Source organism: Centrocercus urophasianus, unplaced genomic scaffold (assembly GCF_019232065.1).
Source record: "Centrocercus urophasianus isolate 14NV4802_14NV808 unplaced genomic scaffold, USGS_Curo_1.0 seq_1100, whole genome shotgun sequence".
NCBI lineage: Eukaryota > Metazoa > Chordata > Aves > Galliformes > Phasianidae > Centrocercus > Centrocercus urophasianus.
In genome coordinates, this window is record NW_024884255.1 from 1 (window position 1) to 57167 (window position 57167).

Sequence of the window (57167 nt, forward strand, 5' to 3'; positions counted from 1 at the left end):
TATCGTATTTAATGATATTCAAGCTTACCCGGAGTACCTTATCACTTTCACTAGATGAGCATTTTGATTGCAGCCATGATTGCATGTCTCTTAGCTTTCATTTTATAAATCAGTCCTACAGATCAACCAAATATGCAGTGAGAACTATTTACAGTTTTATCAAATTAATTTCTGAAGGCCTGTTTATGTTTAGGCAGCCTCTGGTTCTTTTTGATATCATGAGCATAGACTAATGTTTTTCCTCTCAGAGTAGTAGCTGAATGCATTTAAGACAAGTTTAATCTGGCATGTAGTCTAACAGCAGTTTCCAGCAGATGTCCCATGCCTCCTCTATCGTGATCCTCCATGCTGTGTTCTGGCCATCCTAGCTGCAGCAGTGCTGGTGGGGGAGAGTGAGAGACTGAGTGCTTGGTCTCACGTTTCTGAAAGAGTGAGGAGCTGTCATCAATTATGATGCAGACTGTCATTCACAGTTCTCAATAAATGAACTACCTGTACTTAATGGCCTGTGTTTGTCTGACAAGATCTCTAGACATTTAGCATTTGTTTTGAATGGGTCAGTTATTGAGTGCTTGGAGACTGCCATCTCTAATGTGGATTTACTTGCTTTTAATACAATAGGCAGGTCAGTAAGAAGTTCTGTCAATGTGAGGTAACTTGCTACCAGCAGTTAATGCCTGAGGTACCTAGGTATAGCCTGAGAGCCAGGAAAGTAGAAGTTGGGAAGATGCTTCTGTTGTTATGTACCAGCTGTAGTGTTGTTCCTCCGATCTTAAGCAGAAAAGAACAGGGCAAAGGGGGGGGGGGGGGTTTTTAAGGTTTTTTTAGGCCATTTAATTCCTCCTATATTGTTATGTTGGCTCACAATATAGGAGCTGGATGTTGGTGGTATGGCAGTAGAGGCTGAACCTTCCATCAGCATTCTGTTACATTTTGTTGCTGGGTGAGGCTGCTCCTCAAGTACTGTGCTCAGTTCTGGGCCCCTCACCATGGGGAAGTCATTAAGGCACCGGAGTGTGTTCAGAGAGTGAGCTGTGAGGGGACTGGAGCACAAGTCCTGTGGGGAGTGGGTGAGGGAACTAGGATTGTTCAGCTCAGGGGAGATGTGGAGATGTGGCACTGAGGGGCACGATCAGTGGTTGGCTGATGGTTGGGTTCAATGATCTTAGTGGTTTCTTCAACCTTAATGATTCTATGATACGTATCTCTGATTAAAAAGTATAATGCAAATAAGTTCTTGAAAACTTGGGAAGGAGGCTAACCAGGGAGGTGTGTGCAAACGGGATGTGTAGTGAAGGTGAAAGCGTGATGTGCAGCCGGGCAGCGGCGGAGTCCGGGTGCGTGCCGCAGGTCTATGTCGGGAAATGCCCCGTGCCGCTCCCCCTCGGCTGGGAAGAGAAAGCGAAAGGCAGCGGAGCCGCTGACAGAGCGCAGCCATGGCGGGGCCGCGGCCGGGCTCCTTCCCGCTGCTGGTGCGCGGGGATTGGGGCACCGCGGAGCCGCCGGCCGCGCTGCGCAAGAAGCTGCTGCTCTACTTCCAGAGCCCGAAGCGCTCGGGCGGCGGCGAGTGCGAGCTGCGGGTGGGACCCGGGCAGCTGCTCGTCTGCTTCGCCCAACCCGACGGTGAGCAGGGACGGGGAGAAGGCGTGGGGGCAGGGAAACGCTGGCTTGATGAGATGTAGTGTATGATGCTGTAAGGGCACCTTCTAGGGAGGTGCTCAAGGTCAGGTTGGATGGGATCACAGGGTTGGAACTTGGTGGGCTTTAAGATTCCTTCTAACCTGTGATTTACCATCTGATACACACTGTGCAACTCTGATATAATATGCAATATGCATCATAATGTGCAATATACAGTATGAGCATTTACATACATAGAAGCCTGAATTCAGTGCTTAGTACTATCCTCTGCGTGGTTTTTTTTGAGTAATCCTTTATCATCTCTAAATTAATAAATCTAGGGAATAACACTTTCCAATGGTATCAGTGCCAGCAAAGGCTATGGAGCAAATCATTGCATCGCACAGGACAGTAAGGGGTCAGACTCAGTGTGGGTTTGTGGAGAGCAGATCCTCCCCGACTACTGTAAAATCACAGACTCATTTGAGTTGAAGAGACTTTTAAAGGCCCTCTGGTCCAACTCCCCTGCAAGGGACAGGGACGCCTACATCCCAATCAGATGCTCAGAGCCCAGTTCAGCCTGACCTCAGGTGTCTCCAGGGATGGGGCATCCACCATCTCTCTGGGCAACCTGTGCCAGTGCCTCATCTCCCTTATTGTAAAACAACTTCTGATCCAATTTTTGTCAACAGTAAGATGGCATCTTCAGTGGATGAGGGAAAGGCTGTGGATGTGGTTTACTTGGATTTTAGCAAAGAGTTTGATGCTGTTTTCCTACAGCCTTCTGGAGAATTCAGAGAAATTCAGTCAGCATATGGCTGGGATGCATGTGCTGCTCACTATGTGAGAAAATAGGCCTGAAGGGTCATTGTGAACAGAGGTCAATTGGCGGCTGGCAGTGAGCCTAAGGGGCTCAGCACCAAGGGCAGTTTTGTTTGATATATTGATATTAATATGGTGGCAGTTAATCCTTATTGTGACAGCAGATATATGTTAGAAATACAAAACAAAAACATGCAGCAGGGAGGAAGCACTCAATTCCAGTTATGTTAAACACATGTAGGTACATATTCCTGTCTGTACATGAACTTACGCGTATGTAATTTTTCTGTCTTACCATGCTTCCTTGCTGCTGCCTCTCCCCAGCTGGTAAGTTGAGGTAAGATGACAGCCTCATGCTGCTGGAAGAGGGTGTGCCAGGCACGGGGCTGATCCTGGGGCTCCTGTATTGCCTTGGGGCTGCAGCCCTCACCCAGGCTGGGAAGTGTGATGGAGCAGTGCAGGCAGGGTGAAGCTTTATGTTTCCGTGTTCTGTCACTGGGATATTCTCTGTGCTTGTTTCCTTCCTGTTCAGTAGGAAAGTCCCCTACGTGCTCTGCTAGTGTCTTGAGTTTAAAGATCTTCTACTTAGCGGGGAAATGCATGAGTCCTAAGCAAAATGGTAGGATGTGCCATGTGGTTTAAGGTATACAGTTGTTTTTCTGTTCAGCTCGTCACTGTTTTCTTTGGTTTTCCTCAGTGAAGCAACAGGTCCTTGAGAGACAGACTCACGAGCTGGATTTGGGAAAAAAAGGGAAATTTAAGTTCATTGTCACAGAGCTTGAAGCAGCAGCTGAACAGGAAGCACTTGAGGAAAAAATAGTTCCCACAAAGGTGAATACAAATTATAATCCTAACTAGGACTTTGAAACAATTATGAGAATGACAAATCAGTCACTGATAATTTGTTTTAATTTTACTTTAGGCTCTGGATGCCATGAGAGGCCTTCAAAGAAAAGGTAAGCTGTTGTCCATCTCTCTGTGACGATTCTTCCTGAAATAAAAGCAGATCTCCCATTCAGTGGGGAGTTGGGCTGAAAGTTCCTCTCCGAATTTGACAGCCTGGCCCAGGTGATGTGGGAAAACATAAGCAGCCAGGCACACACAGCCATTCCCCTACAGAGGGGTGGGGTTGAGAATCAGAAAGGTAGAAGTGAGAGAACTGGTGGATTGATATACTGTTTAATGAGAAAGGAGGGAATAATAATAATAAAAAAGAGCAAGTGGTGCATGACACAGTTGCTCACCACCAGCTGACCGATGCCCAGCCAGTCCCTGAGCAATGGAATCCCATCTGTTCAATTGCCCCTATTTTGTTACTGAGCATGACATTGTATGGTATGGAATATCCTTTTGGTGCTTTGGGTGAGCTATCCTGGCTGTGCACCCCCTGAGGCTCCCTGTGTACCCCCAGCTCTCATTCTCAGGCAGCATGAGAATCTGCAGAGTCTTTGACTCAGAGCTCTGCTCTGCAGCAGCTGACGTATCTGTTATCAACATTCTTCCCAGCTTAAAGCCAAAACACAGCTCTGTACTAGCTACTAGGAATAAAATTAACTCTATCCCACACTGAACCAAGATGAGTGCTGTGCTTAAAACTTCTTCCTGAGTTTGACATTCTGGCTCAGGTGATGTAGGGAAGCATGCATAGCCAGGTATGTGCACCAAGCATGGGGTTCACCCTGCCATGCTTAAACCACGTGTCTCTTTTAAGCTTCTATACTAGCCAATTTCATTAGAGAAATGCATCCAGAGAGGAATTTAGTTCCTTTATCCTGCATAACTGCTCTAAAATGAGACATACATACAAACAAATGGGGGGTCTTAATCCCAGGCCAGGTGTCTTTGCGCTCTCTGCAGTTAATAGACTTTGTTAAGTGGCACATCTCACCACTACCATGGTGAACTTGACTACTTGTCCAGATTCCCTTTCAGCAAAATTCTAGCAAGTTTTGTGGCTCTGCAACCAGTCTAGAGAGCAGCGCTAACATCAGAATACACCTGCCTTGGTGAAAAGTCAATACTAGGCCACCAAGAAGGACCAGTTCCTCAGGAAATTTGTCAGTGCTAGCACTGGGGCATTTTCCTTTCTGTACTAAATCTGGTTTAATGCTGCTTTGTATGTTTCTTCTCTTTTGTACATTTTCTGCACTGGGTGTGGTGGCACAGATGATTCCTGTCTGTGATGTGGAGATGCAGTGGTGGGCACAGAGCTGTTACTTCTGCAGCTGTGACTTGCAGAGCTGTTGCTTCTGCAGCTGTGTCTTGTTTTCTTCTTGTCAGGGTTATGCTGTTAGGCCTTCAAAGCCTCCCTTCTGTAAATATTATGGCTTTGGTATATCAGTTGTTGCTGTATATCAGGCTTGCTCCTGAAACCCTCTAGCCAGCAGTGTGCAGCCCTTTGGCTTGACTGCCTGCTCCAGCCCTGCTCCTGCATTTCCTTCTCTTCCCTTGGGCCTGCTCAGATCACTGGCTCCATGGGCCCCCGTCGGAATCGTGTGGTGAAGGTGTCTGTTCCCACAGAAGGTGTGAGGCCAGAGGATGCTGTAGGGACAGGACCAGCACCTGGTGAGATAACAGAGTGGCTGTGGGGGGCGGGAGTACTGAGGGTCTGCGCAGACCTGCATGGTGGCACAGGGTTCTGGTGGGGTGGAGGTCTCCAGTGAGGTCAGAAAGCACCACACAGTACCAAAGGTGCTGCTACATGTCTTGGGGGTTATTGGTTGCTTAAGCAAAAGCAACTTGTGTCCATTGGGACAGTGAGAGGAAAGCTGCCACTGTTTGCAAGGATGGCTGCTGCGAGCACTGTGTGGCTCTGTGGTTGAGTTGCAGGTGCTGGGGGTTTGTCTTCCACCTGGTCAGCCAGCAGCTGGCTGCATAGATATCTCTTGGTGTCAGAGATGGTGCTTCTGCCCCTGATGGATGCTCCTAACGGGAAATTGCCATGTTGGGGACAGAGTACTGTTGGGTGGCTACTGGATGGCAGCATCTCCTGTTGGGTCCTGCAGAACCCTCTGGTTTTGACAGACCATGTGTCTGGAAGCTGAAGGAGCCTTCCTGCTCTCTGTTGGCTTGAGGGACAATTCTCTCAGATCCCATTTGCAGTTACCTTCAGGCCACATAGGTGAAATAGGAAGAGCTGCTGAGGTGGATCTCTTTTCTCCCCCCCGTCTGTCCCACCCTCTGCTTGATCCCAACCCCCCTCCAATTTCAGTAAAATCTCAGCAGAAAAATCTTGAGTGATAGCTGGTGGTCCTTTGGCCATGCAGATTTGGGGCAGGGGATACTTCTGAGGCTGGCTGTACGTCCAGCAGCATCCTGGCTTCTACCAGCAGTAATGCAGCCAGCAGGAGCAGGGAGCTAATTGTCCCTCTGTACTCAGCATGGGTGAGACTGCACCTTGAATGCTGAGTTTGGTTTTGGGCTCTCTGCTATGAGAAAGATTCTGAGGCTCTGGATCGTGTACAGAGCAGGGCAGCAGAGCTGCAAATGGTCTGGAGCACAAGTGTTATGGGGAGCAGCTGAGGGAAATGGCATTGTTCAGTCTGGAGGAGGCTCAGGGGAAATTTTATGGCTTTCTACAACTTTCTCGAAGGAGGTTCTGAGGAGGTGAGATTTGGCCTTGGTTCCCGGGTGACAGCAGTAAAATGAGAGGTGATGGCCTCAAGCTGTGCTAGGGGAGAGAAAGTTGGATCTTTGATCCAACCTTTAGGATGCTATGATTCTATTTATTCCTGGAAATGTGCACCAATATAACAGGGTCTATTTCTCTTTCTGTTAAAAATGTTTGCAGGAGGAGCTTTGCAGAAAACAGAGAATGATTTTCCAAAGAGTGAACTCCAGGAGAGATCTCGCTCCATGGAGAAAGCTGCAGAACAGTCTGCAGAGACTTCACCTTCTGTGGTGCTTGGAAATGTTGAAGGATGCAGTGCAAAATGCATACAGATACTGCTAGAGGATGTCGGCGGTTTAGCTGCGGATGATGACTTCACTGTGGAAATGATACCGGAGTTAAATGTTGCTGTAGCTACTTTTCTAAAAAGTATTGGTAAGACAGGATGAACACTGACAATTACTTTCATGCATATTGCATATGTATGAATTGTAGCATCCAGAGCTTGATTTCTTTCCTTTTAGAGACTGAGGTTTTTACAAACTACCTTTGCAGTGGTCTCTCAGGCAAGACAAAGTTTTATAAACTGCTTCATGAAAATGTGCTCCAAATTTTAGAGTGAAAAGGAAAATTGTGACATTCTATGTCATTTTGAGACAGATGGAGAATTAGAAACAGGCTGAGTATGGAGATGGATTCTGTAGATTATTGGAGTACATAAAGTCTCTGTTCCAGTCTCCTCGCCCCCTGCCTCCCCCCCCGCGCGCCCCCTTCAGTATTCCACATCAAAACATCATGTAATGTACTGGGCATTAAAGTGTTAATGCCCCAATCCCAGGTACCTATCCCTGTACATTACAGCAGTCACGGGATCTGGCCCTGCCGGGTGGGGGGGGCACCCTCTTACTGCCTTGCAGTGGGTGCTGGAGGTGCTTTCCTAGCTGTTCCAAGCTTTTCAGGTTTGACTCAGTCGGGGAACTCTCTCTCTCATCTTGTCTGATTTATTAATCCCAATTTCAGTTAAATTGTATTATATTGTTATCTTGTATTCTGATATTATAGTAAAATAAGTTTTCCTCCATAGATTATTGCTGCTGTTCTTTTCCTCCCTTCCTTCCTATTTTTGTGGAACTGGGGTGGGGGGGGGGGAGAGCAGAGGCCTGTTGCCCCCTGTCACGGATGTAGATTGATCTAATCAACTCTGTGACATACAGAATACAGTGAAACAGTGAGAAGTGCTTAGTATATACAAGATATGGATGAGGAGTCGGAGGAAGTAGTAACGAATAGCATGAAGTAACATGGCTGTGTCCACTTCCCCCCTTTTGTTACAACACTGAGTTATTTTGCAGCTGTCTTTTCTGCAAATGCAGGGAAAAGTAAACTTTGCTCTCTTCTGTGCCAGCCATAATGATAAGGATGTGGGAAAACATGTTGAATTAACGCTGCTTTTCTGTCTACAGATACTCAAGAATTCATCAACAACCTCACACAAAACAAAAGGGTGAAAAGATTCAAAATAACTGCCAGGCTTCTTGAAGTGACTCGCAGCCTCAAGGCTGAAAACATACCAGATAACGTTTCCACAGACTATCTCACAGTTTATTTTGAGAACACACAAAATGGAGGTGGGCCTTTGTCAGACATCCAGTTCTTCCCTGAGGAGAACTCGGCCATCGTTACTTTCTGTGATCACAAAGGTAAGGCTGTCTCTGTCCTTGCTTTTCTTTTGATGTCCTGCATTTGCTTAGGAATGTTTACGTTAGTATGTGATTTAGTTCTTGGTAATGTGTTTTAAGCCCCTGTGAATCTTACGATTCATTTCATTTGTCTGCTCCTACCAAATGGCAAATATTATTAAAAAAAAAAAAAAATGCATTGGGACAATGAGGTTTTTTTTTTTTTTTTTTTAAGCTGAAAGTAAGGTCCATTTCATAGTATTGTCCTGATTTGGCCCTGCTCTGTGCTGGGGTTTCCTTAGGAAGTGAAAGAAAACCACAGCTGTTTAAGGAATTAATGACATAAGCATATTCGTTAAACTATTCAGAACCCCTTGTCCCCTACAGAGTACCTGGGAAATTAGAAACACATGAAAATAGCTCCTTCAAGTGGCCAAACAAGACAAGTTATTTTATTCAATTTAATTGTGTTAACCATAGATTAATTCACTTGATTTGAAACTAATGATGTGTGTATGTGTGTATATAACTTAGATCTAAGCACTGCCTTGGAAAAGCAGCATTTACTTCAACAAACACCGGTTTCTGTGCATCCCTATTACCACTCGCTGGGAACAGCTCTGTACGGAAAAGACAGACCAGTTACCAAGATGCCAGACTCTGTGGTGATGCCACTAGATCCCTATGTCTGGCAGTTTTTACAAAGGCAAGATAGACTGACTGAAGCCATAAACCAGGAAATGGCAAATTGCCATTGCTGTCTAAAGTGGCCACAGGCAGACTGTGCTCAACCAGAAATCACGCTGTGTCCATCATCATCTATCTCTGAGCAGAAGGAAACAATGATCAAGTTGATCAAGACCTGGAAGCAAGATGTTTCCACTGAGTTCTTGCGTATCATGTCGCGTTACGTAGCTATAAAGTGTGAAGTAAGTTCAGCTAAGTGGAAAGATGTGAAGAACAGATTGGTGAAAGACGCTGATTTGATCATAACTGATATTTCTGAGGAGATGGTGGTGATAGCAGGTAACAGAGCAGCTGTGGACAGTGCAGAGAAAGAAGTGAGGGAATGCATGGAAAAAGCCATGGAGGAAAGTGAAAGGAAAAAACAAACCATAGAAATTTCTGTGTCCATCACCCCAGGGAAATATGCAGTTTTGCATAATGCTGGGCTAGTAAAGCAAATTCTTGAAGAATATCCATGCTTAAAGATCTCTTATGACGAGACAAAACAGACTGTTCAGTTGTGTGGATTATCTGCAGAAGTTTATAAAACCAAAGCCAACTTACTGGAAAAGGTATTGAATATGCCTTCGGCATCAGTTAATGTTAATAACAATGTTTTCCTACACCTACGCTGTGTAAATAGTAAGACAATGTCAGAGATGTTATTTGCAGCAAACAAAATTAATGCTTTTTATGAGCTCAAGGGTGACACTGTGGTGGTATTTGGAGAGACTTCTAAAGATCTTTCAGAAGGAGAAAAGCAATTAAAGGCAAGCCTAGCATATAAGAGCATTGATGTGAAGGACTCTGAAGTCACTAAAATGAAAGAGTGGAGTGATCTGCTTGCCTTCTTGCGTAAGAAGTACCCCTCTTCCCAGGAAGTTGTAGTCATCCATGAACCTGTTGGAAATGAAAATACAGTGATCATTACTGGCTTTACTGAGACTGTAGAAGAAGTTTATCAGAACCTTTATGATTTTATAGATAGAAACACGCAGGTAGAAAAAGAAATCCCTGCTAAGTTGGTGGCAGCAGTGGAGTTCATAGAGAAGGAAAAATCTGCTGTTTGTGATGAACTGAGGAAGAAGGGTGGGACAGTATGCTTTCATACCAAGACACCGTGTATTTCCCTGTGCGGACCAAGAGCAGAAGTGTCAAAAGCAGCCACTGTGTTGGAAAAAATTATCTCATCCCTTTACTGGAAGGATGTGTCAGTTGATAAACCAGGGGCAAAGCAGTTCTTTGTCGACAGGAAAGATGCATTTATTTTTGAGGCAAAGCAGAAGTTTAACTGTCTGATTAGGCTGAAAGAAGAAGAACAGCAGAAGAGTGAAAATGTTGATGATAATGAGGAACGAAAACTCCACTACAAGCAAATCCTACAAGATGGTGTTGAAGTGCTGGTATATAAAGGCAACTTGTGCAATTACCCAGTTGATGTTGTGGTGAACGCATCAAATGAAGACCTAAAACACATTGGTGGCCTCGCTTGGGCACTGCTCCAAGCAGCTGGTCCAAGGCTGCAGGCTGAGTGTGATGAGGTGATGAAGAAGAGGGGGAGTCTGCAGGCCGGGTGTGCAGTGATCACAGGAGCGGGGAAGCTCCCCTGCAAACAGGTCATCCATGCTGTTGGGCCCCGGTGGAAGGAGAAGAGGGTAGGAAAGTGTGTGTACCTGTTAAGACAGGCCATTAAAAAGAGCCTGCAGCTGGCTGACACATATAATCATCGCTCCATAGCTTTCCCTTCTGTAAGCGGAGGGATTTTTGGCTTCCCGCTGCGGAAGTGTGTAAATGCAATTGTGTCAGCCATCAAGAAAACCCTGGAAGAATTCAGTGGGGGAAGCAGCTTGAAGGAGATTCATCTTGTTGCCATTGATGAAGAAACAGTTCAGGTTTTGAGTGAGACTGTACAAAGAGTGTTTAGAACTAAGCCATCCACCTCAGTGCCGCAGCAGGGATGCTCTACAGATCACAGGCAGTGGGAGAGTGAGAGCGAGGAGAGAGGAGAGGATTTTTGCGTGGCTACAGATGGTGAGAAGGTGATTACGACAGCAGAAGGACTGTGCATCCGGGTGGAGGAGAAAGACATCGTAGATGCAACAGTAAGTCTTTAAATTTTCCATGTGGTAGCTAAACAAGAAAGCAAGATGGCAGAACCGATAGATTTCAGACTGGGATCTGTCATTCTGGTGAATGCACTATTTCTAGTGGGCAGCCATGAATTTCAGATGTTTTATTTCTAGCTGGGTTTTATTTATTCTCCAGATCTAGGGTCAGTGTGAATTGTGACATGGTCATTGAAGAAATTACTTTAGGAAAGCAGTCCCATAGAGTGCATGCTTGGTTTATTTTTTCGAAGTCTAGACCTGTTTTTTTCCCCCTACATTAGTTTCTTCCCCAGTCTGTCTCTAAGAGCCTGTTGCAACAGAAGAGCAATATTAGATGTAAAAATGTTCAGCAGGGCACACATTTTAAATAATTTGTCAATAAAATACCTCCTGTGATCTGGAAAGCAAACAATTTGGCCTGTTTTGCTTCGTGAAAGCAATTCTTTCACCTTGTTTTCGTGTAAGAGATGCTGCTTCTGATCAGAATACAGTCTCTTTTCAGTGAAAGGGAGGAAATGTGCATTAAGCTTTGTGGCTTACGTGGGCTTTATGCAATACGTTTTGTATCTTGTGACGATGCTGGCAAATGCATTTTTGAAGTCTGGCTAGAGATATTTTTGTTTTCATTTTGTTGCAGACTGACGTTATCGTCAACAGCGTTGGCACAGATTTGGGGTTTGGTGTGGGGCCTCTCTGCCGTGCCCTGCTGGAAGAGGCTGGACCAGAGCTCCAGGTGGAGTTTGACAAGGAAAAAGGACAACAGGCAGTTGGTAACGGGAGTGTGCTCTGCACGAGTGGATGCACTCTGGCTTGCAAGTTCGTGTTTCATGCTGTACTTTCCCAGTGGGACAGAGGAAGTGGGCAGGCCCTGAAGGTGCATTTGAATTTAGTTTTAAAATATTTGAAATGCCAGCATTTGAAACGGCTCTTCTAGACAAATGAACTTCATTTCCTCCTGTTTCAGCGACCTTAAAGATGCCTTGTGTACCCTCAGCTTTTTCTTATACCAGCATATTCTCTATGGATCTAACAGTGTATGATGAAATGCGAAAGTATTTTTTTCTCATTTTCTTAAATAATTGATCTTTGCTGTGTTTTACAGACCCTAGAAAACATAGTCAATTTATGCTTGATGAAAACTGAAGAACTTGGACTGAATTCCATCACTTTTCCAGCTATTGGAACTGGGGGATTTAGATTTCCTAAAACTGTTGTTTCTAAGTTAATGTTTGATGAAGTATTCAAGTTCAGCAGCAGTCACAGTCGGAAGACTCTCCAGGAAGTTCACTTTCTCTTGCACCCAGATGATATGTATAACATTCAGGTATTTTTTCCTGCTGTCTGTAGCACATGACAGTTCAGTTTAATTATATAAATATTTAGTACATAAAGCCTGAAATTGTATCTTCGGTGCCTTTTCTCCCTTTCTAGGCTTTTACCAATGAACTAAAACGTAGGGTAACTGGTGATGTAGCACCTCGGCTAGGTAAGTTTTGTTGGGACAGGAGGTGGGACGTGGAGGAGAATGTAAGTACTGCAAGTGGTTTTATATGTAGCAGAAAACAGATGAAATATCAGAAAGAAGGAACGTTTATCTCCTCTTAATGGACTGACATTCTTAAATTCCATCTATAAAAATCTTGATGAGGAATTTCTTTTGTTGAGGGAGAGCTTAATATGACCAATCTTAGTATATGGAGGAGGACAACCTGGTAAGAAAACCATTAGTATTCCAGCTCAAAGGGTTTAAGGCTGTGTTGGGATCTCCATTACTGATAATGCTTCATGTCATTTTAGAGTTCAGAGAAGAAAGTCTCTCACAGAGTTGGTCTCATCACATGTCTCTAGCAGTCCTTCCTGAACTGATACTGCACAAACTTGCAGGAATTGAGCTGGTTTCACTTTCACAGTATTTAAGCAGGAAAAGTACTGTACCTTCCTGCTTTTAGAAATGGATTTAAAGAGAAGTAGGCAGAGACTGTCAAGGTGCTGTTGAGCTGGTTGACAGTAAATTCCACAAAAGGATAAATTTACAGTTCCCTTCAGTGGAAGGGGATAATATCCAAAGCTGCAACTGTAGTGTTCTAAGATCTTTTTCCTTGCAGACTTCATCAGCCCTGTTTCAACTGAAGCATTGGGAGTTTATAAAATGAAGATTGGCTCCATTACGCTCAAAGTAATTAGTGGAGATATTACCAAGGAAGACACAGAGGTCATTGTAAATATATCAAACCGAACATTTGATGCCACATCAGGTATTGCTGATAAAGAACTACAGTGAATATGTAGTTCTTCAGTGGAAAAACTTATGTTAGCTTCTAGGAACACAGAGGGGGAGAGAGTTGTCCATATGTGAAACATTCATGAAGTTTATTTTTCAGATGAGAAATAGAAAGCAGTGATTTGTCAGGAAATAGGTTTTAAACAGTTTTATCACATGTTCTAAATATTCATGTAGTTTTCAAACTACTCAGAAGAGGTTTAAAATGAAAAATGCTTAAATAAAAGGGATTTTTGAGATCAAATATAATTACGGAAAAATTCTCATCCTAATATATTTCTTTACATTTATATTTCATTATAAGCCCAAGCCTCAACTGTGTAAGAGTGCAAACACCAAATGTATAATTCAACGCAATCTGAGAGTTTGGCGAAGGTCATAAAATTACCAAATAGAACAAAAGAGGAGTCATTTCTAAGGATTTCCAATCAATAACAAAGACAGTGTTCTATCTGCAGCCAGTGCAGTTTGTGATAGAAGGCACTCGGAGGAACTGGCAAGGTTTTGCACTTTGCCTCTTGTACTCTGATACTTAGTGTTCAAACTACAGAACTCAGCTGGAGTTTTAAGTAGAAGTATTGAAGCTGACTTAATGTGTATTTTCTTGAATAATTTAAGGGGTTTTCAAAGCTATTATGGATGCTGCTGGTTCCGATGTAGAAGAAGAATGTGATCAATATGGTATGTTAGAACACATACTTTTTTTTTAAAACTAGATTTCTTTTTCTTCTCTCAAAACACTTACTGTTCTTGCTATTAACTCTGTATCCTGATAGCATAATTATTATTATTTTTTTTTTTTAAAAAAAAAACCTCTCAGTGCTAGGAGTTCAGAGAAATCCTGTTGCCCTGGCGTATGCTTTAAGAATTTTCCTTTTCACAACTGCACAGATGTTGGAAGACTTCTGATGCTAATAAATGCTTGGAAAATAATACGGTGTAAGATGTCAGCCCTGAAGTTATTCAAGCATGCTGGACTGTACACGAGTCCATTTATCCTCACACATGACTTCGACCTGAAGTGTTTATAATCCAACAGTGTTGATCTGAAAAAATGCAAGAACCCTTCCAAAGGTTCTGTACCACAGTTCTTAGACCAATTAATCAGTCATTAACTTCAAGACATTATTTTAAACATTCGGCTCCTCTGCAGAGTAACAGTTTGAGCTTTCAGTGAGTAAGTGACAAGAGAGGATTTCATGTATAAATGAATTGTGCACATTCAATTGACATGCCTTTAAATAAAAGTGAGCTGTATTTAAATTGAACATAAATTAAGTTGTACTAAATAAGAAACTGCTTCAAAGGAGAGATTCCAGGAAATGGCAGTCAAACAGAAAACGTGCGATCACTTGAATTATTGTCTCATGAAATTCTGACATTGGAATATTTACAGAGAAAACTTGGATAATCTACAGCCAGGATAATCACACATAGAATCACAAAATGGCCTGGGTTGAAAAGGACCACAATGATCATCATTTCAACCCCCCTGTTCTGTGCACGGTCTCCAACCACCAGACCAGGCTGCCCAGAGCCACATCCAGCGTGGCTTTGAATGCCTCCAGGGATGGGGCATCCACAACCTCTCTGGGCAACCTGTTTCATTGTGTCACCACCTTTCACAGTGGACTTCTTTCTGCTTTTTCCACTCTTCTTCAAGTATTTATCCCGCTAGTGTACACTAGCATCCATATTAACATTTGCCTTATCAGAAAATAGCCACTTTGAAAATGTCTCCTTTTTTATCTTCTCTCTTCCAGCTGGACAGCTTCAAAGTGGTTTTATTACTACAGAGGGTGGTGCACTGTCATGCAGCAAAATCATCCATTTGATTCACAGTATGAATGTGAAGAATCAGGTTTCCAAAGTACTTCATGAGTGTGAGCTAAGGAGCTACAAATCTGTTGCCTTTCCAGCAATTGGAACAGGTTTGTGTTTTCATGGGGAAGTGATTAGAGCTGTGATTGGGGTGTTTGGTGAGCAGGTATAATGGGAGAAGAGAGAGTGACGCCAACCTATACGAGCTGGATGCTGCCTTGATTTAAATAATGTTCACTTCCTGATATGCGTCGTCTATTCTTGTGTAGGTGCTGCACGACAGAACCCAGCAAAGGTAGCTGATGATATGTTGGATGCTATAGTGGAATTTGCAAGCAGTAGATCCGTACAGCATTTGAAAGAAATTAAAATAGTAATCTTCCAGGAACATATGCTGAGAGACTTTTATGAAAGCATGAAAAGAGAAGATTTAGATTTGTTTGAACCGCAATCGTGGATGTCTACGCTAAAATGTAAGTAGGTGGGTTGTCTGTATGCTTGGGCTCACAAAACTAAAGGTCTTCTATATAAAACTAAATAACTAACGCATATTTCTTCAACAGCGTGTTCTTGGGGCCAGAAAAAATCCATCAAGAAGGTTTTGGAGAAGAAAGTTGATAAAGTTACATTTCAGATTTGTGGAGAAAGCAAAAGAAATGTGGATGCAACTGAGTCCTGGATAGTAGATTTGATTTTAAAGGAACAGTTTGAAAACAAGATTGTAGATGAGCTAATTGAAAATTTTGATGAGAGACAAATTGAGGCTTTGGCAAATCTCCAGAGAGGAAAGCATGTTACCATTCAGCTTGATAAGAGCCATTCTCCACCTTGCATTACAATTTCTGGTATTAGCAGGGAAGTCTGTTCTGTTTCTGTGGAAGTTCAAAAAATGATCAAAAAAATAATGACTACTCAAGAAGAACAATCCAAGGCAGAACTTGTTTATAATCTAGTAGAATGGAGGTATCAAAGAACTGATGATAGCTTTGTTGCTTTTGATAAACTGACAAATATGCAGCTGGAAGATGCCAAAATAGATAAAAAAACACATCTGACCATCAGAATTAACAAGAACAACTACAGGGTGGATCTGAATACTCTACAGGCTCTTAATGACCAAGGAAGAACTATAAACATTCAACGTGTGCCAAAGAATGAAGGTAAATTACAGCTTAGCTAATAAGAAACCTTTAATAGTGGCTATTGAATGATAATTCTGATAATTACAAACAAGTTATTCCAAAGAAGTAATTTTCTCCCTAGCAGTTTACTTACTTATTTATTTAGCCAGGCATGCCGTAGCTAGCAATTCTAAGTTCGTAATCAGTAGTAGAGTAGGTATGACAGAAATCATAACTTCTATTGTAAGTACAAAAGTTATCCATGTGTATATAACTAGTAAGCATAGGCTTCATACATAAATTTGACAAAGGAACATGTTTGGAATCGAGTATTTTATAATATTTACTGTGCTCTCAGCCCCCTGTTTGCAATCAAACCACGAAAGTGAGCGAGATATGAGTGATGCTAAAACAATTCCTGTTTTGCAGATATGCAGTCAATAGAGTTCCCTGCAAAGTGGGAAGACATGCAAGGGGAACGAGTCAAACTGGTGGCCCTCACACAATCGTGTCAGGAGTATCTCGAAGTTCAGAAGAGATTTCAGAAAACTGCTCACAGCTTTGTCATAGAGAAGGTGAAATCCTATGGGGGGAAAAAATGAACTCTTGGGCTGAAAGCATTAATATACTTCTTAAGTATCTGTTTGTCACATTTCTGTAATCTAATACACCTTCTGCATCAGGCTCTCCAAAAATTCCTAGCAGTTGCACTGGCATTTTTGCCTTCCCAATAATGCAAAATGAGTGACCGTAAGTATGCAAGCTATAACTCTGTTTAACTAATGTGGTATTGAATAGTTAACATGATGCATTAGGGAATTGTATGTTGAAATTGGGCATATGAACAAAATCATTCAAAATGAAAAAGAAAGCATCTTATTTCACGTAACAAATACGATTTAGGAGATGAAAGATTGCAGCCTTCCAGCTATGCATTGGATTAAATTCTGCCTCATCTTCTGCAGTTCATTTCATTGTCAAAGTTGACAAGATTTAGACACTGAATGCAGCAGAGCTGCCCATCAGTCTGTAGGGTGGCAAGCTGTCGATGGGAGAAACATTTGGAGATGCAGAGACTCTACTGAAAGAGCCAGATGCCCAGTTAGCTCTCTGCAACCCTGTCCTTGCAGGCTGGCTGTAAAGCTTTTTACTGTTTTACTACTAGAGGAGTGGATTTCCCTGCTGGTCCCAGACAGAGCCTTTTAGGCTACAGTGCTGGTTATAACTGAAGTGTCATGATTTGATCCTTTTTTATTGAAAAATCCATAAAACAATGGATAGAGATTTAATTGCCAGGGAGAAGATAGGATTCTGTGAGAAAATAAAATGATATTAAGAGTGAGAAACTTGTTTGAAAAAAAATTTCTCCAATGATCGTGGTCAAGAAAATAGGAATAGAGCAAGATATTAGAGTACAAAGTTTAAAAAAAAAAAAACAAAAACAAAACAAAAAAAAAAAAAACAAAAAACCAGCAACATCTGTCCTCCTGCCAATTTATTTTTAAATAGGATTTTCTCATGGCTACAAAGGAAAAGAAGTAATTTTGACTTTTTGCTGAGGTCTAGAAGATAAATTCACTGTAATGCTATTGCTACAGCCTACCCTTCTAATGGGAAAAATCATCAGTAAAGATTACTAAGATGTGTGGAATGCATCTCACATCAATGCTTCCTTTCCACTAGCAGTGGTAGAACATCCTATTTCTGAAAATACCAGTGCTGCTATAGTTGCCTTGTACATGGTATGGAAGGCAAGACAAATGTGTACCAAAAATTACAAGCTCAAAAACCATTTGTAAGTTACCTTGGTTTCTGATTTTCAGGAGGCTCACTAGACACACAATAACACGGTATAGTGATAATTATTGTCATTCTCTCCGTTTGGTTTGGTTTTGATGTCTTGTGGTCATGATTGATATTGGTCCCTACTATAGCTCTATTTTGTGACTTTGCAGATTCAAAGAATACAAAATCCCTTCCTCTGGCAGACCTACCAAATCAAAAAGACATCTCTGTGTATGAAGAACAAACATCAAGATAATGAGAAGCTGTTGTTTCACGGGACAGCTAAAACTTCATTGAACGCAATCAACTACAATGGATTTAATCGTGGCTTTGCTGGAATTAATGGTGAGTCATTTTCCAAAGCAGTTAAAAGAAGTTGTACACAGCACCAGCAGATCTCTAGGGCTGACTTGATTTTGAGAGGCTTGGGCATCCTGTCTCAGGTCTGGTTGACATTTCAGCCTGGTCTAAGGGGATTCATGTTGGATGAATAAAAAAGATTATTACACAGACTATGCTGATAAACTACAAGCAATTTATAATTTCTGTAGAATAAAAAAAAAAAAGAGAGAGTTTAAGAGATTATTCTGGGAATAAAAACACTAACTGTATCTGAAAACATCTTTCCAAACAGCTGCAATCATTGGAAACGGAACCTACTTTGCTGTTAATGCCATTTACTCCGCTCAGGATATTTACTCAAAACCAGATACGAGTGGCCGAAAATACATGTACCTGGCTCGGGTCCTCACAGGGGAGTTCTGTGTTGGGAGCAGAGGGCTGGTCACTCCACCTCCAAAACACTCAGCAGATCCTACCGACCTGTACGACAGCGTAGTCGATGATGAGAATTCTCCAAAGATGTTTGTCATATTTAATGACATTCAGGCATATCCAGAATACCTTATTACTTTCAGACAGTAGAGTACTCTTCATAGTCTAAAAAATGCTGGTGCCTTTTCTATATAAAATGTAACAGGCGTTTCTTGATTGCTGTTTACTCTTAGGTCTCTTAAGTGCTTTTTTAATCTATTCAGGTGCTTAAATAAGTCTTCATAGTCACCAAGGCCCGGATAAGCAATTATTTCAGAATGCACTGTTTTAATACTCACATTTCAAATTCAGTTCTGTAGAGGTGTAGCGAGAGCTTGAGAACAGCATAAACTTCCTCCCAAGCAAGGCAGATGGGAACTGATAGGAGCGGGAGCTGCTGTGCCATACCTGTTGCCATCTGACTTTAGATTTGCTACACGAGGTTTTCAAGGAAAGGGCAAATGTGGCGCTGAAGGGCACGGTGGCGTTGAGTTGATGATTGGACTAGATGATCTTAGTGGTCTTTTCCAACCTTAATGTCTGTGTGATTCTATGCATTATGTAAGTTCAGATGCCACATACAGTTATTGCTTCTGGAGTTCTTGGGATAGTAAAGAGCGATTAATTTCTGCTGGATGAAATGGAAACATAACCTTCCTCCAGAAGCACCACTTTGGACGGAGTTGTCTATAGGGACACTTTCAATCAGTATGGGCACACATTCTAGGGACACATAGATACGTATTGTAGGTAAACCATTTGAAAACACTTCATATTCTGTAAAGCAAATAAAAATAATGGTATACGTACCCTTGAACATATGCAGGTTATGCACTTAGAGTGATCACCTTGCAACTGTCAATTAAAAGCCCTGTGTGTGTTTCATTTTATTAAAAGTAGTTACAAGTAAATTATGTGGTATTGCTGAGTCATTGTTTACACAGAGGGGTGCACTTCAATTAGAAGTGTTGCTTTACATCAGAGTACAGTTATGGTACAGCGATGCTCTAACAGAAAGAAGCTGGAAAGCCTTAATTGACATTGGGTACCTCCTGGGGGCAGAAGGGGGCCTGGGAGCTGCATCACTGCACTGTGAGCTTCAACCAGCTGGCTGCAGCAAACCCAGTGCACTGAACTTCCTGCAGCCGCAGGACTGCGTGGACCCATTTGGATTGCATTACATCTCACAGCGCTGCGTTATGCCAAGCTGCACCCAGCTGAGGCACACAGCCCTGCACTGCAGCGTGCGGAACTGCACGGCGCTGCATTGCTCTTCAGTGCTGCCCAGCACAGTGCGCTGCCTCGACCGCGCTGCTCAGTGCTGCTTTGCTAACACGTTGCGTTTCTCTGCACAGCGCTGCTTAGGTAAGCCCTGCGTTGCTCCGCGCTGCACTGCGCTTCCCGCACCGGCCCTCCCCTTACCGCGCTACCGTTCATTGCATTGCACTGCATTACATTGCATTACCCCGCACAGCTCGCCGCCGCCTTGCTCTTCCCTCCCTCCCTCCCTCCATTGGAAGAGCCTCACCCAATCAGGATCGCCGGCCGCCTCTGCCCCGCCCCCGTCCGTTATCTCCGCCCGCTCATTGGCTGGCAGCACCTCCATGGCGACGCGCTAGATGGGCAGCCCAAGATGGCCGCCGAGCCGGGCGGCGGGTGCCGCGGTGCTGCTCCTCGGCCGCTGCTCGCCGCGTTCACCGCCGCCCTGCTGCTGTGCTGCGACCGCGCCGCCGGCCTTTCCCCCTCTTTCTCCTCTTCGTCCTGTCAGCACCGCGTGCCCGGCCGCGGGGAGGTGCGGCCGCGGGGCTCCTCGGGCGGTGCGGGGCGGGGAGGTCGGTGCGAGGGGTCGGTTGTTCGGGCTCGGCTCGGAGGGAGCGGGGCCGCAGCACTGTGCTCCTCTCCGGGCAGGTGGTCTATCGGGTTCCTCTGAGGGAAAGCCACGTCCTGAAGAGAAGCGTGGATCAGCGTCTGAGGATTAAGATTATATACGACAGGAGCGTTGAGGGGTGAGTATGGCGTTGTGCTGCGGTTTGTCCGCGTATCTGCGAGCAGAAATCCTATTGGCGAAAAAAATAACTTTTTTCTTTTTTTTAATATAGTTTGCTGCCGGAGAAAAGACACCTTATAAAGGTATGTGGCTTTTTTTTTTTTTTTTCCCCTCTTTCCTTTTTATAAACTAGCATGTAATGGGGAGTTTGGTGGCCCTGCATGTGGCGGAGGGGTTGGAGACTCATGATCCTTGAGGTCCCTTCCAACCCTGGCCATTCTGTGATTCTGTGATAAACAACGCACACTGGAGAAGAGAAAGCTGCGGGGAGCTCTGAGAGCGACCTTTCAGTGTCTAATGGAGGGCTGTAAGAAAGAAGGGGACAGGCTTCTCAGCAGGTCTGTTGTGATAGCAAAAGGGAAATGGTTTCAAACTAAAAGAGAAGAGATTGAGACTGAGTATAAGGATAACATTTTTTGCAGTAAGAGTAGTGAAGCACTGAAATGGGCTGCCTGAAGAAGTGGTGGATCTCCCATGCCTCAGAGGCATTCAAGGTCAGGCTGAACTCAGAGCACCTGATGGAGCTGTAGGTGTTCCTGTCACTGCAGGGGATTGGACCAGGTGACCTTTAAATGTCCCTTCCAACTTAAACAATTGTGTGGTTTTATAACCACTGAACTGCATAGGAAGACATTAGGAAGTCTGCATCTCTGCTGTTCTAAGCCACAGCACCTAGCACATTTCATGTACCGTGGTTGTTAAAGCTTGCAAGATCTGTCTGCACTGCTACTGGGTGACTTCTGGTTTTGTTCTATTTAGAACAAACTTTTCCCACAAGCTATCTCTTACTTGGAGAAGACTTTTCAAGTGCGCAAATCCACAGGTACTATCTTGCTAAGCAGGTATGTGAACTTTTGTTGAAAGTCTAGTACTGTCATTGGTATTTAACATTAAGTATGGACTTTAAAAAAAGAATATAGTAAGAGCACAAGAAATGCCCTGGCTCAGACCAGTGGTCCCTGAGGTTCAGTGGTGGTGAGTGATGCTACCTGAGGAAAATGTACAAACCTTCCGTGATCAGCACCTGTATTTGGAGATGATAAAGAGCATACATGCTGCTTGTTTCCTTTTTAGTCTACCCTATTTATGTACCTATTCCTAATCTTTCCTTGAACCTGTAGAATATTCCATTAACAACTGGAGGCATTGTACCTTCCGGATAGCATAACTAATGTTTTTCACCTTGAAAGTTTACAATACTGCCTTGTTAAATATTTGTATTGTAGTGCCATTGGATGCTGTAAGATTATGCTATGCTTGCTTTTAAACTCTAAAATGGTGCTGTCTGTCTTTGATGTTTGATTGAAGGCAGTGTGCAACGAACCAGTATTTGAGGAGAAAAGCTGACCCTCACAGGTATTGCCGAGGAGCCTGTGCCAACCACACACGATGTGGGCCAGTTATTGTTCCAGAAAAACACCTCCAGGTACTCTGAGCTACCTCGGTGCTTCTTAGCTTTTTAAGTACTATTGGTTGTGGAAACTACTGACAACATTAATATTGCTTGCTGTGTGTATGTGACCACTCACAGGCGATGCTAAGTATGAGTGACTGTACAGCAATGGCTGCTTATGTATGCTGTTTGTGAGCCAGAACTTTCTAATTGTTATGGGAAACAAAGTGTGCTACTTTGGGGACATCTGGCTTGGCAAGCCCCTCTTCTCAATCATGAGAGCTAGTCATTTGTAAGTCATTCCCTGGCTCTGGTTTTATTTAGCATTGTTGCAGGGAGTTTTCTCATCTTCACCTGTCCTAGGATGGGGCTTATTCTTAGCCTCAAGCTAGCTGTAGTTTGTTAATACAAAGTTTCTGTCATAGCAGATATATTTTAATAGTTCCATCTGAACATTGTCAAAGCAATGCAGGGTGTACAATCAGAATGAGCAGCTCTCCGATGTACCTGACCAAGAAGGGGTTCAAGATGCTGACTTTGTCCTTTACGTCAGTGCTCTCACCACTGAAAGGTGTGGCCACGAAAACATCATTGCATATGCAGCCTACTGCCAACTGGAAGCTGAAATGGACAGGCAAGTGTTCTCTCTGCTACAGACTTCTTTAAAAATTAAACTTGGAGCTTATGTATGGAGTTTGTCTACTTATGTTATTGTATGAGAACTGCTGAGTCACGGCCTGAACCTCTGATTGATCACCTGAGGTGAGCCATGAGTCAGCCAGAGGAGCACAGCTGAAGGCAATTCACCTGTGCTGCCGGAAGGGGTGGAGCCTGGCTGCACCCCTCCTAGACCTATTGAAGAGCTGGCTAGCAGTGGGGAAGGATCTCATCTGGAGATCCCTCCTTCTGGTGTTTTGTGGTGAGCCCAGCATAAGGGTAAGCCTTCCATTTATTCTCTCTTGTTATCATTGTCCACTTCGCCTAACTCTCTTGTTTATTTTGTGATTGTAACATCTTGATATCCGTTGATTATACAGTTATGTATAGGATAACAAAGTAGAAGTCATTGAAATAAAGACTAATGCTATATCCATGTAAAACGGCAATGACAGAATAAAGCTCAACTTGCAAAGCTGAGGTATTTAAATCAAAAGTAATCTTCCACTGTTACTGCCTGAACTTTATCTTGTGATCCTACTTCTGTTGTGGTAAATGAATTTGCTGCTATTTTACTGAAAACAATTATAAAACTGTCTTGCAGGCCAATAGCAGGGTATGCTAACTTGTGTCCAAACATGATCTCAACACAACCTCAGGAATTTGTTGGCATGTTATCTACAGTGAAACACGAGATTATCCATGCACTGGTAAGGTTTGATACTATAAAATGCGTTTCCCTCAAACTTGTGCTGCTGCCTTCTTGGAAGAGAAGGATGTCTGGTGAGGGTAAAGCTCTGACTTTGCCTGTTTCAACTCATGCATTAATTGCTTTGAGGTGCAGCAGTTTAAGTGTGCCTGCTGGAAATGTAAACACTTCCATGGCACTGGACTTGTTGTGTGAATGTCTTACCAAAGGTTCCTTCTTGATTTACTTGCAGGGTTTCTCTGCTGGACTGTTTGCATTTTATCGTGATGATGATGGAAAACCTTTGACAGCAAGATATGCAGATGGACTCCCTCCTTTTAATGAAAGGTACTGATTGGTTTTGGACCTCTCAGTACACTGAAGGATGTCTTCAGGTTGTCTGATACATTCTTGCTGTCAGCCTGCTGAAAAGCCATCTTAATACCTTTGTGTTTATTATGTTCGTGCTTAAAAAAAAAAAAAAAATCATATTAGTCTTCCTTTACATTGTCATTAAACACTTACCTTGTTATGCATAGGGGTGATAACGAGGCAGGATTTTATTTATCAGAAGGCTTGTAGCTAAACATTAGAACTACCCATGTTTTCTGAACACTTTACGGGACTGGGTCTTGCATTTTTTGTAGTCTGTTCAGTGTTGGTGCATTGAATACAGTCAGTCTTTTTTAAGGCGTGTATTTTTCCTTGCTTGTAGTTCAGCAGAAATGACAGTGCTTGTAGGCTAATGTGTGATGATGTTGTTGTTGAATAAACAATTTGCAGTACATTTTTGATAACTGCAGGAAATGTGTCTTGAGTCTAAAGGTGTAAGTAGTATTAGTAGTGAGTCATCTTTGTTGGTAGTGCATGTAATAAATGTGTACCTTACAAAGGAGAAGCATTGCAAAGTCAATGTAAACTTCATAAAGAATGAGAAATAGAGATTATTCTTCGTTCTGTTTTTTTTAATGGAAATGAAACTTTGCATAGTTGCATGTATTTATGGGAAGGATCTGTAACTAACAAACTCTTCTTACAGCCTAGGTTTGTATCAGTGGAGTGATAAGGTTGTTCAGAAAGCAGTGAGGTTATGGGATGTTCGTGGTGGCAAAATGCTGCGCCATGCTGTTCATCTTCTGACAACACCTCGTGTTGTTGTAAGTGTTAAGTTACACTTTGCATGTGAAGGTTACTGTCACATTTCAGTGTCATGAATATTTTCTACTTTTGTAATGTTATTCATATTTGGCAAAAAATCCACTTTGTTTCAAATGTAACGCGGTGTATAGGGCAAAAGTCTGTTTTCTGGAAACTGGCCATGCTGGCCAAACTGCTCAGAGCATAGCAGTGCCCATAGGTGCTGTCACATTGGCAAAGGCCAGGCTTTGGCTTTGTGATGCCTTTCAAGGTCTCCAGATCTCCTGGAAAACGCACTTCTTCACACAAAACTAGTTGACGTGCAGTGCTTCTTCACAGAAAACTTCGTTTGCACCCCCTCCCCATGGTGTTCCTCAGAAACAGGTTGTGCTGGTGGTGCTAAAAATAACAACATTATTTTTTTTTAACTTAGTCTTTCGCATTCACACAGTATTTTCACTTAATTCTGCTGTTTTATTCTTCCAGGCTTTAATGGCTTGTTGCTTCTGGAAGATAAGTAGGCAAATTGCTAGGCTTGGTGTTGGGGTGCCAGTTGGCTTAGTAAGCATCTCAGTAAGAGAAGTATTTTATGTTACAAGGGAAACAAGATAGTTGAAAGGAAAATGCTGAAAGAGTTTCTTAAGATTCTTCTAGAAGGTGAGGAATGTATATGACTGCTTCTCTGTATTTTGAGAGTTGTGTTGAAATGTTTTCTTTCTAGGAAGAAGCTCGGAAACATTTCGATTGTCCAATCCTAGAGGGAATGGAGCTTGAAAATCAGGGTGGCATGGGCACTGAGCTCAATCACTGGGAGAAGAGGTTGTTGGAGGTTGGTGCTAATATTAGGAATAGAAAAGCCTGCTCCCCCTTCTCTTATTTTTGTTTTTTTAGTGATACTGGAGCCTCAAAAACATGGCTGTGTCAAAGCTCACTGAAATATAGCTAAAACTGCTTAACTAGAAACAAGCATCCAATTTTTAGAATAGTCTATTTTTATGTCATTGCTAAATCTCAGAATATGGGTTTGAGGTAACTACTGAAAAATGAAATGTCCCATTTATCTGCTGCTTGCCCTTTTGAGAAGGCCTCATTTTTAGAGGAAAGGGGCTATTCCTTTGACTCAATTCAATTGTGTCATCCAATTCATTATCTCTGATCATTCAGGCTGTCACTGTCTGGATTTTGTCTTTACCTGCATGTCTCATTAGGGGAAGCTTTTCCCATCTTTACTCCAGAACCTTGCTGACCAAGGAAACACTTCCCTTCTGACACCCAAGCTTGTTTTTATTTGTAACGCTGAGTTATGTGTTATTTTGGGCAAAGATGTACCATCTAATCACTGTTGGTGAACAATATTGTAAATGCTTTAGGACAGACCTTTTCATGGAAGTAAACTTGAAAAAACGTGCATTTTTGAGATCAAAAGCAGCTGAATGAGGATAATCTAAAGAGCTGGATTGTCTATAGTAAGGGACTGGAACTTCCAATGACCCTCACTGAGTGGCTGTAACATAAAATGCTTTCTCATAGTAAGCCATTTTCTTAATTAATGATTTTTCAAGAGCTTACTAATAGTATGTGGTGACTTTCAGAATGAAGCTATGACTGGATCCCATACGCAGAACCGAGTGTTTTCCAGGATCACCTTAGCATTAATGGAAGACACAGGGTGAGTGTTAATATGAATGATAATGGATTTTTTTTTTTCTTCAAGTGTGTTTGTTGTTTGCTTTACTTGATGCTAGTTTTCAAATAACTGTATTTTCATTTCAAAATACCTTTGCAGGTGGTATAGAGCAAATTACAGCATGGCAGAGAAATTAGATTGGGGCCGTAATAAAGGCTGTGACTTCGTAATGAAGAGCTGTAAGTTCTGGATTGATCAAAAGAAACAGAAGTAAGTCTTTCAAAGAAAAAAAAAAGAAAAAAAAAAAGAGTAGTAGTAAGCAGATGCTCGTTTACATTTGCCCTCTTCAAATGAAACTCAGCAAGAAGTAATATGCAAGGAATGTTCTTTGAAGTATCTTCAGAATGCACTCAAGAAAGAGCACGTGAAATGTATTAAGACCAGTAGTACTTTACCCAACAAATACAGAGCCAGACATCTTAGAATGTGGAATGTGTTTACTCTTACTGTAAGAGAAATGTGCTTTGGAGAGGGACTTATACAACTCTTGTAGCTTTGTCATCTTAAACTGCAAATGCAGCTAGCAGTGTTTTGCATTGCTGGAATTTACTTAAAGCACCAAAAATGTGTGTTACCCATGTCAAAGCAAAGCCTTCTTTGTTTGTTTGTTACAGTACTTATAAATTTGCTCCCTGGTGGCCTCGTTTGGTTTGTAAACATTTTACTTCAAGGTTTACAGAGCACTGTCATTGAAACTGAATGCATTGTGACTTTGGCAGTCCTGATGTTCTTGAAATTAGGAAGTTCATAACCAGACAAATAGTATTGCCAGCTCATAACAGACAATTTAACCCTGCTTCTTTGTGGTTGAACAGGTGTGAAGGAGAGCAGGAACAGACAGCTGACAGTAGTTATATTACAGACAGTATATATAACAGTATATATAGTATATATAACAGACAGTAGTTATATTGCAGGAAGCAGTTAATCTGATTGGGTTATTATAATTATTTTTCTTTGAGGAGGCAACTCATCAGTCCATACTGTGACACTTTGAGGGGTAACCCTTTGCAGTTAACCTGCAGACAGGACCAAAGAGCAGTAGCAGTGTGCAACTTACAGAAGTTTCCAAAGCACTTACCTCAGGAATATCAGGTATTGTGGATCTAACTTTATCAAATAACTAAACATCTGCATTACTGTGTTATGCAGTCAGGTGCATGGTTTTGTTGTTTGTTTGTCTGTTTGTTTTTCTCTGAACTGGTAGGTGAGAGTAGATATTGTGAAAAATGTCTGCTCAGTTTCTTATAAGAAGTATGAAGGCCTGAAATAAGGCCTTGTGACCTTAAGAAGATGGTAAGGATGTTGCTCATCTGTTTAAGCAAATCTCAGATGATAATGTTAGTGTGCAACAGAAGCTTTTCTTCACCTCATCTGCTGCCTTATGTTGCTGTCATACTATGGAATTTCTTGTTTCATCCCAGCTATAATTGCAAAAAGGGACAGGGGGCAGTGCAGGGACATGTGAATCCCAGTGCATTGTTTATGTATTCTTAAGTACTTTGGGCTCATCTGGCTCAGGGGTATTATAAGTGTCTGTTAATAGCATTCCTGAGAAGTAATTGATGTTCTTACAGCTGTAGTGATTTGTTCTATTTAAAAACAAACAAGCAACCCAGCTGTAGGCTTGTCTTTGTACAAACTGCTTAGCTACCTCTTTTGTTTGGCAGTATTTTGACAATCTCAGTGGAGTACCAGCAGAAGATTTGCCTTACTATGGTGGCTCAGTAGAAATTGCTGACTATTGTCCCTTCAGTCAAGAATTCAGTTGGCATTTAAGTGGTGAATTTCAACGCAGCTCAGACTGCAGAATAATTGAAAACCAACCAGGTTAGTTTCAGGGCTTTAATGTGGTGCTTAAGAGACTGTATGTTTATCTGGGAAGGTCTTGCTGTAATCCAAAGTCATTGGATGTAAAATTAGTGTCACACTGCCCTGCGTGCTGGACTGAGAAGCATTGCACTTGGTTACTTGGTGTTTTCTTCCCAAGTATACATGAAATACAGAAATTGCATAAGGGTTGAAAGAGATGATCCAAATGTAAGACAGAGGTTGTGGGTGGAGGGTTGATTGATTGTTTTTGAGTCTCTGAAAAAAATCATGCTTTCCATCTTTGTAGTCTTTTGTCAAAGCAGGGAGGCTGGCAGACTGGCAGAGCGTGGGTCTGCCTCCCAGAGTAGTCCCTAACTCAGAATATTGCAGAGTGCAGAATCCTGTAGGATATTTGTTACTCATCTCTGCAGTTCTCTCAAAACAAAATGAATACCACTCCTTCTCCTCAAGCCAGCAGTTACAACTGGCTCTCTCTGGGGCAAACATATTCATGTGCTTATATGGAAAATGCCTTTGTTTTCTTTGCACTGCATCTTCAAGACAATATGATTCGCAGATTGAGTTATGGTTAATGGTCTAGAAGATCCTAGAAGGAAACTGGGAATTAACTGTAGTGACATTAATTATGGCAGGCTTGTTTGACATGTGTTTCCTTTTCACGTAGTAAATTGCAGTTCAATATATTCTCTCCACTTCAGATCCTACCAAAAACTATGGTGCAGAAGAATATGGACCAAACTCTGTATGTCTGATTCAGAAATCAGCTTTTGTCATGGAGCAGTGCAGGAGGAAGCTCAGTTACCCTGACTGGGGAAGCGGATGTTACCAAGTAAGATTGTATGTTGCGTGGCTTTGTTTCTTGCTTTGTTGGTTTTTTGTTTGTTTGGAAATCAAGGAGAAAAGTCTGACATGCGGTGTGGGTTGGGGCACCTGGGCATGGTTCAGAATCCTCTCTTCCTTTAATTAACTAACCAGGACATGCATTGAGAAGAAGTATTTTTCAACCATAAGTCTGTAGTTTAGATGGCACATCGAGTCAAGTGTGTGGCCACTGGGCAGACCGTGTGTTACCTCCAGTCTTGCTAAGGGCTTCATTTGTCTTATCTCTGTGATGCTTTTTCCTAAGCTAAGTGAGAATACTTATGCTGAAATTGTCTGTCGGCGTTTGACATGAGTTAAATCACTTTGATTTGTCTGTGGCAGGAAGCACTGTGCACATGGCACTTCTCGTTGTCCTCCTACCACTCAGCGAGTGTCTCAGCTGGAGGTGTCTCTTTCAATGACAGCACAACTCTAAAATGCAGTTTTTAGCAGAAGCAGAATTTTGCTCAGTCTCGATTGGTTATCTGTGTAATTGCATGAAAGAGTGCAGTCAGTGCATTTTTTTAGACAGTTGCTGGGAGTGCATTAAAATACTTGCAGGTAATCTATGCTGTATACAGACTGCTTACTGAGCATCTTATTTCCCTGTTGAAAGAGATCCCACATGGAAAAATGTATTTGTAGTAAATCATAATACAGACTTCGCTTTTATTCCTTTATTTTAAGGTTTCTTGTTCTCCACAAGGGCTGCATGTTTGGGTGAAGGACACTGCATACTTGTGCAGCCGCTCAGGTCAGGTGTTAACTGTGAGCATTCAGATGAACGGCTGGGTGCATGTTGGCAATCTGATCTGCCCTTCCTGCTGGGATTTCTGTGACTCCTGTCCCCCGGAGCGGGATCCTCCAGCTTTGAACTTATCGAGAGCTGCAGCAATTGGTAAGGTGTCTTACGGTGTGCTGAAGTGAGGCTTGATCTAAAACATCTGAAAGCACTGATGATTCACATTAATGAATGGGAAGAGAGCCATGGTCTTGCTATTCCAGGATCCTAAGACGTTAAAGGAAGGTGGCAAGGTGCTGGGCAATCATGCTTTTGCTTCTAGTGGCTAATGCAGAAGAAATACATCTAAACAAAAATACTTTGTCGTGTCTCCTTCTGGTAATCATCCCAGAAACCTAGCTTTAGAAAACCAGATCTCTGTTCTGGGGAACATAACATGACCTTCAAAATCGTCACCTTAGTGCAAAAGGAGTACTCATATATTTTCCTGTTGACAGTACTAATGCAGTAGTCCAGAGCACAAAAGGCAGGTGTTACTTTGCTTTCTGAAGGAAGAAGAAAGCTTAATTCACTGACGACCAGTTAATATTTTATCAAGAGTAGATTCTCTCAAATGTTGACCAGTAAAGGAGAACATTCTTTACAGTATTTCTCATTTGTGGCTTATTTTTAAGCCTTTAATCAATTCTTTAATTGTTGGATGTATTTTTTCTATTGCATTATTTAAGGAAAAAGGAAAAATTAAGGAAAAAATAAACTGGTCACCTATAAGAGGGATAGTAATGTTACTTGGTTGCTCTGGATTGCTAGCCTTGAAAGCTACAAATAAATCAGTGCCAATAAGATGTTGCAAAGACAACAGATACATTTTTGCTCTCTGGTTATTTTATCCTCACTTTAAATGCAACATAGAAACTTTGTGCTGTTTTGTTCTTTGTTTCAGACTTGTGCTCTTCCTCGTCTAGCCTGGTCGTAACCCTCTGGCTGTTGATGGCTAACTTGATTCCACTGGTAACAGGATTATTCCTCTGTGCGTAGCTCAAGCAGGGAGCCAGAAGATGTTTCAAGATGATGCATTGCAGTGTTGCACCTCTTATTGTGGAGCACTGAATTGTTTTGTCTTTGCAGGCAGCTGCCTTCTCCTGAGCCTCATCTCTCCTGGCGAGTAGTGGTGCAGGCAGTACTCAGGGGGGTGCTGACAGCAGCAGCCAGAGCCTGAGAGAGGTGGAAAACGTTCCATGTCATCTCAATAAGTGCCAGTATTTTCTTGAATTGCAACCCTTGATTTTGACACAGTAACAAGATCGCTGTGCCAGCCTTCCTGGCAGCTTGGTCAGGATTTGAAAGGAGAACTGCTGTAGTAGAATTTGGGATTGTAGTTTGTTTGGTTTGTGTTTTGTTTTTTTTTTTTTTCTTTTTTTTCTTCAGCGTGACTGGTAGCAAAGCAGCCTCAAACTGGAAATATACCTCAGTGGTTTAGTTTGAAAGCCATGTGAAAATCAGTTATCATCACTGGTAATAACTCAGACCTAAGCAGGTATGGGAGGTTTCTGTCAGTTCTTACATTTTACAGGGAAAAATAATGGAATGGAATGGACCAGGTGTTGGGAATTGTTTCCACAACTGAATTCTGCAGCTTTGAGGCTTCTCAGAATTCGTATAATTTTGCAGTAAAGCATCTTCACTTAAAGGGGTTCACTTAAACCTTCATACGTGCACAGAGTGGAATTTTAGAGTGATGACCATGACAGCTGTTTAGATGTCACATCTTTGTTTAGCATGTGAAATGGAATATGTGAAGTATTTGAATATTCTCAGAATGGTTTGCTAGACAAACGCATTTCGGTACTGATACTGGTCTGTAAAATTGGGATAGGTTTTCTAATTTTATTTGATTTTTTTCTTAAATCATGGCATTGTTTTTTATTAGAGTGAGCATTAATGCAGCTGTTCTCACTTTTTTTTTGTAGCCAGTAGCTATGGCAGCTATCATCTTACAGAACCATACTGACTTCTCTAGGCCAAAACTGTATTGAGTAGGTAAAGAAAAGTCTAATCTGTCTTCTTCCACCCCTCTTTCTTGAACCTGTAGTTGATAGTTCAACTACCCAAATAATTGGCATTTGGATTACGTTAGAGAATCAGACACATTGAGATATGCAAAGGCATGCCTTGGTACAAAATTCATCTCTTAGGGGACAAAATCTGCTTGAGGAAGGAAATGAGCAAAGTCTGTCTCACTGAGGACAGCTGCTCTATCTGACACTTGTGAAGATGTTTTTCTTTGTTCCTGACCCTACATAATGTGTTACTAATAATGCCTCTTAGAGCCAAGGAAACTCTTTTTGGTCCAACCCTTACCTCTCCTGTTGCATAACTCTCGTTTGTGGGAAGGTACTCAACAAGGGAGCAGATGTGCAAGTGCACTAAAAATACAAAGGTGGAGAGAAAGATGTTACACCACTTCTTTAAGGCTTGATTCCTTTCTAAAATGAAAGGCAGAGGAATGGAAAGAGTAACTTCTTTAGCTATGATTAATGTTTAATAATAGGACTTCCATTGTACTTGTGAGGACACTAAAGATTATCTTCGTGCCTAGTATATAGACAATTTATGACACTGGTGAGGTGAGTAAGCTGTTAGCTAAAACTGTCTGAGGGCACATTGCTAGGAGATTACATTGCACTGGGCTAGTTCCCTTCTGATCTGCAAGTTATGCACAGTTTGCTTTGAGCTAAACAAGGCCTGGTTAGCCTTAATTGGTGTTTCTGAGAAGCAATACAAATTAGGGATCAAATGCTTTAAATGTGTACAAGTTTGAATCAAGAAACACTCAAATTGATGAGCAAACACCGGTAACTTTTTAAGGTGTGCACAATCAGCAGTCAGTGTAACTGGATTCCTTGAAAATGTAAAGGTTTGAGAATATATCTTTGGCCCCAGAGGTTGGTATTGTGTCTTTTGTCTGTTGTGCAATAATACAGTTGAAATGGCATCACTCAACAGCAATGCTTTTTATACTTGAAAAGAAATTATTGGTTATTTTTTCTTACTGTGAAATATTTGCACTGTTGGAACTCTCTGGTTAACTTTATAACTGTTAAACATTTCTAATGGTGTTAATTTATTGCACTTGGTATTTGATATGCTGGTCTCTATGTGTAAGTGGAGTTTGTTATATTTGAGTGAGTATTTTTTTATCTTCTACCCAGTTGTTTATCTCGAGGGCTTTTCTGAGCACTAACTGAAAACTGAAAGATGGCTTAAAATGTCGATGCTTCCCTACTTCTGGATTTGGATATGTTTGAGCAAAGAAAGGCTGCGGTGCACCGTACCTACAGGGAGCATCTGCCTGCCTGTCGGAGTGCTAGCAGTCAGGTTCGGTCCTACCTGCTGAGTAGCTGCATCAGTGGATCCAGTGAAGTAAAACTATTAACGCCTTAATAATCTGAGATTTCAGTTGTAATCTCTTTGACGTGCAGCCCCTAAATTGGCCGTGAACCACGGAATTGGATGCAACTTGTTGAGAGGGCAGATTGAAGGCGGGCAGAATCCAACCAGTTCTGTCAGTGAGCTGGTGGCTGCATCTTGTTGGTGCTGCCAGAGGATGTGTCAGGTTCTCTTTAAAGTGGCAGTGAATTGGTGGCCTGTCAAAAGGAAGATCTGAATAAAACTGCCTACCTCAGTTCTGTGTGGCGTTGAGTTCAGCTTTTAGCCTGTTGTTAACTTGAGCAGCTTAAGGTGAATTAAGTAAAAACACGCCTCAGGTCTTTAAGAGCAACATAAACATAGTAGGAAGCATAAGCCATTTTTTAGTGTAGAACACAGCTAAAATTGTAGCTTAAAACGGTCATTTGCATAGCCTTAAGTATGGTTTCCCCAGTAGGAGTTTATTTGGCTTGAAATAAATGCGAAATTTGCAGGCGTCTGCTTTGGGTTTCCTGACCACGTCATGGCCAGTCCATCACTCTGCAACTCTTAGATGTGAAAACTGAGGTATGGTGCAAACAAGCCTCATTTTCACCAGGGTAGTTGGCGTTATTCCCTGGGCTCTTCCTGCCCTAGGAAATAAATGGATTGACTCCTCTACATTTCCAGTATGTAATGTCCACGGTTTTAATGTTATAAAATCAGGTTCCGTGTTTCCTTGTGGAAGTAAATTGGTCATCTTTAGTTATCCCAGTAGTTCAAATTTATATATATTTCAATTAGAAGTCGAGGCAAGTCATGCTGTAGGAACTCATTTTTCGCGTGTTTCAGTTATAAGAAGGAAGGAGAGCTTTTGTCTGGAGTATGCACCAAGTTAAATGACACAGAGAAACAGGCTGCTCCTTTCCCTTGAAATGTCTTGAAGTTCTGGGAGGCTGCTCTGTGTACAGGTTAATAACTGGAACTGAACTTTGATGCTCACCAGTTGACTGTTGGTGCAACATAGCTTATTCTTTTTGTTATGCACTACTTAATTAGGAAGTCTGGTGCAAATCTTCCTGCTCAAATACATTTCAGTAGAGAGGGATGCATAGGTCCTCCCTTCCCCACATGTCCCATGCGTGGCTGTGAGCTGTGGGAGCCTGCAGCCTGGTTGGGCTTGGCTCAGTGCTTGGCTGGATGACTGCTTGTGTCACTCTTTGGGTCAGGGGTCTGTGTTGTTACATTCAATGATGCCATCTTACACCATCAGACCTCCAAAGTGTAAATGGTGCCTTCAGAATGTGAAGCTTCCCTTGGAGATAAAACAACTGTCTTGGGAGAACTGGCTGACCTTGAATATGTGTTTCTTATTTTGGTACAGAATGTAAATACAGAACAAATTATTTTACATAGATTTTGACTGGGTTGAGATATAAGGGCTAATTTTTGTTATTTATGAAGTTCAAGTCTTATTTTATTGTGTAAAAGTGTCATGCAAAAGAAGGAAAAAAATATGTTCATCAATAAAAACGTCTGTAGAAAATGGACTCTTCTTGGCCTTTTCTTTGAGAGCTGACAGTGCTAGCGGTAACAATAGGCACAATAGAGACTGTGTCAGAACATTCATTTATTTTATGCGAGTTTTTTTTTAAATGAAATTACATCAAGCTTGCATTTATTGATCACTTCGAGAAAGTATTGTTTGAAACTTTGACCGTCAAATGTTTGATGCTCAGAAATGAGGTAGAGAATTTCAGCTCACCCGTGAAATAAGGAGGTTTATGAATTCTCTATCCCACCCTCATGTATTTGACACGTTAAGGACTGCACAGTATCTAATTCTTTCTCACTTGATATTGCAGTCTCGTTCCTCCAGCCCAGGGTCTTCGTATGGGCTCCATTGCTGCCTCCACACAGTCAACCTTTGCTGCTGCCCAGCAGGGACCAGGGTGCTGCAGCCAGGTTTCCACCAGCTGAGCCAGCTTTCCTGGCTGTAAGACTGAGATTTTTAATTATTATTTTTTAATTACTTATTTTTATATTTGATACACAATGATATATAAATTTGATAAACGTGAAAGACAGTAATATTCCTCTAAAGTATAGCATGGAGAGGGTTTGGTAACCTTTTTTTGGTTTATTTTTCAAACCAATTTGTCATTTGAATACAGATTAAAAAACCCCTTGTGTTTCCCTCTGCTCTTCTGGAAAATCAGATAAAGCAAAGCAAAAGTAGGTTACTCTTCCGTTTTGCTTGCCTTCTTTCTGAATATGAATCTTTCTAAAGGGTAGTAAAGCTTAGAAAATGTGATGCTCTTTATTTCACGACTGGCTTTAGCTCTGAAAAACATCAGCTGGGTAAAGTTACCTGATGTAGTTTAGAAAACTTGGATGCTTCTAAAATGAATGCCATTGGTAACAAAATTAAAAACTGGTTGTAGAACCAGTCGGTGTGTAAAACTCGAAGCAGAGAGAGCTGTCTCCCTTCAGGAATGCTGCCCACTCTGCAGTGGGTTCGGGGCATTGCTGTGGCGCAGTCCATGGGAAGACTAATGCCGTTTAGTTGTGTCAGTCCTGGGGGTTTCCTGGTGCAGCTGAAATGCAGCCCGGTTTCGGATCTGATTGGATAAGGAATTCTGTGCGTCTGTAGCGGTTGACTCTTGTGCATGTCTGCAAAGTCAGGGAACGCAGAGTGTTCCATTGCTGCTTCTGCGTCCTCAGGGTGACAGCGCTGCACAGGCTGCAGGCTGAGCTGTGCGTGTGTCCCAGCTGTCTCTTCTTCAGCTTTCCCCTCCCAGTCACTACGAATACCGGTGGGTAACACTTGTTCAGAAGTGCTAACACTCACATGAATGTTTTGGGTCGTTCTCCTTTCATTTTTCTTCTCCTGTTTTTCAACAATACAATAGATGTAAGGAAATCGGATTACTATTGGAGGCTCCTTGTGTCCGGAATAAAAAAGGCCCTTCCTTCCTCCCCCACCCCTGAAACTCTTTTCTTTGTACATTCACTGAACATTCATGTGTCTCAGCACAGCAGCAATACCTGTTTTTCCAAAGTGCCTTACAATGGGAAATGTTCAAGGAAGGACTAGACATCTCAAAATACAAAATGTTATGTTACTTGTGTTTGAGGGGAATTATGAATCCTGTATTGGCCCACGTGGCTGCATCTTATTGCTGTAGGACCTTTTGACTCTCATTCCTGTTTTGAAGCATTCTTGAACTTTTCTGCATCTTGTGCTGTTCTGTAACAACTATTAGAAAGCAAAGTGCTGAGGTCCACGAGAACTAAATTGAACTCCTGTTACAAAAGTTATGAGGGGCGCTGTCTTCAACCAACATGAAATTGCAGGCAAGTGCTCAAATTGCTATCTCAAAGCAAAACAGATTTTTACATTTTCCTGTTCAGTGGATATAACGTTGGAAGGCAGATTTTCACCCCCAGAACGAGGATACTGAAATACATTCTGTGTTGCTCTTACAGCAAGCGTTGCCACACAATCTATTTGTCTACTTTATTTGCTGTGGAGTGGATAAAGTCCTGCAAAGATGAGAACACAACCAGGTGTGGAGAGCCAATTCCTAAATGTGCTGTGGGTGGTTCTGCAGGCACGAGATGAAATTCTGGATCGATTCGCCCTCGTAGCAGATCTTGTAGATGGTTGTGAACAACGGAAACCTAACAGAAGCATGGGAAAAGAAAAATAGTTTTGAAAGTTCACACAAACACATTTTGTTTGTAATGGAAAAAGCATTTATCTTTGTTTGTTCTTTCTTACATTAGAAGAAAAGTATCCGAAAACGTTTTATTTCTCTAGAAACTGTGCTACAGTAAAATTTTTACCTCGATTGGAAGATTATAAATGAGCAACATGAAGACAAACCAGTAGGAATGAGGTTAGGACAATCAAGGGATCTTCAGGACAACTTTGGAAGTGACAAAAGAGAAGTTGTTTTAGAGACAAAGTTGTCCTCTGCTCTTGTTTACCAAAAAACCCTGACTTGCACATCCCCTTTTCCTTTCTTTGTGTAAAATGCATAAATTTGTGTTCATTACTGCTGTCTGAAAGACAAAGACTGGAAAAGAAAATGCCTTACTGGTTTTCTTTTCTTTTTAAAGGCAGTACTACTTAGAATTTCTGTACCTGTCTAGATTCTAATAGATTTATCATTTTAAATGTACATTTTAAATGTATGTACTGCTAATGTACTACTATGTCCTACTGGACAGGCTTCAGATTATAAATCCTATATTACCATCCAAATAATTAAAGTATTACTTCAACTGAATTATTGGCTTCTTTTGTAGCACTGAGGCTTTGATATCTGCACATATTGTTCAATGTGTGTAAAATAGTTTGCTCATGAGCAGACTTCTGAATTTTTATATTGAGATTGTTTGCACTGAGAGCAGTATTGCAAGTTGTGATAGTGGTATAATGAGAATAATAAATCCTTTGAGCCACAGATCACATTCATAACCTTACTCCATCTATGTGTTTCAATCTTGCATGGTATGAGCCAGTGATATCTGGGTAGTTCGTTTGGACTTCTTTGGTGTATTATATGTCTGTGGCTTGTTTCTTTTGATGTTGTTTTACCTTCATCCTATTCTACTGATCATGGCAATGAGGAAATTGGCTGAATTTAAAGGTGGCCCAAGATGTGGAAAGCAGTTGTTATGGAAATGAACAGGACAGCTTACCACAAATAGCAAGGAGGAGGTTAGGAAGTGTTCATAATTCGTGGACATACCCGGTGAGTCAGGTTTTGTTTTAAATCAAAACACTTACTTATCAAGTATATTTTTCTCTTTCAGAATCTTGTAGACTTCAGCTGAAGTCTGAGGACCTTGTAGTTTTTGTCCATTCAGCATCTCCTTTTCCAATTCCTCAATGGACTAGAAGAGAGATTACTTGGATTAGAGGGAATACTTCTGTAACATCAGCAGTTACCAAAAAGGTAAACAGCTAACAGTGTCTTTATGAAAACAAACAATTCCATTTTTCTTTTTTCTTTTTTCTAAGCTTAAAATATTTCAAAATCCTTCTTACTTTTCCTGTGCGAGCAAAGGCCTCCGCCACTTTTCTGTTGCGTCCTCCATAGCAGGTAGTGATTAGGTCAGCAACCCCACAGCTTTCCAGGAAAGTGGATATTGACACAGATCCCTTGCAGAAGATCTGAGCAAAGGCCACCATTTCCATAAGGCCTAAACGGATCACTGCTGCCTTCGTGTTATCACCAAAGCTCAGTCCATCGCAGAAGCCAGCTCCTACAGCTACAATGTTCTAAAAAGTTCCATGCAGGACAGACAAAAAGGCAACCATCAGGTAAGACGTGTAGTTCATCAGGGTATACAGAGCAAGCTTTAAGAAAATTCCACAATGTGCCTCCACTCGGTTCAGCAGGATGGGCCCCAGGTTCATAGAGCCATGGATTCATTCAGGTTGGAAAAGACCACTAAAGTCATCCAGTCCAACCATCAACTCCTCCTCCCCCCCATGCCCACTAACCATGGCCCTCGGGGGCTCATCTCCACAGTTCTTTAACACAACACGATGCCTATGAATTTGTTCTGAGGAAGGCAGGTGTCTTTTTACATTTCAAGCAAAAGCTGCTTGATTTTGTTGGATTTTATAAAGCACCCACTGTTATTCCAGTGGGCAAATCTCAGAGCAGCTTGTGTAATACTGTAGTATTGTAATACTGTAGTATTGCAATCATGTAGCAACGTGCAATTAATGTTTTTTTTTCCTGCTAGTTCTAAGCTGGGGCTCATTTCTGTTTGAACTGTTCAAAATAACCTGAATGAAGACATGCCTTCTAGCTCTTCTTTGTTAGTCTGTAGTTCACTGGTTCTATATTCTGACACTGCAGTAGACCAAACCTTGGTTTTGCCTGCAAGGATGGTCAGTAGAATTGGCCTTTCCTACAGCTCTAAACAAATGTATTCGGATCCTAAAAATCTTCCCGTTTCCTCACCTTGTCCTGCATGTCCCTCTCCCCACCTTTTAATTTGCTGCCCCTACAGAAGCGTAGTTTGTTGTATTTGAGTTAAAAGTTACTAGAAATGCCACTGATTTTGCTTTGGCAATGCCTTTGCTAAAATAAACAATGATTTCAAGGGGAGCAGAAATTTCCCTTACAACTGAATGAACTCCAGCCTGTAGCTGGAGGCAAAATCTTTGAGTGTAAATACCTTACTCATATCTAGGTTAAGCAAAACCAAGTCTTCACCTGTCATCATACCCCACCTCCAAGGAAAGATGAATTGTTCTGATACAAATGACTGTACAGAAACTACAAAAGGTTGTAGCCTGAGTTCAATTTTGGCACATTTAGAAACGAAGCCCAAATTTCACTCTAGTGTCCCTGACGTGGAAACTTGATGACTGTGGTATTTCTTCTGACCCTGCCTAGGATCTCTATGTGGGCATGGCTACACACCATCCAGATAGGCTTCCAACTCAGAGTGGTGCTTCTGATGCTGCTTTCTAGTGGGTCACTACTTGAAATATGGAAGTAAGCTATTAGTTGGAATTATTGTATGTAGAAGAAGTCTTTGTTTCACATGTTTACAACATATATACAAGAAAATACAGTGGACTAAATTCTTCCCTCAGAAACAGTGGTCACTCTGTTAAAAATAAATTCAAAAATCCAGCTATTTTGAAATGCTTTGCCAGCTTTATATCTTTAAGCAAATTTTCTCCTTTTTTTTTTTTTTTTTTTTTTTCTGTATTGGAAAGCTGACACAGGAAATGTTACATGTTTTGTCCATGCCCACTCAATCATAAGGCAGCAGGACTAATGTTAGACCATGCGGCTTACAGAGGCACAGGCAGGGGTAAGAATTTAGTCCTGATAAAAAAAGAAAATCAGTTTGAAGTCACTAACTTTTAAGGCTCCACAGATCTCCACTGTATCAGTGTCAGGCACTACGGTAATCCTGAAGTTGGGAGTCTGCAGTAATTCCTTGAAGATCTGCCCTTGTTTCTCATTTTTGCACCCTGTGTGAAGGAAGGATGAAAGTTAGAGCATCTGTGATGTTTTGGTGGCACAGCAATATGCACAATGAAATGAAACCTGAAGTAAGGGCTGAGGGACCTTTGGATTTTGTGGTCACAGACACTGGGCATTGCTAAAGGAGATGCTTGCTCCTGCTGCTGGAGGCCGGTGTAAGCGTTCTTGGCTTTGCTTACTAATGGGCTTTGTGGCTTTCCATAAGGAGAAATGAAACACTTTGAGGCCCCAAAAGCAAGGGGCAAGCAAGCCTTCCTGCACAGTTGTCGCCTTGTCATGGCTTAATAAAGCTGGACCAGCAGAAATTAAACTGCCCCCAAGAAAATGAATATTGCCTAACTCTCCTGATCCTGTCTCATTCTATTCATATCTAGTTTCTCTTCCAGCAACAACTGCCCAGCTGGTATGGTTTTCACTATTACTGTAACCTCTGCACAGCAAAAGAACAGTATTGCAATAATTTTTTCTTTAATCTCCACCACCTATTGAAGAATGGAACTAATTTCTGCTGACTTCAGAAATGAATGGATTTTAAAACTGCTGGGTGAACTCTTGTAGTCAGGTGAGACCCCGTTCTAGGGAGGGAAGAACAGAATGTTACTGCTGCTCTTATTAAATAGAGAAATACAAAGATGGAGAAATACGCCTCAGGGGGTTTGAGCTTCTGATTACACTTTCCTAGACAAACTGCACAGTGTATCAACTGCCTCAGTACTCAGCAATGGGCTTTACAGACAGGTAGCTTTTGATAACTCGAATAGGAATGGGGTTATGCTGTAATTTTTTAATGGATGAAATTAGCTCACAGCCTCACTACTGGAACCTGCTGTCATTTGGGATCTGATCCCACCAGCACCAATCTCTCTGGAAAGGGAACTGCTCCCCCCAGATGAGTTCAGCACACACTGCACATATGGCATCGTGCAGAACCTCAACATATCTCATTGCAGGCTGCCTCCCACTGCTGCCTGCAGACACTGTCCTGCCATAGGTGAGGGTAAGCCACAGACAGGAGATGAAATTGCCCTTTGCAATAGTTACCAATGGTGGTTTCACAGAACTTCTCATCAGCCACTTCTTTGGCTATGTTGGCCCCCATAAGCACGCTGATTTCTATTTTCAGCTTCTCTCGAATGAGGTCAGATATGAGCTTCAGGCCTTCAGGACCCTCATCAATCCCCTGAGAAAAGGCAACAGCAAAAGCTAAGTACAGGTAAGTGACAGCAGCAGCAGTGCTGTTAAAGGAGGTGTCCAATTGCCTGCAGGTCTGCCTGGCTGTACTTGGGAGATTTGGGGTCTTGTATTTGCTAGCATTAGCCATTAGAACCAAATGCTCTGTATTTGTACTTTTAAGCACAAATTCAAGGGAAGTTCAGGGAGAAGGTGCAATAACATTAACCCTGAAACAGGGCTCACATGCAGTGCTGCTGCCCTGAGATGTCTTTCTGTGCTGCATTTTTCCTTTGTGTTAAACTCCTGTGGTATAGAGCCATATTTTTAAAATAAGCTTACAAGCAGTGGCTTCTTTAGCAAGATTTGAGGTATTAACCTTAATGCTTCATTGGTATAAGGAGTGTACTGAGCTGTCATAGTTCTTCTGAAGCTGAAGAAAGGAGTAGATTTTCAGCAATGTCCTTACTCTCCTCACCATCCCCTCTACGAGCTGCTACTTGCAAGATAATTTTGATAGGGGAAAATCAAAAAGGAAAGATCTGATATTACTGTCTGAGAACTTCAATTAAATTTCTGATATTTCAGTTTTAAGTTGAATTTTAATACAGTCAGTAGAAGTGGCAGACTATATTGCTGCATTTTGCCTTAAACTTTTAGTTTGAGATTCTCATAAAATATGAATTTCCCCTTAATGTAGTGATAATCTGACAGCTCTAGCCTTTAAAAAGTGATTGCCCTTTTCCTTTCAAATGGGAAATGTTCCAATTCTGCAAAGTTATTAATATTCCTGTGCAGTGTTTCCACAAACAGCTTTGCATGCACACAGGACAGGCACATAGACCCTGTGCTCTCTCTATTTAAGAGTTAACAGAGGCTGAAGTTGGAACATTTTTCCTGGCAGCAGCACCAGCTCATGCAGCCCTCTCTCTGCATTTTCACCTCTGTGCTGGCCTGAGTGGGAACTAATCCAGGCTAAAGATGACTGATAATGGTGGTTACTTGGCCCAGTGGGATTGCCCAATCTTTTCAACTCTCTGGTCACATGAACAGCAGAGAGACTACTGGAGTATTTGTGAGCTTCCACTCTAGAAGAAAGAAATGCTTATTTTATGCAGAGCATGCAGCTGAGGGCCTATCCTTTAGTTGAACGTATTTACTCCTTACAGGTTGATTCTTATGGAGACGACAACCTACCTTGATGAGTGAAATCCCAAATGCTCCAGGCTTTATGTGACCTGCCATCTGCTCACAGACTCGTCCGATGAACTGATGTGGTAGGACAAACACTAAGATGTCTGTCCCTCTCACTGCTTCAGCCACATCTGGTACAGCCACCTGAGACAAGCGTAACAAGGAAAATGAGCCCCCTCGCACCAGGTGAGAATTCTCACGCCTTGCAAAGTAATACCATTGAGGCAATGTGCTTAAAAACCAGCAAGCTGTACCTTCCTCTAAATGCTAGTGTTACTTAGAACAATAATTATAGCCAGATTACTGAGGAAACAGGAGGGGAATTTAAGTCTGCTCTTGCAATTGGAGAAAATACTGCCCTGAGACACACAGCCTTACAGTATGCAACCTTAGAGCAAGTGGGGCTCCTCACTGAAGAATCAGGATTGCTGCCAGAAAGGCTACTCGAAAGGAAAACAGCAACAGGACAGAGGGGTTGCATCACTAGAATTGTGCAGAGAGGTTTTCTGTCTCTCCAAAATGTGGAGAAACAATGAGATGTAAAAATTATTTTTCAGTTGGAGATGAAGATGTGAGGGGCCCTTCCTCCAGTGCAGCCACTTGATCTATGCTGTAGAGATCTCAGAGACTTTGCTAGAGATGTGTTGAGGCTGCTCTCAGATGATGAAAACAAGCTTGTTGATCTGTTCCAGGACTGTGAAAATAACAATGGCAATTCAATCTGAACCCAGGAGAACTGTGTGCCAAGTTCAAATCATGGGAGTGCAAAAATGCAATCCCAGCACATAGTACTGTGAAACATAGTACTAAATATAACCACTCTCCGGGCATGGAGACCCACCATGTGCAGCATCTTAACTTCCCTTTACAACTATGGCTGTTCTCAGCTGTTCTAGAAATGCAGTGCTACTTTCTTTAATTCACTGACATTTGACAAAATCTCGAACAGCCTGAAAGCCTCACTTTGCTTCAGTAGCATTGAATTATCTAGGCTGATTAAGTAGCAAGGTATAATTTGGTATTTCAAATGTATGCAAAAATTACATACCTTATATTTTGGTAGAATTTGTAGCATTATTAATGGTAGTAATGCACTGCTATCCTGAAATCACCCAAGAAGCAATAGCTCCCTGCTCATCTCCTTGTAAGCTATGGCTGTTAGTCACGCTGTTGATTTCCTTTTTTAGAAGAAGGGAGAGCAGTTGCTTTCCCTTTTTATCCAGAAGATGTTGTGGGTTTGAAATCTGTCTGCTCTGTGTAGACATAGCTTGAGGAATAGTAGGCAGAGAGATGCTGATTTGTGCTGGAGAGGAGGATGGCACGTTACGTACCTGTACTTGGCACAGTGGGTGTTTGAAGTTGTGTGACGGGAGACAAGCAGAGGTCACAGAAGTGGGTTATATTTCATACTTGTAATACTGGAGTGAATTAGGTGGCAAACCAGAATGAATCAGTGTTGCCTTCCTTATGAATGTATATTAAAAAAGTGGCTTTTTTTTTTTTTTTTTTTTTTTTCCCCAACTTACCACATTTTTGGGCATCTTGTATCCAGGGAGATACTTCACATTCTCATGCTCTTGGTTGATTATTTCTGAGAGCTTTCTTCCATTGATGATCTCTTCAAATACCCACATCTTGACAGTAGAATCAAATCTGTTGGACTTCTGGACATTTTTGCCAACAATTCTTGCTATGGCTGATCCCCTTTTAAAAAAAATAAATTGCCAATTGGAAACACAAATTGCTTTCAACATAGTATCTCATAAAAGTCCTGTGCTATCAAGCTGTTCACGTGCTTACTAAGATTATCAGAAAGGTTTATTCACTATTCTATATAAAAGCAAAAAACTCAGTTTAAGATCATAGCAATTAGAACTAGATGTAATAAAGAATCTGAAGTCATATGAAAGATTGCAGAGTGGAAGTGGGATGCTAAAAAAGCACTATTGTAATTAAATATCTATTGCTCCTCAGATTATTGTTGTTAATATAAAAACCAACAAATGTAAAGCAATGCAGTACCCCTGGTGATCCTGCTGTGACAGCCTGTGTGCATTGCATCTAACACAGATAGATGCCAGCTCCCTAGCTATAAACAAATAGCTGCAATAAGGGTTTTATGTAAGAGATAAATGGTAAGGAGTCACAACAAAACAAACTTGAACTTGATGGTTTCTCTTGAGATGTGGTTCTAATGATCACTATAATGGTTTCTGGAGTACCTAACACAACTGAAAGAGGGGCTCCAGTGACAGCATTCTTATCCTCTGACCCACTTGGCACATGAGCACAATAAGGAGTGTGAGCAGGATTCAGATGTGTTCAGTTTTCTGTAGCATAAAGTGCATCCCAGACAAAGTCCAGTGAGGTCTGCGCTGTGAGCAGTTCAAAGGGAAACCACGAGGTAACTTAGCTCAACTCTGTTTCTGATGTGGAAGCTTTGCACAAGGCTAATTGCTCAATAGGTAATAAAGAAGAAGGGCTTTGTTTTAATCTTTAACCACAAAGAAATCCTGCTGAGGTAAGTTTTCACATTACCAGAGTGTTGGCTGCATACTGTATCCTGAGCAGCCATCTTTTTTTTTTTTTTTTCTTAAAAAAAATCAACAAAAACCAAACCAGCAAAAAACGTCGTTTTCTTTTGGTTCTTTGTAATGGTAAGGTAAACATTTTCAGGGTAAACCTTTATTTCAAGAGCGCTCATGTGTTCATAGTACGTTCCTATTATCTGTAAGGTGTTTTGTGCCCTGGTCAACTTCCCCTGCTCTCCAACAGAAATCAAAACCAAGGCCTGAGCTGAGGCTGACTTGTGTCTCAGTACCATAAATGTGTATCAATAAGAAAGCGAATAAGCACTGAGCTGAAGATATATTACTTGTAAAGGTACCTTCATAAACCAAGTATTTTTGTTTGGTTTCTCTTAAAGGAATTGGGAACTTGGAGGAGATAAGGATTAATGCTTAAAGGCACTTAGTAGCCATTAGGGGAAATGGCTATGGAACAGTACAGTCCAAAAAGCAGCGCACTGTTTTAGTGGGGCCATTGAAAACTCTCAGTCCCCACTGCTCAGAGCTGGAAAGAAGAATTGCTTTGTCTGTGACGCCAGTGTTTAGTAGACTACACAGGCTTGGCATGGAAGGTCTGCTTGTGCAAACAAAACCAAGGACACTTGCATGCTAAAGACTTTGCCACGCTATTTTTTCTCTCTAAAACCATTCAGTGAAGATTCATGGATGACTGAGAACTCCATTTAGATTATCCTATTGAAGTGAGTGAAAATGCCACTTTTTCATTAAGTGTAATTTAAATAAGACCCGCTCTTTCACATATGCAAATATGAAAACACATTGGAACTGGTGAAAATTAGAGCTGAAAGGGCTCCATGAAACCTTTTGACTATCAGGTTGGAATGAACCAAAGAAGTCATCTCCAAAGCAAGAAGAGCCTTTAGTTAGGATCAGGTTACTTGGGTTTGTTGAGTATTAAAAACTCTTCAGGGACTACCTTCTCTCCTCTGTGGGTAACCTGTCCCAGTGCTTTAGCATTCTCATAGCTTGTTTTTTTTTAAACTCTAAGTATCCAGTTGAAGCCTCCACAGCCTAATTTATGACTATTGAATCATCTTTCTGTACAGCTCTGTAAAAAGCCTGGCCATCTGTGCATGGTAAAGACACGTGTCTAGTTAAAGCTAGCTCTTTGCTGCAGAGAGTCCAAATGAATATAAGAAGAGCTTTTATGTTCCAAAGAGTGAGACAATGAAATAAACCTGTACTTTTAACAAACAGATAACTGGACAACAGTTCACATAAACAGAACCCTTCCTGTGCCGGGCTGACAGCTACAAGATGTGGTGTAGCCTTTGTGTTACTTAACCGCATCAGCGCTGATTCTCCTGACTGTGTTGACTTAGTAAGCCAGCGTGAGCTGCTGAACTTCTGTGGCTGACATGAGCCATTGCGACACGCTGCATCACATGTCAGCCACGTTTCTGAGCTGCAGGAAAGGCTCGAGTGCAGTTGTCTGAACTGACACCCAAATATTCAGGAGGAATGTAAGGAAATGGTGTTTGCCAAAGGAAAACGTTCTTCTGTGTTGTGCTGAGATTACCTATACTGTCATAGAGGCTATAAACAGGTGTGATTTAAACACTAGAGAAAACATTTCTCTCGTTCATAAAGACTTTACAGTCTATCCATATGGTAGGAAGCAAGAGATAAACGCAGACAGGACAAGTGAGCAGACTGCACTGAGCCATCCAGGGGTCTGGGCTCTCAGTATTTTGTATCACCTCTTTGCAAGTCTGTACACATGGTGAAAATCAGCTCTCTATACTACATTCTGAAGGAAAACAACTAACTGGCTTTTGAGAATGTTTTATGGTGAAGGAGCAGCCTGGGAAGTGGTGTGAGATGCTTGCTTGAGGATGTAGCGAGAGAGTAATTGTTGGCTGATCAACAATGCCAGACGTTTGGCCATGGCTCTTAAGAATCTTGGAAGCAAAATAAGCAACTTGCGTAGGCTTGGACATCTGTGTTTAAGGATGAGGAAGAAGAGTGTGGCATGAGAGGGATTCAAGTGCTAGAATGACATGGTAACAGTGGCATTTGAGGAAATGCTATTGCAGAGATGACAGGGAGGGCTGTATCCATTGGGACAGAGGAGGAGATGCAGCAATGATCCAGCTGTGTGGCGGTGAGCTCCTGGAGTGGTATGGCTGCATGTCAAAAACCGTGCATTAGAGGTGTCATGCACAGGAACCTGTGGTCTATAAACATGTCATGTGTGTGGGCAATTAAGAAGCAGTGGGCTGGTTTTGCATGGCAGGAAGGTGAAGAGCAGGGCTATAACTATGCTGCGCTCTCAGCAGATCACAAGCAGCCACTCCTTCTCCTATTTAATTTTTGTTTGTTTGTTTGTTTGTTTTTTGGTGTGTGTTTGCTTCTGGTAAGCTGTCAGGTACGTAAAATTCTACAGAAACTTGCCCTTCTTGCACAAAAACAATCCAAAGAATTACCTGTTTGCTAATCCCAAGCACACGCACATACATGTTGTTCATTTTATTTGTGCTTAAGTTATACAAACTGCAAGTAAGATGCAAAGTCCACTGAGACAAGAATTACTGATTTCAGTGGAGGCTGTCAGTGCCAAGGAGCTTTTGCAGGCAGTGCTTTCATCTAGGCAAAAAGGACTAAGCGGGAGCAGATGTATTCCTATAAGCAGGGGCAAGGATAAGCTGTGAAGCTGAGCACAATGCTTTGACAAGGCTATATCTGCATATAAAATCTTTAAGTTTGGAAAAGACCACTAATATAATCCAGTCCAAACCTGACCTATCCCCACCGTGCCCACTAACAATGTCCCTCAGTGCCACTTCTCCACAATTCTTGAACACCTCCAGGGATGATGACTCTACCATCTCTGTGGGCAACCTGTGCCACTGCATCACCACTCTTTCTGAGAAGAAATGCAAAACTGCTTGCCAAAAATGATGAAAGTGAAGAGTGCCAATATGTTGTGCTGGTAAACGAACCCCAAGTCCTGGTTCTTTCAAAGGAATAGGAGCAGTGCTGCTGCTCTGCTAACTACTTTAGGCTGATATTTGAACAGCACGGACTCTGCCACAAACAAACACAGCTACTGGCTCAGCTCTCATTCTCCCTGGGATCACACTGCGCTGGTGCCAGGCTTTCAATGTTGGAGTTCCTGCACTTAAGTAGAAGCCTTATGTTTTTCCAATTCTCACCGGCTTCTGCATTTCTTTCTTCTGTTTGCATTTGCTGCATGCGAGCAGTCTGACAATTCCCAATTGGGTTATAATACAAACAGACCCCCCCAGCCCCGAGCTAAGAGCAGCTGCTTGCAGAATTTCCTCTTCCCTCTGGGTTATTATTTTAACAGAGCAGGGATGCCAGACCGGTGCAGCCAGTCGGTGCCCGGAGCGTTAACACGGGACAAGCCCCGGCCGGGGGCGGCGGAGCGGCGCGGTGAGCGCTGCCGCTTTCAGCACCATGGAGACCCGCACCCCGCCGCCCGACCCCCGCCGGAACCTGTTGCGGACCCCGGCCCCGCTGCTGGGCAGGGGAGAGCGGCACGGCGCTGTGCGGGCCCCCGGCATCCCGTGATGCGCCTGAAGGAGGCGGAGGGACGGGCAGCGAGAAAGGAAAAAAGAAAACAAAAAAAAGAGAAAATGGGAGAAGAAAGGAAGGAAGGAAGGAAGCAAGGAAGGAAAAAGGTTCCCTTCACTCACCAGTTTCCCGAACCCACGATGCAGACGCGGAGCGGCGACATGCTGCTGTGCTCGGCCCGGTTACCAGCACCGCCTCCGGCCCGGCCCCCGGCGCCTGCGGGAGAAACGGGCGTCAGGCTGCGAGGGCTCGTGGCCCCGAATCGGTCCTGCCCCCGGGGAGGCGGCACCAGCGCAGGGATGCGCCCTGTGCCCGGCCCGGCGGGGTCCCTCTCGGGGCTGGAAACGGATCGAGCTTCACCTCGAGGGAGGGGGGGGGGGGAATGGAGGAGGGGAGGGACGGAGGTGGGGTGAGGTGGCAGCGGGGGTCTGCGGAGCTGGCTCTGTGCGCCACCTGTCCTGCCAGCCAGATGGACACTGGTTAGGATCATCCCGCAGATGGGGGTCTGTCTCTCCAACACCAGGGAAAGGGGATAAGTGCATTGCAAGAGCCGTGGAACGATGGACTGTATTGCAGCTTCTTATGTCAATGGAAGCAAGGCAAGACAAAGCAGTGTCTTTCTTTTCCCCTATATGGTCTGACATCCATGACTCCCTGCAAATTGCCATATGTCACCTCTCAGCCCTCCAGATCTCCTCATCAGAGTAGCCTTCTCTCCCACTTCTGTGCTGTGGAGCTGCTTCCCTGCCCTCTCTCTGCCTGTGCCTCCCCCATCCACATCCCACCAGCTCTCTCCTGCTGGGCTCTGAGGCTCAGCCTGCAGGTGCTATTCTTGCCCAGGGGCCAGCTCAGAAGCACTCAGCTCCACAACAAGCAGATTGACACAGTGACTCATAGATTGAGGACAGCTGCCAGTGTTTTTGGGAAGGGTAGGGATAGTTTTGGAGGTAGGCATATGCTCAGCCCACCTGCTGTCAGCTTCATCAGCTCACCTGCATCCTGAGCTCACATAAAATGCCAGGAAATATGTGAAAAACAGCCTCCTGAAGATGAAGCTAAAGCTGGGGGCCTGATGTAAGTTGTACAGTTTGAGTACAGCCAAGGCATGCAAGCTCTGGTTCTAGGGGTGTTTCCTGCACTCTCAGCTTGTTTACCATGTTTTGTGCTTTCCCTGGCTGCGTAGCTCCTCTGGGCCTCTTAGCTTTATTCTCTCTTTTACTATGAAGAAAATCTCCTTTGGAAATGAAGAGGAGTTTCCATTTTACTGCACCCCAAGACTTCTCAGCTGCCCAGTCCTGCTGACTCCTCTGGCCCTGAGGTGAGGACACACTCACCAAAGCATTGGCTTCTGGACCTAATTCATGCAACAATCAGGTAACCATAGATAGGTTTGGACTGAAAGGGACCATAAGGATTATCTAGTTCCATCCCCCTGCCATGGGTAAGAAACAACCCCCACCTGATCACACCTAGCCTGCCCTTGAACACTTCCAGGGAAGGGGCATTCATAAGTTCTCTGGGCAGCCATTGCCTCAGTACCCCCAGCATGAAGCATTTCCTCCTTACATCTAACCTAAATAACAGAATCACAGAATTGTAGGGGTTGGAAGGGACTTCCAGAGATCATCGAGTCCAATCCCCAATCTATGGAGCTACTATCTCTTCCTTGTCTTATTGCTACCTTTCTTGTTGAAGGGTGAATTCCCTTAAGGTGTTCTTAGCAGACAGAATTTTTGAGTATTGCAAACAGCAATAGTTTCATCTAAATTGAAGTGAAAACTTCAAGTTACAAATGGGTCCTGTGCCTGTAGCTTCCACTCTGACCTTGCACTGACCATTTGGTTGGTGCACAGAAGGTGGCAGGGGTGAGGTTGGCAGAGGGCGAGCAGGCAGATGGATGCAGGGAACACTCATGGGGAGCAGCAGCCTGAGGCTGGGCATGCACACATTTGCCTGTACATCGTGACATTAATTGGAGAGCTGGCACTGCTGTTGAGCTGTCCTCGGGGTTTGTGCAATCATGGCTCTGTGGAAAGCAGCCACACGTGGCTATTGCAGCCTGCTTTATGTGGCAGGTTCAGGTGCCTGGGCTGTCTCAGTGGCAGTTTTGAGTAGGGACACAGAATAGCCAAGAGAAACTTATCCTTCCTGGATTTGAAAGCCCTGGAGCTGCTTATAGCAGCAGTGGATGCTGATGATTGTAATTCTATCAGAAAAGGAGAAGAACCTGTTCTCTCTGACAAAGTCACAGTGTTTGTTTTTCACATAAGCGCAGGAGAACTTGCTCAGGTGTGAGTCATTAGAATGTAACAGACATAAAAGCTGGGTCTGGTTAGCAGGGAGGATAAGGACAGCCCTCTCAAGGCTACCCCACCCATGCTCACCTGATCCGCTTCAGCACCTAATAGGTTCTGCACATGTCAGCAGCCTGGGTTTACAAAGCCGGCTGGTTTTGATCAGCCAAACAGCTGCTGCAAATAAACAAAAAGGCTGATTGTCACTGCCACAAAACCAGGACAGCCAAGAGGCTTTCTTAACTTTTAAGTCAGGTGTGCTTTGGACATTCATAAAAATGTGACTGATAAATGCCAAACTTTGCAGGCAAGAGATGGGCAGGGAGGAATAGGGGGCTGGCTGCTCTGTGGGAAGGAAACTGAGAGCAAGTTAGAGGGCACTGCACATTGAGGCTTCTTCTCTCTGCCCGCCTCTTGCCCCAAATGTATTCACAAGGAAGAATCAGATCCCTTCCCAGCACTCGTTCTGCCAAGCTCATGCTCTCTTATCTCCTTTATTTCTCAGATTATCTGGGTGCTGCTTCTCTGTACCTGTTCCAGCATGAATTCAGACTTGCTAAATGCTGATAACCTGAACGATGCCCTAAAATCTCAGTGGAATTTTACCCAGTGCCTTGTCCGTATCTAATGGTTGTTCCCGGAAATACTTGCTAAGCTACACATGAGATTGCATTTACCTCTTTAATGATTGTATCAGCCATGTGGCTTTTCCTCTTCTGTTGTTCATAGCTAATGAATTTTAATTTACAGCAGAAATGTAATTAGTCAATTGGTGCATGTCCTTGTGTTTTATATGTTTACAATTCATCCCATGCCTGTTACCAGGGCATAACAACCATTCTCTCTGTAAGGCTTCGTCTGTATTGAGAACACCTCCCAGATTTCTTGTTAGCAAATTTCATTATCCTGCTTGTCATTTTTTTACTCCAAACTGATTTAATGACAGCATTCATATGGATTCCTCCAGGCCCATTCTTTGCTATCAGCACTATCAGTAGTTTTTACCTCTGTCCTAGACTCCTTCAGCATTTTATCATGTTTACATTAATCCCTATCTTCTTGAGTTTAGCTAATACATTTTCTAGTAATACCAAATAAAATATTTTACCAAAGTCCAGGTTGATAAGATTTTACTAGTTTTCCTTCGTCCACAAATGCAGTTATCTTATCAAAGAAAGATACTGGGTTCATCTACATGTAACATGCCTATCTTGCACTTTAGCCCTTTTCCTGCTTCCCTCTGTGCTGTTTATTACTCATTTGCTCTCTGGCCTGTGTGCTAAAATGCCAAGAGATTTTGTGCTGACCAACCCATAGATTTTGGCGATGGAGATTACTCATTCTTCAGAACTGAAGGGTGAAGAGCTTTCAAGTATTGCATATGGTAATTTCCATAGCTGTGCCCTTAAGCCCATGAAGTGAGTTGCCTCTGCCCTCCAGGGTTGCATAATTTTCTTTATGGAAACTGAAGCAACATACTTCTTTAGCTTCTAGCTATCTACCCTACTGCCGTTGCTGGTGATCCTTTCTTTTGTTTTCTTTGTAATGATGCAGATAAAACCTTTTTCATCTTGATTTCCACCCCTGTGCATGGTCTGCTTTGTTTTGATTTTGAGCAGTTTTGCTGCTACACCTTTAACTGTTGATGTTTGAAGGATAGCTTTTTCTGCATATCATATTTTTTCCCTTTTCCCTACGCTTTCTGTGTATTTCTGAGATGTCTTGCATTATCTGCATTGCAGTTCACATCTTTCATAACGACAAAGAGCTATAGCTAAAATTCTGCCTCTACCTAAACTGCCAGCATCGCATCTAACCCACGCCTTCAAATGATGAGCAGCATTAGCATCAGCATTACTAATATAACACAGCCCAATGTGATTTCCAATGGATTTTTTTACACAGGTTTTTCCTGAATTATACTCTATATTGAAGTTTTGCAAAAATATATGTATAAACATTAGTTCTAGTTCACTGTATGCATAATTACTGTTAATTGTAGGTGTTAAATAGCAGCCATTTATATTGAGGCCGCATCTAATATCTTAACACAGCTCCTCCAGGGTGCTGCATACAAACAAATAATGTCAGTTTCTGTCTGTAAAAACTCACAGTCCAAATTACTTACAGCTTTACTGCTTCCACGTGGGTTTCTTGCGGTCTGACTTTACCAGCTCATGAGATCTAGGAAACAAATCAACAGTGATGTTTTTGCTCCATTCATTTTATTCAGTTGAGTTCTCTGCTGCAGGCTTTGATTGGATTATATAGCAGGAATGTTGTTGTTTTTTTTTTTCACACTTAAATAAGTTTTCCAAAAGTACTTAGTAGAAAATGAAGTTGCATTTTAGGCCTATAGGAATCTAAGCAAATTTCAGACAGGTTTCATCATTCAAGCAGAATGGACAGGAGAGTCAGTTGTTTACAGTCCCTACGGTGTAGGGCTTTCTGTAATCTAATGGAGAAGGTTTTCAGGAGAAGTAAAATACTATACAATTACAGCAGAAATGAAAAATGCATTTGCTGGAAGAAAAACGGCCCTGGTTGGTAATTGTCTTCAAAGCACTCCTCAGGCAACAGAGCTACACGGGCTTTTCCAGAATCCAAATATACCTGCTCTGTAAGCAGCAGGGGCTGCAGTGAGAAGGAAGAATGTGATCCGGATGTTATGAAGTGGCTACGGAATTGATTAGAGCATGCTGATACATGTGGGACATCTGGTACTGAAAAAAGCTCAGTATCAGTCTCCCATAGGTAGAGCATATATGGCAATGGAGCAGTGGGATTACATATGGCAGGTTTGACTACCAAAACTACTGAGTGCTTTGGCTTGATTTCCAATCTAATCTTGTTATCATGACACATCTGGAAATGTTATTTGGCAGAGATGACAAGAAAGAAAACATGCTAACAGGGATCTGCAGCAGATTGAGAGGTACACAGGTTGCCATAGAAACCATGCAGAAAAAAAAATGTGTAGGAGGGAGGAAAAGCACAGAAAGGCTTCTAGGAGAAGGGGCTAGTGACTGAAGAACTGAACTAATTCAGCAGCTGTTCTATTTATTGAAAGAAAAACATATTATCTTTTCAGAGGATGGAGAAACATGGAGCACAGGAATCCTCACAGTGATCTGCAGAACAGTGGAAGGCGGGAACACGATGTTGTGCCATAGGGTAGGGTAGAAAAAGGCTGAAGGTGGTCATGAAGTAGATGAAAGGATTGGGAAGCCCTGAACCACAGCCATAGATGTGCTCCCCTTGTCTCTGGCGTGTCTGACTCTGGATTGTGCCAGGTGATGTAATGTTGGAGACAAGAGCATGACTCAATGCAAAGTCATAGTTAGTGCAACTGGAAATGGTGTCAAATGTGACTGTGAAGGATGCAAGTGGGTTGTGGGTGGGGAGGGAAGCATTTGAGGCAGCATGAACTGCTGCCATCTGTGGCTCTGATGCTTATGGCTGGGCTTTTGAATTATAGTTGAGCTACTCTGCATTGCAGCAGTGCACAAAGATTGATAGAGAGGAAGAGGAAGGGAATTATGGAGTGACAAGCATCAGTGGACAAAGGGAATGCAACAGATGTCATCTACCTGGACTTGTGCAAGGCCTTTGACATGGTTCCCCACCATGTCTTTACCTCTAAATTGGAGAGAGATGGATCTGAAGGGTGAACTATTTGGTGGATAAGGGATTGAGTGGAAGGTATCAGCCAGGGAGCTGTGGTCAATGGCTCTCTGACCAGGTGGAGGCCAATGTTCAGAGGTGTTCCACAGGGGTCTGTCTTGCGACTGATACTCTTTGACATTTTATGATTGACAGTGACTGAAAAGCACACATAAAATAAAGGTTTTGACTCATTAAGGCAACAGAAGGAATGATGAATAACCACTAAAAGCAAGTGTCAGTGATCCTGCAAGTCAAACAACACAGAGCTTCATATGTTAACTTCCTGCAAATCACAGACCCAGTAATACAGAGATACCTGTAGAGTTTCATTCAGGACTTCCTCTCAGTGTGAAATACTCCAGAGGCTGAAGTAAGTTCGTATTACATTCACCTGACCTTCTTGGCTACTCTCATGTATGATCAGGAGAATATAGTGATGCATCCAGTATACTGTAGAAGAAAGGCTGTTCATTTAGCTATATTCCTTTTCATGTTCTTGTGTTATGGCACTCTAGAGCTGTAGTGGGCAAGATATCTTCTATTCATGGTAAGCATGGGAAGTTCTTTCATATTCGTTATGTAGAAGAGCCCAGAAAACAGAAAATATATTTCAGACTAGTAACAAACTCTAATCTCTGCTGCCTGAAGAAAGAATCTAACCCTAATAAGCATTGATTGTACAATGAACCAATGTGGATGTGAAGCAGAATTAGTCATTTTCTCATTAGTCAGCAGCTTTCCCAGTTCAGCAATGCTTAGGAAACACAGCACTCCTTGTGCAAGGAAGGCGGGTGATACTTCTGTCTTTCCAGGATTTATGGTATTCCTTCATGACTCTGTAGAGGATACAGTTCCTTTAGCAAGCAGGAACAGTCCTTTCTTATTTTCTCTGCACTGGCTGCCAGAGGAGGACACAGGTTTAATTTTAGGTTAAGCTCATCCAAAGGTATGATTTACATCAGGAAAAAAGTCCAACTAACAGGAGAATGATAGAGAACCTGTGTAACTTCTATTTGGAAAAACCACAGGTGTTATTGTTTTTTTTGTTGTTTTTTGTTTGCTTGTTTGTTTGTTTTTAGCACACAAGTGATTAAAAATATGCTGGGTTTTAGAACTTTAGTCTTTGAATGTGGGTAGATCTTGGTATTCTGCAGAAATGGCACTGACCAGAAGAAATGCTAAGCATGCATATCCAGACTGCAAGATTTGGAAGAAATCTGCAAGAGCAGTACAAAGTTTTGGATGTTTTTCCAGAATTAACAAAATGATAAATTAGGACGTACTTGCAGCAGGGTGCTTCGCCATGGCACCTCTGTGCTCTCCCTGTGCTGTTTCTACGAAGGCCAAGGCATGATTTTGGTCACTTTGAACCATTAAGCTACAACTGGGAGAGGCGACCAGAGCAGTGAAACTGACCACAAGTTATAATTAGCGAGTGTAAACTGAAGTTAAACGACATCTTGAACAGTACGTTCTTATTACATCTGGTCACGCAGTTGTCAGTGCCACCTTACGATAATCTCTGGTATTGCAAGCGCAGCGCTGTGAAAAAAGAAAAACGCCCGTGCATGGAGGAAGCAAAACAGTTTATCATCTGGCACAGGTGAAGTTCTGCTTCTGTTGAGACCAGCGGTTCTTGTAAAAACGCAGGAGTGGAGGATTTTATGCCTGTGCAGTGGTGATGTGTCTCTGTAAGTGACACTGCAGCTGTCGGTGTAACAGGCAGTCCTCACTGGGCTGTGTTAGCTGAGACTGTGTGTGCTGACAAGGAGGGATGGAAATGGGCTAATTTAGAACATCTTCTCCTTTGCATTTTTGCTTCTCTGTGACCTATGTAGGTTCCCATACAGGGCACTGTGTATAATGGTTGTTTCCCATATTACAGGTGTGCTGCAAGAGACTGTCTGGAAGATGCTTGCCCAAACACCCTGCCCGTGGGCTGGAGAGAGGAGGAGGGAAGGATGATCAGATCGCATGGGATGTGGAGTAGAACCATAAACCCACTAACCGAGGCCATGGTTTGTTCTATGCTCCTGTTCTTCGCGTGCTGAGTGAATTAAGGTAAACAAACAAACAAACAAACAAACAAACAACCTCAGCCTAAGGTCGGGCGTTAGGTTTGAAATGAATTACTTGCATCCCGCACTAGAGGGCACCAGCCAGTCGGGAGAAGCTCCATCCCCAACAAAACTTGTCCCGATAGAAGTCACGGTGTGGGAGCGGTGTTGTAGGGCGGTGTGCAGCCGCTCTGTGACAGAGCCGACTCTGGGAAGTTCGCACGAACGTGGCATCCTTTAAGCCGAGATATCTGATAGATATAGCCCTAGGCACGTGGTCTGAGTAATGACCGTAACTCACAAATGGGCTGGCTTTACCCGCTTCAGAAATGACTTTTCTCTCAGCCAAGCAGAGAAAGGCTGCACTAGTGCTGGCAGCCTGACGGAATAAGCGTGAGCTGATTGGTTTTGGTCTTGGTGCTTGTAACAATCTCCGTTTGGACGGCTTGGCTTTACACCCTCTGAGCAGGATAACTGGTGATTGCCTCCCTACGTTTCTCCTAACAGCAGAACCAACCAGGCAGCAAGTTTTGCCATCCCGCTCGCAGGCGAGGCGCGTCCCAGAGCACGGCAGACCGGGCGCAGCCGCCCGCCCGGCGCGGAGATGGCGGCGCCCCGCCTCCGCCGGCCGCTGCCCGCACTAAAGATGGCGGCGGCGCTGCCCCGGAAGAGGCGGCCGGGCGAGGGAGAGGGAGGGCGGGCTTCCCACAGCCCGCGGCGGCCGTGCGGGGAGCCGGGCCGACCGAGGCGGCGCGGGGGTGCGGGGAGCCGCCGCCATCGCAGCCCGCATGGGG

The 57167-nt window shown here is 42.8% G+C and overlaps 3 protein-coding genes across 4 annotated transcripts; 2 read left to right on the plus strand and 1 right to left on the minus strand.

Annotated features, from left to right (window-relative positions):
- The first annotated feature begins 1436 nt into the window (after positions 1-1436).
- Positions 1437-19297, plus strand: LOC122155348 (protein mono-ADP-ribosyltransferase PARP14-like). Of its 2 annotated transcripts, XM_042809164.1 has the most exons (17): positions 1437-1623; positions 3140-3273; positions 3365-3398; positions 6233-6487; positions 7516-7752; positions 8266-10559; positions 11203-11439; positions 11668-11889; positions 11997-12051; positions 12671-12820; positions 13465-13527; positions 14610-14777; positions 14937-15140; positions 15231-15827; positions 16218-16363; positions 17744-17918; positions 18208-19297. In XM_042809164.1, the coding sequence occupies exons 1-17, from the start codon at positions 1437-1439 to the stop codon at positions 18495-18497; spliced, it is 5448 nt and encodes a 1815-aa protein (XP_042665098.1). In that variant the 3' UTR covers positions 18498-19297. The 2 variants fall into 2 exon arrangements, with proteins under 2 accessions (XP_042665098.1, XP_042665099.1); XM_042809165.1 differs by lacking the exons at positions 1437-1623; positions 3140-3273; positions 3365-3398 and adding an exon at positions 4902-5007.
- Positions 19298-20019: 722 nt separating this feature from the next.
- On the plus strand, positions 20020-34385 carry LMLN (leishmanolysin like peptidase). The gene is made up of 17 exons (XM_042809162.1): positions 20020-20178; positions 20295-20392; positions 20486-20516; positions 21193-21275; positions 21742-21859; positions 22291-22460; positions 23088-23193; positions 23425-23519; positions 24211-24328; positions 25030-25137; positions 25901-25977; positions 26095-26205; positions 26958-27090; positions 27666-27825; positions 28527-28657; positions 29377-29587; positions 30375-34385. The coding sequence occupies exons 1-17, from the start codon at positions 20020-20022 to the stop codon at positions 30467-30469; spliced, it is 2004 nt and encodes a 667-aa protein (XP_042665096.1). The 3' UTR covers positions 30470-34385.
- Positions 34386-34456: 71 nt separating this feature from the next.
- Positions 34457-48582, minus strand: LOC122155347 (glycerol-3-phosphate dehydrogenase 1-like protein). Its single transcript, XM_042809163.1, has 8 exons — positions 48479-48582; positions 43758-43935; positions 42235-42375; positions 40909-41047; positions 39742-39854; positions 37899-38132; positions 37638-37744; positions 34457-36523 (listed from the first exon to the last, which is right to left on the minus strand). The coding sequence occupies exons 1-8, from the start codon at positions 48517-48519 to the stop codon at positions 36427-36429; spliced, it is 1050 nt and encodes a 349-aa protein (XP_042665097.1). The 5' UTR covers positions 48520-48582; the 3' UTR covers positions 34457-36426.
- Positions 48583-57167: the final 8585 nt, after the last annotated feature.

Bases quoted from the DNA above. Each gene is read 5' to 3' on its own strand.
- LOC122155347 (XM_042809163.1), bottom strand. From the start codon at position 48,519: ATGTCGCCGCTCCGCGTCTGCATCGTGGGTTCGGGAAACTG. The intron at 41,048-42,234 runs GTAGGTTGTCGT...GCCTTTTCTCAG, and splicing joins TTGGGATTTCACTCATCAAG to GGGATTGATGAGGGTCCTGA. The intron at 36,524-37,637 runs GTAAGTGTTTTG...TGCTTCTGTTAG, and splicing joins GAGAAAAATATACTTGATAA to GTTTCCGTTGTTCACAACCA.
- LOC122155348 (XM_042809164.1), top strand. From the start codon at position 1,437: ATGGCGGGGCCGCGGCCGGGCTCCTTCCCGCTGCTGGTGCGCGGGGAT. The intron at 6,488-7,515 runs GTAAGACAGGAT...TTCTGTCTACAG, and splicing joins TACTTTTCTAAAAAGTATTG to ATACTCAAGAATTCATCAAC. The intron at 16,364-17,743 runs GTGAAATCCTAT...GTGACTTTGCAG, and splicing joins ACAGCTTTGTCATAGAGAAG to ATTCAAAGAATACAAAATCC.
- LMLN (XM_042809162.1), top strand. From the start codon at position 20,020: ATGGCCGCCGAGCCGGGCGGCGGGTGCCGCGGTGCTGCTCCTCGGCCG. The intron at 21,860-22,290 runs GTACTCTGAGCT...ACATTGTCAAAG, and splicing joins TTCCAGAAAAACACCTCCAG to CAATGCAGGGTGTACAATCA. The intron at 23,520-24,210 runs GTACTGATTGGT...CTCTTCTTACAG, and splicing joins CTCCCTCCTTTTAATGAAAG to CCTAGGTTTGTATCAGTGGA.